Raw genomic sequence first — 72,089 nt, 5'->3', positions numbered from 1 at the left:
CAGACAGGGTGTATGGGATTTTTCTGATTTTTGATCGACCAATGTATGAAAATCGAAATTCCAAACAGTTAGAAAAGTCATAGCACACTGTTCGAGAACAGTTTGAAGGTCTGTGCCAAGTTATTGGATGTAGCTTGAAAGCTATAGGTAGACTTACAATTGATAATTTTGATCTTTGTTTAGAGATTTTGGAAAAACCCTAAACCATGTATGTAAATTAAATTTAAATTAAATTAAATTGTAAAAAATTAATACAATTTAATTAATTTAATAAATTAAATTAAATGTAATTTAATAAAAACAAATGTAATTAATTTATTAAATTAAATTAAATTAAATGTAATTTAATATTTTTTAAATGTAATTAATTTATTAAATTAAATTAAATTAAATGTAATTTAATATTTTTTTTAAATGTAATTAATTTATTAAATTAAATTAAATTAAATTGGTCTACACTAAAAGCTAGATTTAAAAACGAAAAAAAGAAAACAGAATTTGGACAAACAAAATAAAATGGTTTTCATAGGGCTTTAAGTTAGGTAGCTCTGCACAGCCAAGCAACTGGCATTGAATAGAAATGAATGGAATGACTGAAAATCATAGTGTACAGTTGCTGTCCCAACTGATATTTCTTTTTTTTAACAGTTACACATAGCTTGTTTCTATTTATACTTTGAATACACAGAGCAACTGAGCAACAACCACCTAAATGCATAACAAAAAACAAAAAAAAAAGAATTATCAGGGGGCCAATCAGTTGCAAAGAATAACACTTTGCCACTCCACGATTATGTAAGACTTGTGTAAATAAACATACATTCCTAATGTAATGTGAGCTTGTTGAACGTGCAGAGCTCCACATTTAGCACCTTGATGGGTCCTGTGTTGACAAGCCGCTAAACCAGCGCCAACACATGCTACAAACACGCCACATCGTGCCCAGCCAGGACGCGCTGTTCTTGCAGACTTGGCCTGGTGCAGACTTATGGTCACTGAGACAGACTGCGATAGAGTGCGGCCAGTGGCCACAGAACCGGGCGATATGCCAGGGCATTTCCAGGGCAGTCACCCTGGCAGCTGTTGAACGCAAGATGAAGAACCTGTAAACAATATTTATAAAGCTGGACAGCGCAATGATATGACATGTACAGTTCTCCTGGGTGCAATATCACTTCTGTTTCCATTCCAGTTCAGTGGATGCTCTGTTCAAAGTCAAATTCATTCCTATATCACTTTTGGACTCTCGAAATCAAGATTTTGACATTATTATTTCTAGTTTCAACATTTTTTGAACTTCAGACCTTTGTTGAAGCAAGAAAAACAAGCTGCGTACCATGTGACCCACTTAAAATTGGGTACAATTTACCAATGTACACATTGACAGCCCCATATCTCTGGGATTTAACCATATAGGGCTTTAACAATTAAGATACAGAAAGACAAGTTTGTCCAAAACTGGAATCTAAAAGGATTTTAAGATATCTTGAATACTTCTGGAGTTATAGGCACTCCAACTTTGGAAAAACGACACAAAAAAAGTGTTTTTGCCATTTTTGGACTCACACTATTGACATATAATGCAACAATGGGTGCTGAAGTCAACTGAGTTTAATAATAGACCTACTTATCTCTGTGTAAAAATAAAATAGTGACACTGACACCTTTCTACGGTTATTTTTTTCACCTGTAGTTTTGCTCCAAAATCATTGCCGAAAATTGTCATTTTGACCCCCCTCAACAAAATAATGGCTTACAGTAAATATTGATCCATGGCATTTAATATTTAGGCACTGTATTATTTATGTTTAGCTTTCTTCATAAAAAACTCTGATTCAATGATTCATTTGAATCATCACATCTGAACGCTCTGGTATGTTTTAGTTCTCTCTTATATTACAAAAGAACAGATTATTTGCACCGTACACAACATCGATTGAAGTTCTTCATGTAAGTTTGGAGTTATGACCTGCAAATATATGAGGAGACTGGATTAGCTCTTCAGGACAGGGTCTCTGAAGGCCAAGGACAAGCTTAGTGAATCAATGTCAGCATTCTTAATAGAGTGGATAAAAAGGGAGTTATAGGGCTACCTACAATAAATGTCTGTGTGAATGAAGTGTTCTTCAGTAAAAGGTCATGGGCATGAATGTAATTTAATGGTGATTGAGAGATTTACCTCAAAAGCCTGTTGTATCATATTTGATACATGGATTTCAAAGGGGCTTTTTCAATAAAATAATATCTAAAATTTGAACCAAGCACAAGTTGCTTATATTCAACAAATACTCATTTTAAAATATCAGTAACAATATAATCCTTACTATCACTTTTACTTTATTAAAATAAGCTGTCATTTATCCTAACAGAAGATTCACTTTTCACGTAAGTCCGCCAAATAATTTTACATGTTCCAGTTTTGTCCTCAAGGGGGCTCTGCAGGCCTGCAGTCATTGAAGTCACAGGTGTTTATATAGAATGGCTCTTATTCATTAGCTAGTAGTCCCGCTGCTCATCGAAAGTCTCATTGCTCTGTGTCCACTGATGCATGGTGAGCGAAGGTGGATTCAGTGCTTTAATCACATCATTAGGCTATATTTAATATGGATTTCAAATTATGATTGTGCACGCATTCATTGTGGCAATTCTGTGGCTGGGTAAGCAAAAGTTCTCCTATCCTAACAGAAGATTCACTTTTCACGTAAGTCCGCCAGCATTTTAAATAGATCGATATAAACATTGAAACCACTTTTTTCACAAATAACCACTAGATGGTGCCATAAACATGTGAAACTTACATACCATAGATAATTTGGCTCATCAGCTTGAACAGAGAGTGAAACAGGAGCCTTCAAATGTTGTGTATCATATTTGATACACACGGCGTTATAGAGTTAAAAATCCAACAAAGCAAGAAAAACATGTTTATTTGAGACTTGATCTTATCAGATTATTCTCTGCTTTTGATGTCAAAACGTAAACTGGCGTGCACTTGACATGCACAACACTTGCGTGCATTAAATAAGCCAGTAAGAACGACGGCAAAGGTGTTTACGTATAATGCACAATCGAGGAAATGGGCAAAAGTCTACGTGTACTGATTGGTTAAACCGCTTATGACCTTACTCTGATAAAGTAAAACCATTTTGTTCTTCGTTGTCAGCACTGCAAAAAATAATTTCAAGTATTCATTTCAATCTTTTCAACGTGTTTTTTTCTTGTTTTCCAGTTAAAATATCTTAACATTCTTAAAACCAGATAAATATACTTGAGAAGCAACACAACAAGATATTTAGTCTTGTTTTCAGAGAAATGTAGCCAACTGTTTGCCAGTGGGATAAGACAAAAAACTTGATTCAAAGGCAAAACAAGTTTACTTTTCTTACCTCATTGACAAATAGTTTTTTCTTGTTTTAAGCATAAACCCAAGGGCGTAGAGTTGGCTTGAACATTGAGGGGGTTGCAGTGTGAAGCATTTACACGTGTCCATTGATCATGGTATAAATAATGGGGGGGGGGGGGGGGGGGTTGTAATTGCTTGTTTTTATTATTGCGGGGGTTAATCCCCCCCCACATAATCTATGCCCCTGCATAAACCCCACCAAATTTAGTTAGATTTCTTGTTAGATCTCTTATGCTATTCTGCTTCTCAAGTAATTGTGTCTTGATTTAAGGATGTTTAGATATCTTTACCAGAAAAGAAGACAAACATAATCAGTAAATAACTGATTGTATGCAGTGAGCTTATTAAGTATAATCGCTGTAAGATCATTCATGTAAACGCACACGGTGCTTTTGAAGCATACATGTATTTTTACTATATTGCTACCTGTTAGGAAAAGTAGCTTGCTAATAGAGTAAAGCTGGAATCTGATAACAAATGAGGAATGAATCACACACAATTACACCAGGGAAAATTATTATGCAAGTTAATGGAGTTTTTTCACGTTGAAAGCATTTCCTTGTTCCTTGCCCTAAAAGTGAAATGACCATGCCTTCCATCAAAGATTTTTCCAAAAATATATAAGCAAAACAAAAATAAAAATTAACTTTATTCCTAGCAGTATTACAGAGTCGGTGCAAAACCACAACAAACCCAACCACCCTCCCGAGTTTATGCACGTGATTTGATTTTATGACTGTTTGTCTTTATACACGGAAAAGTACTAATCATCCAGCAGTGTTCGTTAGAAAATGATTCACGCACCAACTGTACGTGTCTTGTTTCAAGATGCAATAAGACACACAGCCTGACCTCCATGATGGGTTGGGGGTTATCAACAAAACCAGACACCAAAACCCAGTTACATCAGTGTGGCACACTTCTCACGGTAACATTATTGCAGTAGCATGAGGGTTGAACTACATCCGCGTGGGGGAGAGTGAAGACTTTCACAATTTGAAATCCACAAGTTATCCTTGGACAGTTTAAAAGCACTGAAATGACTGGGAAGTGGTTTTATCTGAGAGGAATCAGGTCACCTGGTAGTTGAATTAGATGAGATGACTAAACAGGCCCAGCTCCTAATCTAATCGTGTTGAATGACGGCTCAGTGGAAATTCAGGGAGTTTGACTTTTAGCGAGCAAGTCCTTTAAACTGAGCATATTTACTTTATTAATAAATGTTTGGTCCAAAGGCAAATAAATGTTTGATATCCTGATTTTTCATTAAGTTGTAAAAACATTTTCTTTTTCTTCTTGTTTTGCTGCTGAAATCGATCTGTGCTTCACAAAATTTGAACCACTGCCCCCAGTGGCCAGAGCTGGAAGTGTTGTTGAGCGTAATGCCACGGTTGTCCACAGTATTCTCTTAATACAGTCAAGAGAAATGCATATTTAATTACCCATACACCCTAACCCAAACCCCAACCCTAAACCTAACTGTCAAAGGAGTAAAAGTATTATTTTAGAGCAAAAATGTGGGAACAGGACCCATTTCTCTGAGGTATCAAGAAATGAGTTACGCTAGAGGAAAACGTGATTACACTTGAATTGACGTGAATTTTGGGAAGCAACATCTCGATTTCATTTGTGATCATGGAATAGTTGGAATAGTTTTGAGATTATCAGCATTGGCTGATAACGCTGCGCGCATAGCCAATTAACACAAGCGTTGAAACTTAATTTCGTCAGTACCCTGTTTTCAAATATTTTTAGTGATATAATAGAATTAAATAGAATTTTTAGAATAAAATCAAATTTTTTGAGTCATGAGTTCCTTCAGGAATTTCTAACGGGTTTTTAGAATAGCAGTTTTTCAAGTTGAATTTCACGTTTTGCTGTACAATGCAAAAAAAAAATAAAAAGAATTGTCTTATTTCCCTGTAAAATCCTTAAAATGGCATAAGATATTGAGTCTTGTTTTAAAGAATCAAACAAAATTTGGTGGAATTTATGCATAGAACAAGAAAAAAATATTTGCCAATGGTGGAAGAAAAATAAACTTGTTTTCCCTTTGAATTAGGGCTTTTTTTCTCCACCACTGGCAAATAGTTTTTCTTGTTAAATGTAAAACCATTCCTAAATTTTGTTTGATTTTTCTGAAAACAAGACAAAATGACATTTTGCTTCTCAAGTTAACGTATCTTGTTTTAAGAATGTTTAGATATTTTTACAAGAAAACAAGACAAAAACACAGTCAAACCTCGTACACTGCTAACAAGTTAAAATAAAGACAACAATGATTGTCCAATTCATAAAGCACATAAACTCACATCATTATGGTAGTTGTAGTCAGGGTCCGAAATTAACACCCGCCAAGTGCCAAATGCGGGTAAATTTTCTATTTGGCCGGTGAATTTCGCACTGTCTCAGGCCACTGTGGTGGGTGCTTTTTTCCTTTCTATCATTTTGTGTCAGCTTGTAAAATAATTTTACATGTTCCAGTTTTGTCCTCAAGGGGGCTCTGCAGGCCTGCAGTCATTGAAGTCACAGGTGTTTATATAGAATGGCTCTTATTCATTAGCTAGTAGTCCCGCTGCTCATCGAAAGTCTCATTGCTCTGTGTCCACTGATGCATGGTGAGCGAAAGTGGATTCAGTGCTTTAATCACATCATTAGGCTATATTTAATATGGATTTCAAATTATGATTGTGCACGCATTCATTGTGGCAATTCTGTGGCTGGGTAAGCAAAAGTTTAATAGATCAAAACTGTTTGTATACTTTGGGCATTTGAAAATTAAGTTGGCATCTTTCCAACTGTAATCGCGCATATTTAAGATCATAGCGTTGTTCGTGTACTGAAGGCTTTACAATACACAACAGCTCTCTGGCGTGGTGAGCGGGGCTAAGTGGATTAATTACCATTAGCATTAAATCTTGAAGCAAGATGAAAGCAATTGGAGCGTTCATGTCATCGGGATGAAGGGAAGACTAGTCTTGGATTTCCAGTGGATGTGCGAGTAATTTTTAATTACCCACCACCACACATTAACATTTCTATAACGTTCATACTTCCAGCGATGCGGACAGAAAACCAGACTAAAAATGAGTGTTTTCTGTATTAGTATTAAGCACTGCCGCAACCCTCATTACTACTGTATCTACAGACTATCTGGCAATCAAATATTTCATAAATAACAAAACAATACAATTCTTTAAAAAAACAGTTCTCGTTTAAACATGCTTACACAACATGATCACACGGGAAGTCGGCATGCTGTTTCCGAAAAATCTGGTACCCTAGGATCGGCAATAGTATGCCGAATCACTGGGCATCTCCCATCTGACATATTTGCAATGGCTCTACAACAGTTACTTTCCTTCATGGCGCAACTGGTAGTGCATTGCGTCATGTGCATTGGAAACTGCAGGTCAATCCCCATTCAAACGAGGAGGTAATCACGTTTGAATAAACAGTCACGAGCATGATAAGGGGGATACATTTTTATCCATAACATTGCATTTTGTGTCTAATAATGGTTAGGGTTAGATTTGGGTTTTGGTTGGGGGGGGGGTAGACTAAATAAAATAAGCATTTCTCTTCACTGTTGTACACCCTGTACAGCTGAAAACAATTATCTGTACAAATGGCTTCTGGTGACGTCTCCTGGATATAAATGGACGTCACACTTGTTTTAATGCTCTGAAACACTTGCCGCTTTAGCCACTGGGGGCAGTGTTTTAAAATTCGGTCAACGTATATCGATTTCAGCTAAAGCAAAATCGGCACACACTTGCCGATTTTTATGTGAGATCAGGCTGGCTTACACTATTGTTTATTTTTCTCTCATGTCTGTAAAATCCACTTGTAAAATACAATTAAAAATAAATAAATAAATAAAAATTGGCCGGTAAGAAATTTGACTGGCTGGTAAATTTTTTCCTCTACCAGGCCACCTTGGCTGGTGGGCCAAAAAGTTTCGGACCCTGGTTGTAGTCATTATTTAGCTTCTTCAGCAAATGTAAAAATCTAGTTTTTCAAAGGGTTTTGTTTCTCAACATTCAAAGATACAAGCCACACTGAGCAACACTGAGTATTTTTGTCAAGACGACTTAAGAAGCAGAATGGCATAAGATATCAAGTCTTGTTTTCAGAGAAATTTAACAAAATTTGGCATGATTTATGCTTAAAACAAGAAAAAACTCTTTGCCAATGGGGGAAGAAAAATAAACTTGTTTTCCCTTTGAATGAAGTTTTATTATTATTATTATTACTCCATTGGAAAACAGTTACAAGCAGTTATCTTGTTAAATACAAGTACAATTTCTTTGAAAACAAGACAAAATATGTCATTTTGCTTCTCAAATAAATGTATCTTGTTTTAAGAATGTTGCGATATTTTTACTGGAAAGCAAGACAAAAATAATCAACAAGAAAATAATTTTTTGCATGCACAGTTTTCTGTAAAATTTAACTTTAAATTTAAGTAAAAACTTGGTTGTACCAGGCTCTATTGGTTAAAGATATCCAGACATTACTGTGTTTTACAGCTCCAGAAACCTCTTTGTACTGTATCTTTCACACGGATTAAGGAAAGACCTCAGCAAAGACTCGTGGATCATTAACTCACAATCATTTCTGAGCTGCTTATGGTCTGTCTGTCTGTGACACGCTTATTTAGTGTGATGGACAGACTTAAGCAGTGAACTTCAGTATTGTCTGTCAGGACAGAAGCGTCTCAGAATAAATCTGAAATGAGACAACAGCGCCAGGTCAAAGCACGGGAAGTGACACATCTGAAACTCTTCTGTGTTGGCTTAAACTACAGTTACCCTCTGGGATCAATACATCTATTTTTCTGTCTGTCAGACTATTTAAACACTGGATTTACAAATACTTGCAAAAATTGAATGTGCTGTTACAGCGATAAATGGTAAAATACTGTATGTACATGCATGGCTATGTTTCGATGGAGTAACTTGGCATAAAAACAGTCTGAGGGAGGAAGAGGTGGGTTTTAATGAAAACTGTGTATAAAACAGAAATCATGCATACATGCATTAAACATTGGTAAATTGAGAATTTGCAAGAAAATCATCCTCATTCAATAAGCCAAAAAAACAAAAAACATTCTTACTGAGTATTTTTGTCTTATTTTCAAGTAAAAATATCAAAATATCCTATATTAAAACAAGAAAACATTACTTAAGAAGGAGAATGGCATAAGATATTAAGTGTTGTTTTTAGAGAAATCTAACAAAATTTGGTGCAGTTTTTGCTTAAATCAAGAAAAAACTGTTTGCCAATGGGGGAAGAAAAATAAACTTGTTTTCCCTTTAAATCGAGTTTTTTTCTCTTACCCCATTGGCAAATAGTTTTTTCTTGTTATAAGCATAAACATTACTGGATTATTTTTAGATTTCTCTGAAAACAAGACAAAATATCTACAGTATGTCATTTTGTTTCCCAAAACAGAACAAAAGTACTCAGTAACAAATGTTTTTATTTATTTTTTGCAGTGTATTTTCTTTCTTTCGTGAAACACAAAGGGGGTGTTAGGCAAAATGTCCGGCTTCCAATTTACATAGAATAAAAATGGATGGTGATTTATACTGCCAAGCTCCAAAAAGGACAAAAGTACCTTAAAAGTATCATAAAAGTAGTCCATATTTCAAGTCTTTTGAAGCTATTTCAAGACAGAAATGTAAGTCGTTATTCACTGATAATCTTCTCTTCTGTTGAAGCTCTTAAATATCTCTTTAAATGCATCACAATCTGTCATGTGACACGCGAGAACCAATGGCAGTTGTCGTTAATAGCACCAACTCTTACGCAACTTGTCCAAATTTGCGTGAATGAGATTTGAGAAGATTACCACTGAATAACGACTTAGATTTGGGTCTGTTTCTCACACAACGCTATTGTGATGTTTCTTGACTTGGAATATAGCGCACAAGTAACATGGACTACTTTTATGATACTTTGAAGGTGCAAATATGAATATGAATCAGAAGATGATAAACTTTGCATTTTTGGGAAAGCTATTCACTGATTATCTTCCATTCTACCGTAGCTTCTAAATCTCTTTTCTAAATGCATCTCAACCCCTCATGTAACAGGCAAGAACCAATAGCAGTTTTGTAACGGTGTCACAGTTTCACGGTATACCACGGTTTTTATAAAGTGACGGTTTTCAAACCGTTGACATTTATAATTCACTGTGTTGTATTCACGGTATCGCTTGATTTTTCTTTTTCTACAATCCAAGTAAAGGAATGAAAGTTTCCATCATAAATATCAGTTAAATTAAGAGAGAATCAGCTACATTTACACAGCACCATATAAACTTGATCAAATAGATCTCTAACTTGTGACATCCTCCTGTTTCAATCCACCATTTAAGGGCGTAGATTTGGCTTGAACATCACAAATTATTCAAGCCAAACGCAATTTTACCAGCTTGCATAGCTATTGCGCATGCACATTCTAGAGTTGATTGACAGGTGATGTCTGTATCTAAAAGTTGATTGGCTCTTTTACCTGCAAGGCGGGACTTCCTTTCTACATCTGTTGACTGTTGGGCGCTAGAGCTTCTTGGTTAAGCGTTCCAATTTCTCCCATTCATTTCAATAGAAGTGGCCCGTCTCTGCTAAATAATCTCTGGTTATACAGAGATGTGACTTATCTGTTTTGTTTTGTTTTTTCTCTGAACAATGTGATTTTGACCTGGTGCGACTTATATTCAGGTGTGACTTTATTTCCGGAAAATACGGTAGGGTACAACAGGGCAAAAGGCTCCTTTGATTTTATTTTCTCCCAAAACACCAAATAGCATCAAAAACTACCACAGTACTTTCCTAAACACCTGTTAGTCACTATGAACTGCAAAATTTTCCTCTTCCATGAGATCATTGCGTGTGATGTCTAAAGGTGGATTTTGAGGCAATTTGATCTGTTATTTTATATTTTTTTTAAATGTTGTACATTTATGTAGCTAATGAATATCCTGGAAATGATCACATTTATTTTGACACAAAACACTTATTTGTCATTTTCAAATTTTTTCTAAGTGATTATATCAAACAACTTTCAATAACTGTCCAATTAGTGAAAGGGTAGTATTTGGGGTAAAAAAAAATCCCCCCTGTTGCAGGGGCTAAATGCCCCCTATTAAACTCCAAGAGGGGAGAATAGATTTCAAAGTGCGCTCACATCAGGGGCGGACTGGGAAGAAAATTCGGCCCGGGATTTTACAAAGAAACTGGCCCAAGAGTTGTTGAGCGGGGTGGGGTTGCTGTCCTTTTCTGCATACCGCTACCCCATACTCTTTGCGTAAGAGTTGGTGCTACTAACGACAACTGTAAAACACCCCCTAGGGGCATTTTAACCCAAGTGAGGGAGCCTTTTACCCTAGGTGTGGGGCAAAATGCTCCATCGCTACCTTTAAAAAAAAAAATGAATTGTTTTCAAAACAACCTTCTAGTTTTTTTTTTCACTCAAATTATGTTGCTCCATCATTATTCAATAAAAATAAATGCATGTCTTAAATCTTGAGACACTCTGTGACCAGAAAAAAAAAATCTATTTACCTTAAGGTGGGCGTTTAGCCCTGTATATCATAAAAAAATATTAAACAATTTTAGCAAGGCACCTTAATACTGTGATACCGTAATACCGCAGTATTTTTGTGAAGTTATCATACAGTGAACATTTCATACCGTTACACTCCTAGTCGTCAATGGTGTCAAACCTTGCACGACACGTCCAAATGCACCATTTTTGAATTGGCGTGAATGATATTTGTGAAGATTATCAGTGAATAATGACTTAAATATTGGTCTGTTCCTCACACAAAGCAATTATACTATTTTATAAGACAAGTGCACAAATCGTATGAGCTACTTTTATGATATTTTGGAGTGGTGGTGGCGTAGTGGGCTAAAGCACATGACTGGTAGGTTGCTGGTTCAAACTCCACAGCCACCACCATTGTGTCCTTGAGCAAGGCACTTAACTCCAGGTTGCTCCAGGGGTACTGTCCCTGTAATAAGGGCACTGTAAGTCGCATTGGATAAAAGCGTCTGCCAAATGCATAAATGTAAATATTTTCATGGTGATTTGTGTCCTTTCTGGAGCCTGATGGTGGCGAAGATAGAAGATTTATTCTTCTAATTAGAAATGTTATCAGATGTTCTTGTCAAGGTAGAATATACAGTACGTGCTTGCATTGATGTTAACACTTAAGGAAAGACAGACAGGTGGTTAGGACAGAAAGCCAGTTAGCCTAACCTGAAAATCCTGTTTTAGTAAAATAAACATTCTCCATTCTCTTACGGAATAACTAAGAAAGGGTCTGATTAGACGTCTCAGACTGCAAACAGAAAATCTCTCTTACAAACGCCCTGAGAGAGAGAGACAGACAGAGAGAGAGACAAGTGTTTTGCTAACGCCTTCATAAGTTGGAAAACATTGCAGACAGAAAGAAGTAGCACAGCATGTTCTGACACGAGAAAACATGCGTGATAATTATCCTTAAAAAGACTCAGTCTAATATGTGACAGTACTAAAGGAAGCATTTCGGGACGATCTGAGCATAATCGGTTATCTGAACGATGTTCTATGACACAGTTTGACTTTTCACACTTGAAATTGACACTGAAAGTATAAATCAAGAGCTAATGTTAAGGATGGGAATTGTAAACAGAATTTAATGGTTCTGATTCTGGTTCCATTAACGATTCATTTTGGCCATGTCCAAAACTAGAGATGTCAAAATGAACGCTTTAACAAATGCGATCAATTTAAAATGTTTATCACATTAATTCGCGCATTTACCAATTTTCACATTAGATTCTGACATTTTATTCAGCTATGTGTGAGTGCTGAACACTGGTTGAAAAAGGGAGGACCCTTTGCACTGTGTTCGGGGGACATTACACTCACGCACACACAACAGTGATTTCGTGTCAATGAACAAGTGATTGAGAAAAGAACTCTTAACCAAAATGTTTTGTAAAAAAAAAAAAACATTACAAAAAATAGGACTTGTAATTCAGATGAAGTATCATTGCATGGACAGTGCCAGCATTAAAAGCAAAACAAGATGTTCTCTCCAATCGCTTTTCATGTGGAGTTCAAAGCGGCAAATCATGTTAATGCGGCCTCACAATTGCTGTAAAAAAGTGGATAGCCACTATTACTTTTGTGGATGATGAGGGTTTGAGAGATTGAATGCCCACTGCAAGGAAAACACAAACTACGGGACTAATATTTCTGTTAGTTAACCTCCCACTTTGGAGTTACTTGAATTGGTGCAATTTTAGTGCATTTCTATCTTTATACTGTGGAAGGATTTGTTTGGAAATTGCTAATAAAACATTAGTGTTACATACTGTTTTGTTTGCTTTTCTAAGAAGGGACTAAATGCATTTTGACAGGAAAGTAAGTATATATACAGTCACATTTTTGCGCTTTCAAAATCCGTGATTAATCGATATTGAATATGAAAACAAATGTGATTAATCGCAATTAAATATTTTAATCGACTGACAGCACATACACACTGGAACGTTGTTTTCCTCTGATGAAAACTTTCAAAAATCCTCTATAGTACTTTTTGATTCATTCATTAAATGAACTTCTAAGGGTCGTTAAATTAGTAATTACTCATGGCGAGCAAGGTTTCAAAATTTCACACTGTACTAGTGCTGCACAATTAATTGAATAAAAAAATAGAGATTACGATAACAGTTGCCGCAATTAACTAATTGTGAAAAGTGTCAATTACATCACTCCATTCAGGTCTATTCCCATTGTGTAAATATTTTTTGTACTGTATGAGCACTGCAAGCAATTACAGACATGTCCATTGCTCATTTTTTTTTTTTTTTTTTTGGTGTATATTTCTTTTTTAAATTTGAATAACAATGTTTTTTCCATTATGCTAAGGGGTCTTGATTTATTGATGTATACAACTGCAGTAAAGTAATTCAGGTAGCGTAAACAAAGAACTTTAAGAATATGACATGCGTGTGCTGAGTGACTACAGCCAGGTCTCCTAAGCAACCAAATTGGCCCGGTTGCTAGGGAGGGTAGAGTCACATGGGGCAACCTCCTCGTGGTCGCGATTAGTGGTTCTCGCTCTCAATGGGGCGTGTGGTAAGTTGTGCGTGGATCGCGGAGAGTAGCATGAGCCTCCACATGCTGTGAGTCTCCGCGGTGTCATGCACAACGAGTCACGTGATAAGATGTGCGGATTGACAATCTCAGAAGCGGAGGTAACTGAGACTTGTCCTCCGCTACCCGGATTGAGGTGAGTAACCGCACCACCACGAGGACTAGTAGTGGGAATTGTGCATTCCAAAATGGGAGAAAAAGGGGATAAAAAATAAATAAATATGACAAGCAATTGCCCACGAAATAAGTAATTAACCTAAATGTTATTAACTGAATTAATCACAACTAAAATATCAAGGGACTAATTGACATTTACGATTTTTGTCATAATCGTGCAGCCCTACACTGTACACTATATTTGTAAAGCCTGTGTCAACATTCTTATTTGCATATCGGCGAAATTAAAACATTGATTGGACAAATACATCATGTGACAAGTGCTTTGTGTGATTAAAAAAGAGAGGCGATAAGGACTTGAAAGCCGCCATCAACATACAGGTCAACACAAGTATGAAAAGACAAGGTGAACGCTCGCAGAACATCTGGTTATGCAAATTTATGGGGGACGTTGGCGCTCGAGCATAGTGTTACGGCTCCAGTTATTTAAAAACAATAGACCACAGCGAGAATAAACTCGCTGGTTTGGTTTGTGCCCAACTTAGTCTAGGTGAAGCGAAAATGGCCACTGAGTTACAACTTTTGACTACTTTTTATTCTGAGAAAAAAGACCAAAAATACTGATGACATCATCTTGCACTCCTGGACATTTCCAGATTTTTGTCCAACAAAATACTCTCTAGAATGAGAATGTCCCCTCCCCTTAATACTGTATCACATATGTAACATTTACGCTTATTGCAAGGAAAAACTATTTGTCAATAGGGTAAGAAAAAAAATAACTTTAATCAATGAGAAAACAAGTTTATTTTTAAACTTTTAAACTATTTTAAATAGTTTTATCTCGTCTTAAGCAAAAGTCCCACCAAATTTTGTTAGATTTCTCTGAAATCAAGACTTAGTATCTTATGCCATTCTGCCTCAAGTTATTTTTTCTTGTTTTAAGCATCGACTGGTGTATTGTGGTTGATGTAATGAGCACCACTGAAATAAAGTAAAAGTTTGGTCTTACCATTTTAAGAATATTGGGATCTATGGAACTATATTAATGACAAATGTCTTTGAAACAAAAAAGCACACTAAATTGCACTTATTGAAAGGTAAACCCACTGCATTAACAGTATTTGCATATTTCAGGAATGCAATTTCATGTGGTTGTATATTGAAGCTGTGAATATTTCAATTAAAAACATTTCACACATTTCATCATTAAAAAGTCCATAATATATATTGACCTTCCAAAGTTCATTTCCAAAACATACAGTTTATTTTATTTTGCCCTTAGTATTCGACAGGTAATCTTTGATCCATTATATTTCGCTTTGCAAATTTGCCTCAAATTTCAGTGGTTCAAATTCGGTTGGAAATTCAACCTTCAACATCCTGTCAATGCAGGAAAAGTAGCTGCTCTTGATCTATATCAACACCCGAATCATTGCACCACTTAGTGGTAAAGAATAGTAGCAGCAAGTGAAGATTGTGCATCGGCACTCTACTGCTTTCCCTGCAATGCCAGGATGTACAAGGTTGAATTTCCAATTGAATTTAAACCCCTGAAATTTTAGAGGTGAATTATTTATAATGGAACAAATATTACCTGTTGAAAAAAATTATAATTTTTTTTTTTTTTTTTTTTTTGGAACTGGATACAGTAACAATTTTTTTTTTTTTAATGATGACATTTTGTTCGAAATGCTTTCAGTTGAAGTACTCAGCTTAAATATACAACCATATGCAATTGCATACCCCAAAAATGCAAGCACTGTTAATGCAATGCCTTTATTTTTCAATTCAGCAACTCAGCGTGCTTGCAAAGACATTTTTTTTTTACCCTGCCTTACAATATGGGGGAAAAACACTCTTCAAACCATTTCTAGGGTCTTAAAGTTACTAAGCACTTGCGTTAAGACTAAGAACAAATAGTGCAACCAAATTAAGTTCAGAGTTAGTTACAAACGAACTAAACTACTTTATAGTATGAACTTTACGTCCCAATGTAAGACCTTACGAATGGCTGGCGCAACCCTATACCCAGATCAATGTGAGTATATTTGAGATCAGAAATTTGTGAAATTGTCAGTTATTATCAGCTGAAATGGAAACAAAAAAGAACAATGAAATTATTGTAGCTCGCGGATCTCAGACAGGTACTGAGTCAAATTACTAAGAATTATGATGATGCATGCTGGAACACAGATGAACCACGTAACCTCTGGGTTTCAAACATGAGAAAGAGAGAATACAACAACGTTCCTAACTGCTAAAAAAAAAGGAAGTCCTCTGTCAAAACAGCCTGAAGAATCCCGATTTTTTTGGAGAAAAAAGGTTTATTGGGACTCTAAGTACCTTCCTGAAATCAAACATCAGACAGCACTTTTGCTTAAATATGTATATATATATATATATATATATAATTCTTCTCTCATTTCTTCTGGTGTATCTGTCCCAATCTATAGACAATATGGACATTTATCAGGCAATAAACCCTATATTACAGCTCGGCAAACACATTACGAAACAGAAGCAATCGCATATAGATAACACGGCGAGCAGCTTTATCATATTGAATATTTGAGGAAGACATGCTTAACAACATAGATGTGCTGTAAGAGTGCAGTTTGCAGTAAATGACACCAGGCCCGGCACAAAAACAGCGCAGTAAATGTAGATTACAGGAAACCTCTGGGAGACTCTAGTGTACTGTATTTTTAGCCTATAATAAAACTTACACAAAAGATTTTGTTGTTATTTGTTATAAAAACATTGGGCTCCTTAACACAATTCCAGACAGCGATTAATGACAAACTCAACGTTGAGTTGTTCCAGAGTTTGAATGGATACACAGTAACTTCACCTGTGATATTACGTAAATCTCTATCACCACAGGAGCAAAAATCTGCCACTCTCAAATCCAGAATGCAATAATGTCAACAAAACTATCTGATGTCCTTTTGTATTGGAAAATCCTGCTTGGACGGGTCACAAATGTGACAGCAGACTGCATTGACAGACTCACAGAAATCCTGTTCAGTTCAGTCACAGCACACTGATTTCTCCAGCACAGATCTGTAAATCTATCCACCTTATTTTTCAGCAAATTAGAGCGCCTCCATTATCAACCGTGAATGTGTGCCACCTCAGGGATAACCCACTTCCAGCTATTTTAGCTATACAAAAATACTACATTATTGATTACAGGCTGGCAATATATGTCAACATATTATTATCATTAATCACTATTTTCATAAACAGTTTATCGCATTTTGCCATCGTTTCATCACACACTGTTTCACAGGCAGAATGAATGAAATCAGGCGCTGACATGGACAGTCCTCCACACCGTCTGACACGCCTGACAGAGCAAGAGAAGAAAGCTGCCAGGGAAATGCTGCTTCAACTTTCCTTGCACCGGAACTGCATCTTGTTTCATCTTAATTATAAATAATACATGCATTTTACTCTCTATTCTTGTCAGAGAGCATTCTCTCTTTCTTAGCGGTGTATAGTAAACAGACACACAGATCACACATTCAGCATGGCTTATGAAACATCGCCTTTGTAAATAAATAAATAAAGGCATCATTGGAGGTTATGCAGGTACATGTGAACGGAGGTTTACATGGAGACATGAAAGACTGCATCGTCACGATCTCGGTAAAGAAAGAAGCAGATTTTATTACCATCTCTTCAATACAACAACACACAGCAACAAGTGAATGATTTACTTACTCTTTTACTATAAAAGATGATGTTACAAATGATCAGACATTGCCACATAATTCTGCTGTATATTCTGTGGTTGTGTGATAGATTATAAGCCCAGATCACTAACTCTGGTATTATTATCCTTCTATTTATTTACACTGCGGTCAATGCCAGCGGAACATACACACATTCGCCGGAAATGCAGCCGCTGCTTACTTCAGCGTTGCAAAATAAGGTGGATAGCCACAGCTCTTCCAAACACTTTGAATGGACTCAAACTCTGCATTAAAACTAGAAAACCATCATGCAAGAATGACAGTGTTATAGTACAAGTCCTGCATATTGCTTAAATACTATTTATAAATTATGAAAAGAGCCAAATAAATAGTAATAGAAATGGAATAAAATGCATCCAAAAGAATAGAATAGAAATAAAATAGAAAAGAAAAGAACAGAAAATAAAAACAACATAATGGAACACAATACAGTGAGGTAGAGTAGAATATGACAGAGTAAAAATGACAGAAGAGAACATAACAGGATATTACAACATAGAATAGAATATAATAGAATAGAACAGAATAGAATAAAATAAGATATCAGAAAATAATTCAATAGAATAGAACTGAATACAAAAACAAAGTAGAATGGAATATAATAGAACAGATCAGAATGCAACAGAGTAGAACAAAATAGAATGGAATAGAATAGAACAGAATAGTATAGAAGAAAACAGAGTATAATAGAATAAAATAGAGTAATATATTGGAACAAAATAGAATAAATAGAACAGAATACAAGAACAAAGTAAAAGAGTATAGAATAGAATAGAACAGATTAGAATGCAACAGAGCAAAACAAAATAGAATGGAATAGAATGGAACAGAATAATACAGAAGACAACAGAGTAGAGTAGAACAGAATAAAAGATTGGAACACAGAATTAAATAGAATAGAACAGAATATAGAAATGAAGTAAAATAGAGTAGAATAAAACAGAATCAAAATTCCACAAAGCAGAAACAAATCAAATGGATTAGAATAGAACAGAATACTATAGAAGACAACAGAGTAGAGTAGAATAGAATAACATATAGGAATATTATTCAATAGAATAGAACAGAATACAAAAGCAAAGTAAAATAGAACAGATCAGAATGCAACAGAGTAGAACATAAAATGGAATAGAATGGAACAGAATAGTATAGAAGACAACAGAGTAGAATAGAGTAGAATAGAATAGCATATTGGAAAATAATTAAATATAATAGAACAGAACAGAACACAAAAACAAAGTAGAATAAAATAGAATAGATGAACACAATTCCACACAGTAGAAACAAATAGAATGGTTAAGAATAGAACAAAACAGTATAGAATACAACAGAATACAACAGAATAGAATAGAATAGAATAGAATAGAATAGAACAGAATAGAATAGCGGAAGTTCTGAACAGAATAGAATAGAACAGAATAGAATAGCGGAAGTTCTGAACAGAATAGAATAGAACAGAATACCAAAAACAAAGCAGAATAATAGAGTAGAAAAGAGCAGATCAGAATGCAACAGATTAGAAAAGAATGGGATAGAATAGAATAACAGAAGAGAGTAGTGTAGAACAGAATACAAACAACGAAGTAGAATAGAATAGAAAATATCAGATCAGAATGCAACAGAGTAGAATAGAATAGAATAGAGGAAGTTCTGAACAGAACAGAACAGAATACAAAAACAAAAGTAGAATAGAACAGAACACAATTCCACACAGTAGAAAAACACAGAATGGATTAGAATACAACATAATAGAATAGAATAGAATAGAATAGAATAGAATAGAATAGAATAGAATTGATCAGAATAGAATAAAACAGAATTGAATAGCAGAAGTTCTGAACAGAATATAATAAAATAGAACAGAATACCAAAAAACAAAGTAGAATAAAATAGAATAGATGAACACAATTCCACACAGTAGAAACAAATAGAATGGTTAAGAATAGAATAGCACAGTATAGAATACAACAGAATAGAATAGATTAGAACAGAATAGAATAGCGGAAGTTCTGAACAGAATAGAATAGAACAGAATACCAAAAACAAAGCAGAATAATAGAGTAGAAAAGAGCAGATCAGAATGCAACAGATTAGAAAAGAATGGAATAGAATAGAATAACAGAAGAGAGTAGCGTAGAACAGAATACAAACAACGAAGTAGAATAGAATAGAAAATAACAGATCAGAATGCAACAGAGCAGAACAGAATAGAATAGAGGAAGTTCTGAACAGGATAGAATAGAATAGAACAGAATACAAAAAAACAAAAGTAGAATAAAATAGAACAGAACACAATTCCACACAGTAGAAAAACATAGAATGGATTAGAATACAACATAATAGAATAGAATAGAATAGAATAGAATAGAATAGATCAGAATAGAATAAAACAGAATAGAATAGCAGAAGTTCTGAACAGAATATAAATCAAATAGAACAGAATACCAAAAACAAAGTAGAATAAATTAGAATAGATGAACACAATTCCACACAGTAGAAACAAATAGAATGGTTAAGAATAGAACAGTACAGTATAGAATACAACAGAATAGAATAGTTTAGAAGAGAATAGAATAGAACAGAATAGAATAGCGGAAGTTCTGAACAGAATAGAATAGAACAGAATAGAACAGCTGAAGTTCTGAACAGAATAGAATAGAACAGAATGCCAAAAACAAAGCAGAATAATAGAGTACAAAAGAGCAGATCAGAATGCAACAGATTAGAAAAGAATGGAATAGAATAGAATAACAGAAGAGAACAGCCATAATACAAACAATGGAGTAGAATAAAATAGAAAATAACAGATCAGAATGCAACAGAGTAGAGTAGAATAGAATAGAATAGAATAGAATAGAGGACGTTCTGAACAGAATAGAATAGAATAACAGAAGAGAATAGCCTAGAACAGAATACAAACAAGGTAGTAGAATAGAATAGAAAATAACAGATCAGAATGCAACAGAGTAGAATACAATAGAATAGTTGAAGTTCTGAACAGAATATAATATAATAGAACAGAATACAAAATCAAAGTAGAATAGAATAGAATAGAATTCCACACAGTAGAAAAACATAGAATGGATTTGAAAACAACATAATAGAATAGAATAAAATAGCAGAAGTTCTGAACAGAATATAATATAATAGAACAGAATATAAAAAACAAAGTAGAATAGAATATAAAAGAGCAGATCAGAATTCAACAGAGTAGAAAAGAATGGATTAGAATAGAATAACAGAATAGAACAGAATACAGACTACGAAGTAGAATAGAATAGAAAATATCAGATCAGAATGCAACAGAGTAGAATAGAGGATGTTCTGAACAGAATAGAATAGAATAGAACAGAATACAAAAACAATGTAGAATAAAATAGAACAGAATACAATTCCACACAGTAGAAAAGCACAGAATGGATTCGAAAACAACATAATAGAATAGAATAGAATAACAGAAGTTCTGAACAGAATAGAATAGAATAGAGAATGGAATAGCATTGCAAAATAGAATTGAAGAAAACAGAATACAAACAACAAAGTAGAATAGAATAGAATAGAATAGAAACGACCAGAATGCAACATAACAGAATACAGTAGAATATAATCGAATAGAACAGGACAGAATAACATTTCAGTCCAGTATAAAATAGAACAGAATACAACTGAACAGAGTAGAAGTAAAGAAACATACTCGACCATGACAACAGAATAGAATAAAGCAGAAGAGTAAAGTGTATAAGAGACTCAGTCATGTGTCTTCGGGCCGTGCTGACAGTACAGTATATTCATCTGCACTTCATACTTGTTAACAAACACATAAACAACTCACCTTTAGTTTCAGCAGCCACTGCGCGTCAAACATCGCGTCGCGAACCGTCAGCGGGTTGATGGCGGTGCTGTCAGCGCGATCACCGGAGCAAAATATCTTTAAATCTCATTTATATAAACATATAAACTCCCTGCACTGCTAGCGCGCAGATCTCGCGCTGTCAAAACTGCAGCTGCAGCCGTCGCGAGCCGTCCGGAAACTACGTCATGACGGCACACCCCCCGACACACCTCAGCGCTCAGCCAATCAGAGCGCGATGCGCTTGTGCGGGCGCAGGATGCCCCCTAACGTGAGCATTCATAATGTACTGTGGAGAAGAGCCAGCGCATGAGGAGGTGACTTTGTACAGACTTCAGGACATCGCTGCATGTCTGTGCTCTCGATACAGTAACATTTAGTGCATGCAATGCAGATATTGCACACAGAGCATACAACATTACAATGCAATTCAATAATAATACTACAATGAATGAAAACACAAGACAAAAGATAAAATGGCAAATCGAATATACGAAAATAAAAACACTGAATAATTGAATAGTAACCAGACTTAGAATAATGTTGATTATAATGCAATTAACTTAACTTAATTTTCCTTATGCAAAATATATTTTATTATTTTTTCTTTTTGATTTTGGGGAGAAATATGGCCTAGACATGTTCAAAATAATACACTACATACTAACATTAATAATACTTATGATTAATTAATATTATTAATTGTGTCATATACAAGTGTTGCAGGCTGGATCACCCCATGAGGCATTTCTTAATCGAATTATTCTCTTAGTGAAGTGAACATGTGTATATGTCATTTTAATGCATTTCAGTGTAGATTCCAGTTAAAAATTAGTAAAATGCTTTTGTATTCTTAGAGAGGTTCAGAGACCTTCAGACTTCAGACATCCACTTAAAATCACTGACACAACCGATTAAAAACCATTGAGCAAAAATGGATAAAAAAGGGAAGTTACTGTAGAAGCTTCTGAGTGCAGAGAACATATTTTGTAATCTATAGCAATGACATTCAGACATTTTAAGTGCATGTGTCTTAAGTGTCCAAATACTTGTTGGGCCACTGTACATAGTGAGTTAAAAAGCAAGCCAGCACTTCAGCCCTTGGGAGCGGTCCAGTCCTCTAGAGGCCCCAACCAGAGGCCCTGTTTCTGCCCAGCTCCCAAAACTACGTGATGGGCTTCGATCCCTCAACTGGCAGCCATTCCTGGAGCTTCTCCAGAGGAGAGGACCTCACCTTCATAGGGACGCTTTCTGTTGCAACACACCCTGAAATCTGCCCCATTTGCCCTCCCTCTTCCCCCTGGGGGCAGTATCATTGCAAACCCAAAATTTGTTTCTGGTAGATTTCACAACATAAACTCAGTGTCTTTCCTCAAAGTGCTTGTGCAATGGAAAGCATTTTGAGACCATTCTGTCTGCCAACCTGTTGGTTTACCTCATCTCTGTTTCAACTTTAAAAATGTTTTTCATTTTAACGGAGAAAGAATATTAAAACACTACTGTAAAAACCTCTTAATTTTGTTTTATGTAAGTGACCGTACCATACCTGTATACAAAAAAAAAAAGAAAATTAAAATATTTTTTTTTTACAAATATATATATATAGTATATATTGAAAGCAATGCATATAATTTCACTGTAAAATATTGTTTTTGGTATTAAAAGTATAAATTTTCTTTTAATTTACTGTAAAAATATTATATATTCACAGAAATTTGTTTAATGTAAGTGACAGTACCATGTAAAATATTGTAAAAAAATAAGTTTTTACTATTAAAAGTAAAAATTGTCTTTTCATTTACAGTAAAATATTATATATTAATATAAATTATTTATATGTAGAGTAAGTGACCATACCATACCTGTATATTGAAAAAACTAAAATATTAAAAGTATAAATTATCTTGAAATTTACATTAAAATATTATATATCTGCAGATATTTGTAGCGCAAATAGGTTGATATATTAACATTTTATCAATTAATGATTGATTAATCCCAGGAGATCAGCAGTTACAGAAATACTCAAACCAGCCCATCTGGCACCAACAATCATCCATGCAATTATCTAATCAGCCAATCATGTGGCAGCAGTGCAGTGCATAAAATCATGCATATACGGGTCAGGAGCTTCAGTTAATGTTCACATCAACCATCAGAATGGGGAAAAAAATGTATCTCGGTGATTTAGACCGTGGCATGATTGTTGGTGCCAGACGGGCTGGTTTGAGTATTTCTGTAACTGCTGATCTCCCGGGATTTTCACGCACAACAGTCTCTAGAATTTACTCAGAATGGTGCCAAAAACGAAAAACATCCAGTGAGCGGATGAGAGAGGTCAACAGAGAATGGCCGGACTGATTCAAACTGACTAAGTCTACAGTAACTCAGATAACCGCTCTGTACAATTGTGGTGAGAAGAATATCATCTCTAAATACTATTCTGTGATGCGGGTTGGCGCTGTTTTGGCAGCATGAGGGGGACCTACACAGTATTAGGCAGGTGGTTTGAATGTTGTGGCTGATCAGTGTATATATACAGTTGTGCTCAATAGTTTGCATACCCTGGCAGAAATTGGGAAATTTTGGCATTGATTTTGAAAATCTTTTATTTAAGGATAGTGATCATATGAAGCCATTTATCATCACATAGTTGTTTGGCTCCTTTTTAAATCATAATGATAACAGAAATCACCCAAATGGCCCTGATTAAAAGTTTACATACCCTTGAATGTTTGGCCTTGTTACAGACACACAAGGTGACACACACAGGTTTGAATGGCAATTAAAGGTTAATTTCCCACACCTGTGGCTTTTTAAATTGCAATTAGTGTCTGTGTATAAATAGTCAATGAGTTTGTTAGCTCTCACGTGGATGCACTGAGCAGGCTTGATACTGAGCCATGGGGAGCAGAAAAGAACTGTCAAAAGATCTGCGTAACAAGGTAATGGAACTTTATAAAGATGGAAAAGGATATAAAAAGATATCCAAAGCCTTGAAAATGCAAGTCAGTACTGTTCAATCACTTATTAAGAAGTGGAAAATTCGGGGATCTCTTGATACCAAGCCAAGGTCAGGTAGACCAAGAAAGATTTCAGCCACAACTGCCAGAAGAATTGTTCGGGATACAAAGAAAATCCCACAGGTAACCTCAGGAGAAACACAGGCTGCTCTGGAAAAAGACGGTGTGGTTGTTTCAAGGAGCACAATACGATGATACTTGAATAAAAATTAGCTGCATGGTCGAGTTGCCAGAAAGAAGCCTTTACTGTGCCAATGCCACAAAAAAGCCCGGTTACAATATGTCCGACAACACCTTGACACACCTCACAGCTTCTGGCACATTGTAATTTGGAGTGACGAGACCAAAATAGAGCTTTATGGTCACAACCATAAGCACTATGTTTGGAGAGGGGTCCACAAGGCCTATAGTGAAAAGAATACCATCCCCACTGTGAAGCATGGTGGTGACTCACTGATGTTTTGGGGGTGTGTGAGCTCTAAAGGCACGGGGAATCTTGTGAAAATTGATGGCAAGATGAATGCAACATGTTATCAGAAAATACTGTCAGACAATTTGCATTCTTCTGCATGAAAGCTGCGCATGGGACGCTCTTGGACTTTCCAGCACGGCAATGACCATAAGCACAAGGCCAAGTTGACCCTCCAGTGGTTACAGCAGAAAAAGGTGAAGGTTCTGGAGTGGCCATCACAGTCTCCTGACATTAATATCATCGAGCCACTCTGGGGAGATCTCAAACGTGCGGTTCATGCAAGATGACCAAAGACTTTGCATGACCTGGAAGCATTTTGCCAAGACGAATGGGCAGCTATACCACCTGCAAGAATTTGGGGCCTCATAGACAACTATTACAAAAGACTGCACGCTGTCATTGATGCTAAAGGGGGCAATACACAGTATTAAGAACTAAGGGTATGCAGACTTTTGAACAGGGGTCATTTCATTTATTTCATTGTTGCCATGTTTTGTTTTATGATTGTGCCATTCTGTTATAACCTACAGTTGAACATGAATCCCATAAGAAATAAAAGAAATGTGTTTTGCCTTCTCACTCATGTTTTCTTTAAAAATGGTACATATATTACCAATTCTCCAAGGGTATGCAAACTTTTGAGTACAACTGTATATATATATATATATACAAATAGTATTAAAAGTATAAATGATCTAACATTACTAATCTTACAGCTATATAATATAGGCCTACAGTAATATACAGATATATTTGGTCAATATATACAGCTAAACCCAGCTAAATAGAATGAAATCAAATAAAATGAAACATTAAGTAACAGATAATTATTTATTTTTAATTGCAATTGTAAATATATGGGGCATTTTTGTGACTTTTGGTGGCATTTTTTGCTGTGAAAACTGTTCTAACCGATTCTGATATCAAACCAGAGTGAAATGATACCAGAATCAAGTAAAGACCAACAAAAAGTGTTTTAGCAATCCAAAAGTTGCATTTTGATACTGAACGCTGCATGTCGCAAGACAGTAAAGAGAATTATTCAGAATCATTAGGATCTTGCAAAAGAATGAACTTGGAAAGTGTGTCTGAAAAAAACATCAGAGAATAGTCATGGTTGGGACTTTGTTTGAAATAAAATAACAAACATCCCGGACAATGAGATTGCAAGATGCTGAAATACTTTTAGGGACTTGCATAATAGTGAAAAATGATCGTTTTTGCAAAGCACTTTTGAAGCTCACAGCTGGGAGAACTTATTCCTGAATGAGCAGTACTGCAGGAAAATCAATCATGATTCATGTTCATGCAAGTGCAATTTGAAATGTCTCTTGACAAAATATATTCTGATGAGTCCTTTTATTATTTATTTTGCAATGCCATTTTTGATTAACAAAGGCCAATACACTCATTAACATCTCATGTTCCCTTCCAGTTCATGTAGTATGTTCTTCTGACCTAATCAAAACCAAGTCAGCAAATATCATTGAAGTTTTAACCTTCTGTTGTATCTCAAACATAGACTTTTCAGAAATGTGACTTTTATCCAAAAACGTTGGGTGCAACTGAAATTTTGTTCAGTTAGCAAAAGTTATGCATCAAACAAACCCAATATTTCAATGTTAAGTAGCCTATGCTTGTTATTGTTGTTGTTGTTGGTTTGAGATATTAAAAAGGCTTTGAGGTCAGACCCCAAACAAAGCATGAGGGTTAACATTTCAATAACAAGATTTTTATAGGCTAAGTAGCCTATAAAAATCTTGTTATTGAAATGTTAACAGCTGCATTGTAGCTTGTTTGCTAAATGCCACTGAATGTAGCATCTGGTTTGTTTTATAAAATATAAAATAAACCAAAATGCTTTTCTTTAAAAGGTTGATCCAGAGTTTTGTTAAAGTTTCAAGTAGCTAGGCATGTATCTCGAATTAACACAACAACAACAATCGATCATAAATGATACAGAGGGTGAATGACACAATTTGGATTTATAATAGTGATATTCATCTCATAAAAATGACAGACAGTTTATAGAATATGGTCATATCTGTAACACACGTCCTAATGATCAATGTAAAATGCGCTACAATGACCAACAGATGGCGTCGTGTCCTCTGTTATAACGGTGTGGGAACTAGCATCGAAATTAGCTAGCGCAGCAGCTATAACGATTCCGCGCCATTTTGCACGTCTTTGTAAACATTCCCAACACACTTTTGGACATTCACTGTAGCTTTTGGTAAAGGTTATGTAGCTTAATTTCAAACAAATGGTGTGAATTTCCTTTGAATGTGTTGTGTGCTAAATATATATTGTATGTTTTTTTGATAATGAGACTAGAGCAGATGAAAAGACTAGTTTAGACCAGCGTAAATGGCTCAAGCTGGTTTATTCTGGTCTAGGTGGTGGGAAAGCACACAGTAGCTTTGCTGTTTACTAGCAAATAATAAATAAAACATGCTTGTCAACCAGCTTGGTCTGTCTGGTTAACCCTTGTGTGACCTTCGGGACATTTGTGTCTTTTTCATTTGTGTTTTTTAAATCATTTTGGCTGTGTCAATGCCAACGGCATACATTTTGCCAAAGGTGTGTATTTTTGGGGGGAATTTTGATATTTCAACCTCAGTTCCTATAATACATCTATAATACACTGTGTACAATAGTTACACTCAGGACCTTCAGGACAAAAATGTCCCCATTGAAACCCATTAAAACTGCAATATTTGATCCCAGTGTCATTAAAGCATAAAATCATGGATTCTATAATATTATGCTTTCATTCTGGAGCCCTGGCTTCAAAATTTAAATGTTTAATATTTTCCACCAGATGGTGCCATTTTACTCATGTTTAGCCTATGGAGCAAATACATGCTTTTTTCCTATTTTCTGTTTGCTGTATTATAGAGCACTGCAGGCCAATTAAACAAGTGTGTGTGTGTGTGTGTGTGTGTGTGTGTTACAAAAAACAACAGTGGCATTATGTAAACAAAATGGCATTTAAAGGGTTAAAATCCTGAAAATTAATGAATATTTGGTAGTTATGATCAGGACTGATGTTGTTTAAAAAAGTCAGTGAAGGTGGAAAATAATATGAATATATAATATTTTTATAGCAGTTTTTTGATCCATTTTACATTTTTGTCCTCTAATGTCCTGAGTGTGAGGTTTAAAAAAAATTGACACTGCACAAAAAATAATAATGCATCAAAATCAATGTTGTTGCTAATCATTAACACATCCCAGACTGTGATAATCCAAATATATATATTTTTTTTCATAAAAAACAACAGTGGCATTATGTAAACAAACGGGCATTTAAAGGGTTAAAATCCTGAAAATTAATGAATATTTGGTAGTTATGATCAGGACTGATGTTGGTTCAAAAATCTAAGTCAGTGAAAGTCAAAAATAATATTAATATATAATATTTTTATGGCAGTTTTTTGACGCAGACATTCTTGTCCTCTAAAGACTTCTGAGTAACTTTTTTAAATTGATGCACAAGGGTTAAGCTGGTTAGCTTCAGAGGTACACCAGCATACCAGAACCCAATGTCAAGTACCAGTATTCTAAACAAAATATTGGTCTTTTCAACATGGTATTTAACAACAAACTAAGATTAGTCAGATAAAATCAGATAAAATCATATTTCATATTTTAAAATAATTTTTCTTTCGTCTAACAGGTTAACCTTTTGATGCCCTTGAAATGTAAGGAATACTAACCCAAAGCCGGATTTTCAGCTTATACCAGGGGTTATGATGTGTGTTTGAGGGTGGTTGGGTCATTTAATGCCCAATCTTGATTAGTTACAGTGAACATGTCCCTGATGTAAGACAGTATAAAACAAAGGGACTGGCAAACACACAGTATGTCTTACACCTGTCAGCCATTTTTTTGTGCGACTTAAATGACTTAAGCCTAAAAAGTGTATTTATGTAAAAAAACAAAACTTTTTCAAGGTAATGTGAAATAAGACACAACAAGAAGCTTATTTATTGATAGTCTGGTTTATTGCATGTTGCATTTATTTACATTGGTCAGACAGCTTTTACACTTCATGAAATTTTAACAGACAGTGCTGATCTTCTTATGGTTGTGAATCATATATTCTTATAATATTTACGTATGTATCTGCTTGAGAGTTGTAGAAATACATGCTGATGGAAAATTACTCTTATGTTTAGTTCAATAGTTCATTTGAATGTACCTGTATGTCCTGATGGCATCAGAGATGGCAGCGCCCCCTGCTGATATTTAGTTGCTGTATCGCTGCCCTCCAGGGAAGGCAGTAGGTTGTATAGTTAACTCCTGATGGGGCAAAATCACTACCCTGAAACCACACAACCTACTACCTCACCCTGAACGAACATCACAAGTGACCAAAGAGAGGGAGAATGGAGATAAAATCATCTCACAATTCAATCAATTTGATCATTAAATCAATTAATCAATCAATAAACCCATGCAACCAAACGAGCTGCAGACATTTAACTCTAATTCAGTTTTATAGAGAAATAAAGTAATAATAAATAAATATTTCATTGATGCATGTAGTTCACATTTCAAAGACTTGCATCGAAACCCAGTCATGTTGTGTTTATGGTTTCACGTCCGTTTGTCTGCCGAGTTTAACAGTGATGAAGATGATGATATTACAGCCTCTTCAGGAAAGACAGTAAGTTGTATAGTTATCTAAAACGAAGGGTATCACCCTAAAACTATACAACCTACTACCTCACCCCAAAGGACAGTCTGATCCGCTGCAGAGAGGGCCATCATGAAGCCTGAACTGAAAATAAACTGATCAAGAGATCATGGCACTGAGATGAACCAAAAAAAAAAAAGGAAAACAGACAGTTCTGTAATTGTAATTATGTACAAAATGTTTGTATTATGGCTATATTAAATGCAAGGTTATTTATTGATAGAAGTGTAAGGGTGCTTTCACACAAGAGCTTTTGGTGCAGACAAAAAAAAGCTGTTCGCAGTTTTTACAAAAAATACATGTCCTTAGTATCAAAAGTCAACAGCTACTGAAGCTGGATGACTTGCATGTATTATTGCATGTTCATGGATATACAGACAAGACAAACAGCCAGCTAGCTAGATAGTAAGACTGTCACATTGACAGACAGACAGACAGACAGACAGAGAGAGAGAGAGAGAGATAGATAGACAGACGGATGGATGGATGGACAGAGAGACAGACAGAATGATAGATTGATAGAAAGACAGACAGACAGACAGACAGATAGAACGATAGAATGATATAGATAGACAGACAGACAGACAGAACGATAGATAGATAAATAGACAGACAGGCAGACAGACAAACAGACAGACAGACAGACAGAACGATAGAATGATAGATAGATAGACAGACAGACAGACAGACAGTGAGAGAGAGAGAGTGATAGATAGATAGAATGACAGACAGACAGACAGACAGATAGATAGATAGATAGATAGATAGATAGATAGATAGATAGATAGACAGATAGAACAATAGACAGAGCGATAGAATGACAGACAGACAGATAGATCAATTGATAGATAGATAGATAGATAGATAGATAGATAGATAGAACAATAGACAGTTAGAGCGATAGAATGACAGACAGAGACAGATAGATCAATTGATAGATAGATAGACAGACAGACAGACAGACAGAATGATTGATAGATAGATAGATAGATAGATAGATAGACAGACAGACAGTGAGAGAGAGTGATAGATAGATAGATAGATAGATAGACAGACAGACAGACAGTGAGAGAGAGTGATAGATAGATAGATAGATAGATAGATAGATAGATAGACAGACAGACAGTGAGAGAGAGTGATAGATAGATAGAGACAGACAGACAGACAGACAGAATGATAGATAGATAGATAGATAGAACAATAGACAGATAGAGCAATAGAATGACAGACAGACAGACAGACAGAAAGATAGATCAATTGATAGATAGATAGATAGATAGATAGACAGACAGACAGACAGTGAGAGAGAGTGATAGATAGACAGACAGACAGACAGACAGTTAGATAGACAGATAAATAGATAGATAGATAGAGTGATAGATAGAGTGATAGAATGAGACAGACAGACAGACAGATCAACTGATAGATAGATAGACAGACAGACAGACAGACAGTGAGAGAGAGTGATAGATAGATAGATAGATAGTTAGACAGACAGACAGTTAGGTAGATAAATAGATTGAGTCTGAAGGGGGTTGCACATCGAAACAATAGTTTTTTATGAATGTACGCACCGCCACCACTCGGCGTCTGTCGGTGGCGCCCACCTACAACTCCGGAGGCTGCTCAAATTTCTGCTGCTCCACTCGTATATTTTCCATGGTTACTTTTGTGTGTACTGTCTGCCACGTGAACCACATTGACGTGCCCCGTGTTTGATACTTGTGCCGTGTCATGACGCTTCTCGTCCGGTGTTCGACCCCCTTCAAGGTCTGTGCCAAGTTTGGTGGATGTAGCTTGAAAGCTCAAGGAGAAATTACAAATTAGAAATTTGAAATTTTGGTTTCGGTCTGCGGATTTTGGAAAAAACCCTAAACACAGTTTGTAGAATAACAGTATTTTGGCTAGTAGTAGTACTCATGTTGATAACGCAAATGTACCACAGTTAGTACCAGTGAGGGGGGCGAAATCAAAATTGGGTTTGGACCAAGTAATCGGACCAAGTGTGAAAACAGCCTACAGCGTGAACACATTAGTGATACAAAGAGATTATATGTTGTGTGGATTTTAATTGACACCTTTTATGATGTCAGCCGTGAACAGATGCTCAGGGGGTCAGAGTGGTTTTCAAATCTCTACATCTTCCATCTTCATCTCCAGGCTTCTGTCTCTCTGCGTCTGTGAAAAATAGAAAACAACAGCAAATATTTCTAGATTACTGTATTCTCATTATCTGTGAATTACATGGCAAGCATTGTACTCTCTTCAGTAATTGTTCAGATTTGGCTCTAGTTTTATGTAAGATTGGTCATTGCAAGAAAGAATGGAAATACGGTGGAAACACGGCCTGGCCTTCTCCCTTTTGTTTCCTGTTTCTTTGTCACTGCCTGTTTTTTTAATATATATATATCTATAATACAGATATACAACTTCACGGTTCTATCACTTCAGAATTGCCTACAGTTAATCATGCACTAAATTGTCTGTCTCAAAACAGCGATTCTGTCACACTTCTTGGGTACAGTCAGAGACCTCCATACCCAACACACACTTTAATAAGGACTGTGGCCCCTAGGGGCCCCGGGTGCAGACGGGAGGAATCCAGACATCTGAGTGTGCTCGACAGATGATAAACTGGGGAGGGTCGACACAGACAGCGTGACCCCTCTGTGATCTCTTGGGAAGAGAGTGCATGAGTTACAGTAGTGCACAAGGAGCTTTAAAGGGATAGTTCACCTTACAAAACCCATACAACTTTCTTTCTTTTGTGGAATATGAAAGTAGACTGTTTTGTATGGAAAGTGAATGGCGACTGAGGCTTACATTCTGCCGAACATCTTTTGTGTTCCACAGAAGAAAGTAAGTCATACGAGTTTAAAATGACATGAGCGTGGGTAAATTATGACAGGATTTTCATATGTGGGTGTACTATTCCTTTACGGAAAAACCCACACACTTGCAATGCGAACTTGCACACATGGCAAAAGTACAAACGTGTACCTACACAAACAAATGTGAATTCATAATTGGTACTTTTTAGGTTATTTATATAAATGTATAAAATGTGTATAAATGTATAAGGGAAATCTGTTATTGGTCCTGTAACTCGGGGGTTTTCAAACCTTTTTTACACAAAATAAGTGTAAAAATGTAGGGACGTTACAGAATTTGACATTATTATTAGCTGTGTTTCCATCCAACTATAAAATTTGACTCCAGCAAGGTCTCCTAAGCAACCAAATTGGCCCGGTTGCTAGGGAAGGTAGAGTCACATGGGGTAACCTCCTTGTGGTCGCTATAATGTGGTTCTCGCTCTCGGTGGGGCGCGTGGTGAGTTGTGCTTGGATGCCGAAGAATAGCATGAGCCTCCACACACACTATGTCTCCGTGGTAACACGCTCAACAAGCCGCGTGATAAGATGCACGGATTGACAGTCTCAGACGCGGAGGCAACTGAGATTCGTCCTCCGCCACCCGGATTGAGGCGAGTCACTACACCACCACGAGGACTTAGAGCGCATTGGGAATTGGCCATTCCAAATTGGGGAGAAAAGGGGAGAAAATAAAAAATAAAATAAAATAAAAAATTAGCATAAAATTGAATGTGCTAGGAAGAGGTGGATTTTCTAGAGTTTCGCATTGGTTAAAATGCACATTAAAGTGATGGAAACGGCTTATTTGCATGAACGATGACGTGTCATGACCATTTGTAAAGCGCAATGGCAATGCGTTCGTCGGATGGTGTAGGTATGCGAGAGCTTGACGTGACTGGCTCAACGAAAGGCCCGACCATGTCACAATTCTTCAAACGTAGCTCTGGTTAGTCGAAAATGTTTCACCCACAGATGGAGGCTGTCAACGAATGGGAATAGCCATTTGAACCCTCATTATGTGAGCTATTGCACTTATTCTGTGACATCTCCTGGCAGCATTTAATAACATAATGTACAATTGCTTTATTACAGTAAATACAACTCTCCCAGAAGCAAAGAGGTCGTTCAGCTGCTCCATGACAAAAAGGCGGGCTTCCTCAAGATAATGCGTATTTACAGTTCATGGAAACGCGCGATGCTTCGCGTTTTCTTTAGTCGAATTTTCAGAAATGCGTATTAAAAATGTGAAACACAGCTACTGTTTCATTCTGCTTCCAAAAGACTGGTTGGAAATCATAAGATTAATTGTGATTATTTTTTTCTATTGACAGCCATAGTTTATAACCGTAAGAAATAATAATAATAATAATAATAATAATAATAATAAAAGAAAATATATTTATTGTGAAAGCACGTGTTTGAAATCATCAGGTTATTCTCTGCTTTTAACGTCAAAATGTAAACAGTCATGTGCACAACTCTCACGCACACTGGATAAGCTGGTATAAATGTTTACATGCAACAACTAATTGGGGTAATTGGCAAAAATCGGTTTATGCTTAAACTGATTATGACCTTAACCTTAAAAAACGTTTTAGGCACTTACATAATCTTATATGTTATCAGCTTCAAAAGTGCAGAGGAATGTGGGTTGATCAATCATTAACGGCCGGATCAAGTTGCCGTGTACAGTTACACTAAGCAGTCTGAAGGAACAATAGCCAAAGAAATCGGTCTGAGCTCAGCCTGTCATGCTAATTTCCTCACTGGCATGTCATTCATGCTACCGTTTCCACATTATTTGTTCATAATTTCCGAAATACTCACCATATTTGATTTGTCATAACCTACAAGACAATACCCAATAAAGGCTCCATGCCAAAGCAGACCCGTCGCGGCTGTACACAAGCTAGCTCTCATTGTTCCTCAAGCGAGTTTACGGCACAGTATGCGTAGCCTGATTTGAACCCGTTTTCAGTATGCGCTGGCCAAACTTGCCTTGTTAACGCCAGAGTTTCCTTCGTTCCCTGTAACTGAAACAATGTGAAAAAGCAATTTAGTGGCAGGCCAGAAAAGACTTATGGACCACTGCTCTGGTCAAACGCACACTGAGTCAGTCTTGTGTTCATGACGGAGAGCAGCTGCATCCTGTTATTAAAGCAGAACGTTAACCTTTGCCAACAGCACCTGAAAACCACACTGCTTTAAAGTCTGTATACTGTACTGTTCACACAGCTAAAAGCCTTAAAGGAATAGCTCACCTAAAAATAAACATTTTGAAAATGTACTCATGGTCATATTGATTTGCGTTCCCTTGCAATACGTTTTACATTTTCTCACAAAAAGTTTTACATTCCTCTGCAATAAGTTTTGTGTTCTCTTGCAAAATTATGTTCCCTCGCATTAGTTTTGCGTTCTCTGAAATGTTTGCGTTCTCTTGCAATACGTTTTCCATTCACTCGCATTTGTTTGCTTTCCCTTGCAATAAGTTTTGCTTTCCTTCAAAATTGTTTTTTCATTCGCTAGTAAAAATTTTTGCGTTCTCACACAAATGTCTTGCGTTCCCCTGCAATATTTTTACGTTCTCTCACTCGCAATACGTTTTGCATTCCCCCGCAATAAGCTCTGAGTTCTCTGTACAAAATGTTTTGTGTTCCCTTGCAAAAAAAAAAATTATGTTCTCTTGCAATAGTTTTGCGTTCTCTGAAAGTTTTGCATTCCCTCGCAATAAGTTTTCCATTCACTCGCATTTGTTTGCTTTCCCTTGCAATACGTTTTGCGTTCTCACACAAAACATTTAGCTTCCCCTGAAATAATTTTGCGTTCCCTTGCAATAAGTTTTCCAATCACTCGCATTAATTTGCTTTAACTTGCAATAAGTTTTGTGTTCCTTCAGAAAAACTTTTTCTGTTCCCTTGCAATAGTTTTGCATTCTCTCAAAGTTTTGCATTCCCTTGAAATAAGTTTTGCGTTCCCACGCTAATTTGTTTTTCATTCTCTCACAATAGTTTTGTGTTCCCACACAGTTATTTGGGTTTCTCTCGCAATAGCTTTATCCACCTTTATGAAAATGATCCATAGTTTTACAACAATAAACATAGCTGAACTATGGTATGTGTATTAAAACCATAGTAACCACAACATTAACCATAGTTTTACTACAGTAAACATATTTTAAACACAATATTCGTGGTAAAACCATACTAATAGTACAGGAAAACCAAAATGGTTAATTTGTGGTGCATTTTTTTTTTTTTTTTTTTTACAAAACATAGTCATGTTTACTGCAGTTTTACAATAGTGAAACCATGATTAATTTTCTTTAAGCAATTAAAAAAAAACAAAAAAAAAACATGGTACTTGTACCACATATGAACGATTTTACTATAGTAAAAATATAGTAATTTTGTAGTAATGTAGTTAAATTTTTTCCACAAATTCCATAGTTGAACTATAGCTACTGTAGTAAAACCATAGTAAATTTTTTGGTTACTATGGCTTTGCTATATATTCCATAGATCCACTATGCTTAAGTAAAAACCAAGGTTAATTTTCATAAGGGATGGATAAAGATATTGTGAAGAAACCCAAAATAGTTGCAAGGGAACACAAACTATTGCAAGAGAATGCAAAACTATTTCCGAAAATAAATTCCCTCTCTGTCCTCTAAGGGGCTACGTACATTCCAAAGCCGTATGCTTTTTATTTTTTTCCCGTGAAACACAAAAGTTAAATTTTTGCAGTTTTTCTCCATATGACAGTTCATGGTAACCACGTCATGAGAGCAGTTTTAATGTTTTTGGTGAACTATCCCTTTAAAATGTTCTTATGCTAGGTCAAATGAGAGCAAACAACTATTTGACAATTCAAACAAATTTGACAATGTGGATTATTCATTTTGGCCATATTTCTTATTATGGATTTGAACACCCATGATCATTCTTCTATCTTGTGGCCTCGCATCTGCTATCTTGAGTGTTTAGACCATTTCAACCATGTTTTGTGATCCAGAGATGACTCATTAGCCTAAACACCCTATGGTGCCTTATACTCCGCCTGTGCCCCCTGCCACGGCCAGACAGATATGCATCTGTTGCTATGCTATTATTAGCACACAGCTAACATACCTCGACCAACTCAGAGGCCTCCTGCTCGAGCAGACGAACCCAAACCTCGAGTAGCGCATTAGCAACTGCAAATATTACTGCTAAATTAGCTAACTGCCCTTCTTATGGCCATCACAAATTAGCCTATGATGCTAATAATCTACTACCTCACAAAAACTGAGCATGGTTTGACTATATTTACTGTAGTAACTATGGTGCTTTGGCATAAAAAGTGTAGATTCATGCTAAATAATCTGTTAGGGGAGTGAATTAAACAACTCAGGTTTCACACGCTAAACAAAGCTAGATGCAGCGCAATGCATTTAACAGAACACAAGTGTCTCAAGACACACTTTTAAAGGTTGTCGTTCTTCTTTGACACGTTTGTTCTGACACGATGTCTTAAAAACATGGCGCTCCAGTGTGAGTTGATGAAACGGCGATTTAGCTTGTGTTTACATAGAAAGATAATTGTAAAAGAGAGCAGATGGCAGTATCAGAACTTAACTTTTACATTAAGGGGCAATATTTGCCCCATGGATTTGATTTTCAGGGCATATTTTTTCTAACCATTTAAAACCTAAACTGTGTCTCATCCATTTATGTCAAATACTTAAATTTAATCGACACGTGAAAATTATTACCTCTTACCCTAAGGATTAAATCAACATTTATTCATTTTTTATAACATAATATGTATAACTAGAAATATAATAGAATATTAAGAACTATATCCAATGTTACAAATCATAATTGTATTTATTTTCTTTTTTTGTTTTTCATATTTGGTGCCATTTTTGCTCCGAGTGCCCCTAAATTTCAAACCCTGGTGGACGGACACAAAAAATGTTTTCGGTGTGAACGGCCTTTAACATAGTGTAGCAAATAGCCATTTTGTTTCCTAAAATACTGTACAGAGTTACATTGATCAAACCATCGGAATAAAAAGCCATCCAAATCCAAAAAGCCATCAGACTACTCAAGAACTATCGTATTTTCTTTAGAGTCAAAATCAGTGTTTCTCAACTGGTCTGGCACAACCCAAAAATGCGACTATGCAAATAATATAATGGAACTAACTGTAGGCTACAATCGTGCACTGTTAGGATAGCAAAATAAATAGACTTATCAACTTTTAAAAGGGAGGAGAAAACACTTCCCATTTTTAACTTGGTAACGACAAAACCGTTTGCCCAATCAAATCAATTCATCAGTCATTTGACTGAATTTAACCAAATTGTCATGTTAATAATGTTTCCATTGTTGGGCTAATGCAGTTAATGATAATATTAATAAGTCTAAACGTTTAATTTTATAGACATTTTTGTTTACTTTTCTATGATAAACAATTGTAGTCGCAGTTTGATGTCCAATGCAAAATTTTGGAACCACTGCTCTAAACCTCCCTAAAACCCACCCAAAATACATTTCTCCTCCGACAGGTCCAAAGTTTAAGCTTAAAACGTTAAAGTCTCCATATACATAAGTCAGGCATATGAGGTATCATTTGAAAAGCTTAGAATCTGAACTTCTGCATTTATGTTACGTAAAATAACACAATAAGGCCTGAAAACATTCGCATTGAAAATGTGCGCCCCCTAGAGGTAACGGGGTAGAAATATTTATATAAAAATAAAAGTCCTTTACATAGCACATAAATGGACAAGTCATATATCAAATGAAAGCTCTCATTCTCAGGAATGTGACTGTACAGATAATTTTGTTGCCCTAATACCACAGTTCGAAAGATTTTCAAAAGAATCACAAAGTGAAATATGATTTCTGTAAGTCATCAAATACAAACATCACATTTATGCGCCAATAACTGCTGCTGTAAGCCCCAAATAGCTAAAAACATTATATCTGCTAACTTAGGAAGTTCTCTAAAAAATTTGCCATTTTTTACTTGTCTGTGAGCTTGCTTGGCTGAATAATCCAATGTTATATCTTAGATGTCCAGAACAAAATAAGCCATCCAGAAGGAAAAGCATGCAAAAAAATAAATAAAAATGGTCCGAAAATATGTTTTCGACTATTGATGATAAAATGTTTTACATCATCAATGTGGAGGATCTCAGCTTTCTAATGACACCTAGATTGAGCTTCTAGTCCACTCAGAGGCCAAGATATTCAATGAAATAATGAGGGTGGTGCTTGAACTGAAAATTAGACTGAATGTCTATGGACGAGCACATCTGTGAGTCCTAAAATGCATTAGAGCGCCACCTACATTTCAGATCTGTATATTATGATGGACTGTGATAGAGAAGAAATTATTTTTTCTAGTGTTTACTGCCACCTAGTGGAACAAAATAAGACTTTTCAAAGTGAGGTAGAGTGAACGGCCATAATTACTTGGTTACAAAGTTAGGACAAAAAAAAAAAAAAAAAATCGTTTTCAAAAAAACTTTGTTTATCATAAGATTATAAACACATACAATATTGTAATTGGAGTCTTTTTAATCTGGGGGGATTTCTGATCAAATTAGACCAATTTTTTGCAATATGTGTGAATGGTGAGCTTTTAAATTTGAGTATTACAATTGTGGGCAGCAGCCCAAAAATGCACCAGCGTATAAGTGTTTAAAGACACTTTTTGTTTACTTTTGTATAATAAACAATTGTGGTCACCACTTGATGTCCAATGCAAAATTTTGAGAACCACTGCCCTAAGCCTCCTTAAAACCCACCCAAAATCAATTTCTCCTTTAAGGTTCGCTTCTAAAGTTTTCCCTTACATATTCAAGTGCCTCTCCGTGCCAGATTGCATGCCATACCGTGCGACCATCTGCTCGGTGGAAAAGTACACAGACTCAGGTCCGTGTGAGAGGAACTAAACACAAACCCCTCAGATGAGTACACTATGGAAAGATGTGTGTGCTTTGCGCTCTTACAGGAGGTGGAGTGGAAACTTGCAAGCATTGGGTAGGGTTATGCAATACGGTTCATAACTCATTTTTACAGAGCAATATGGATGGTGTTTTATGCCAAGCCAGATCGGAGGAGCTGAACATGACGAACAGGTATTAGCAAACAATCTTGTGGAAGTGGCTATGTTTTAGCAGTTAACACAGAATGCATTCTTGTGTCCGTCTGCGCTATTTTTCGTTGTTGCTGTTTTTTTATTCACTTCCATTGTAAGTGCCTCACTGTAACCCAGATTTTTGCTTTATTTAAGAAAAAATCAAAATTATTTTTTGTGGTAATCAATATTATGCCACAAATGCTGCTGATTGACCTTAACTTGTACTGAACCCAGAATATTCCTTTAAACAGTTGTTTTTGAATTCAAGAATACATCCTTTGTGAATGCCCCCCCCCCCCCCCTTCAGTCTAGCAACAATGCATTCCTTACTGATTGTGAATAAACCTGTTCTACGCCTCTACGCCTTAAATCAGTATCTTCTGCTATTGCCTCAGGCTAAATGCACAAACAATTAGTTCTGTTTCATTTATCAAGCAAATCAGATGTCTCTGCATCATACAGATTCCTCTACAGCTAGACAACAGTTGTTTTAGTTGTTGGCCAAAATAATCTTAAGTACACACTGTAGTAGAAGTCCATCTGCAAATTTGTGTGTCCCTCCGCACTGTTTATAATTATTTTTCGATGTACCCATGAGCAAGATGGACATTTTTGACGTTTCGCTGCATTTTTTAAACACCACGTAAAGTTACAAATAATAACTGTGTCCACAATTACCATTGTACAGTGACCTTTAGAGGACAGGGAGGGAATTAATTTTTTTAAATAGTTTTTGCTTTCACTCACAATCATTTTGTGTTTCATCGCAACAGCTTTATCAGTCCCTTACGAAAATTCACCATGCTTTTACTACAGTAACCCAAGTTAAACTATAGTGTTTGTAGTAAAACCATAGTAACAACATAATTTACCATGCTTTTACTACAGTAACTATATTTTAACCATGATATTTGTAGTAAAACCATAGTAACAACAAAATTCACCATGCTTTTACTACAGTAACTATATTTTAACCATGATATTTGTAGTAAAACCATAGTAACAACAAAATTCACCATGCTTTTACTACAGTAACCCAAGTTGAGCTATGGTATTTGTAATAAAACCATAGTAACAACAAAATTCACCATGCTTTTACTACAGTAACCCAAGCTGAGCTATATTTGTAATAAAACCATAGTAACCACAAAATTTACCATGCTTTTACTACAGTAACCCAAGTTGAGCTATGATATTTGTAATAAAACCGTAGTAACAACGAAATTTACCATGCTTTTACTACAGTAACTATATTTTAACCATGATATTTGTAGTAAAACCATAGTAACAACAAAATTCACCATGCTTTTACTACAGTAACTATATTCTAACCATGATATTTGTAGTAAAACCATAGTAACAACAAAATGTACCATGCTTTTACTACAGTAACCCAAGCTGAGCTATATTTGTAATAAAACCATAGTAACCACAAAATTTACCATGCTTTTACTACAGTAACCCAAGTTGAGCTATGATATTTGTAGTAAAACCATAGTAACAACAAAATTCACCATGCTTTTACTACAGTAACTATATTCTAACCATGATATTTGTAGTAAAACCATAGTAACCACAAAATTCACCATGCTTTTACTACAGCAACCCAAGCTGAGCTATGATATTTGTAGTAAAACCATAGCAACAACAAAATTTACCATGCTTTTACTACAGTAACCCAAGCTGAGCTATGATATTTGTAGTAAAACCATAGTAACCACAAAATTCACCATGCTTTTACTACAGTAACTATATTCTAACCATGATATTTGTAATAAAACCATAGTAAGCACAATATTCACCATGCTTTTACTACATAACTATATTTTAACCATGATATTGGTAGTAAAACCACAGTAACAACAAAATGTACCATGTTTTTACTACAGTAACTATATTTTAACCATGATATTTGTAGTAAAACCATAGTAAGCACAACATTTACAATGCTTTTACTACAGTAACTATATTTTAACCACGATATTTGTAGTAAAACCATAGTAACCACAAAATGTACCATGCTTTTACTACAGTAACTATATTTTAACCATGATATTTGTAGTAAAACCATAGTAACCACAAAATTCACCATGCTTTTACTACAGCAACCCAAGTTGAGCTGTGATATTTGTAGTAAAACCATAGTAACAACAAAATTCACCATGCTTTTACTACAGTAACTATATTCTAACCATGATATTTGTAATAAAACCATAGTAAGCACAACATTTACCATGCTTTTACTACAGTAACTATATTTTAACCATCATATTTGTAGTAAAACCACAGTAACAACAAAATGTACCATGCTTTTACTACAGTAACTATATTTTAACCATGATATTTGTAGTAAAACCATAGTAAGCACAACATTTACCATGCTTTACTACAGTAAATATATTTTAACCATGATATTTGTAGTAAAACCATAGTAACAACAAAATGTACCATGCTTTTACTACAGTAACTATATTTTAACCATGATATTTGTAGTAAAACCATAGTAACCACAAAATTCACCATGCTTTTACTACAGTAACTATATTTTAACCATGATATTTGTAGTAAAACCATAGTAACAACAAAATTCACCATGCTTTTACTACAGTAACTATATTTTAACCATGATATTTGTAGTAAAACCATAGTAACCACAAAATTTACCATGCTTTTACTACAGCAACCCAAGCTGAGCTATGATATTTGTAGTAAAACCATAGTAAGCGCAACATTTACCATACTTTTACTACAGTAGCTATATTTTAACCATGATATTTGTAGTAAAACCATAGTAACAACAAAATTACCATGCTTTTACTACAGAAACTATATTTTAACCATGATATTTGTAGTAAAACCACAGTAATAACAAAATTTACCATGCTTTTACTACAGAAACTATATTTTAACCATGATATTTGTAGTAAAACCACAGTAATAACAAAATTACCATGCTTTTACTACAGTAACTATATTTTAACCATGATATTTGTAGTAAAACCACAGTAATAACAAAATTACCATGCTTTTACTACAGTAACCCAAGCTGAGCTATGATATTTGTAGTAAAACCATAGTAATAACAAAATTTACCATGCTTTTACTACAGAAACTATATTTTAACCATGATATTTGTAGTAAAACCACAGTAATAACAAAATTACCATGCTTTTACTACAGTAACCCAAGCTGAGCTATGATATTTGTAGTAAAACCATAGTAAGCGCAACATTTACCATGCTTTTACTACAGTAACTATATTTTAACCATCATATTTGTAGTAAAACCACAGTAACAACAAAATTTACCATGCTTTTACTACAGTAACTATATTTTAACCATGATATTTGTAGTAAAACCATAGTAACAACAAAATTCACCATGCTTTTACTACAGTAACTATATTCTAACCATGATATTTGTAGTAAAACCATAGTAACCACAAAATGTACCATGCTTTTACTACAGTAACTATATTCTAACCATGATATTTGTAGTAAAACCATAGTAACCACAAAATGTACCATGCTTTTACTACAGTAACCCAAGCTGAGCTGTGATATTTGTAGTAAAACCATAGTAACAACAAAATTCACCATGCTTTTACTACAGTAACTATATTCCAACCATGATATTTGTAATAAAACCATAGTAAGCACAACATTTACCATGCTTTTACTACAGTAACTATATTTTAACCATCATATTTGTAGTAAAACCACAGTAACAACAAAATTTACCATGCTTTTACTACAGTAACTATATTTTAACCATGATATTTGTAGTAAAACCATAGTAAGCACAACATTTACCATGCTTTTACTACAGTAACTATATTTTAACCATCATATTTGTAGTAAAACCATAGTAACAACAAAATGTACCATGCTTTTACTACAGTAACTATATTTTAACCATGATATTTGTAGTAAAACCATAGTAACCACAAAATTACCATGCTTTTACTACAGTAACTATATTTTAACCATGATATTTGTAGTAAAACCATAGTAACCACAAAATTTACCATGCTTTTACTACAGCAACCCAAGCTGAGCTATGATATTTGTAGTAAAACCATAGTAACAACAAAATTACCATGCTTTTACTACAGTAACCCAAGTTCAACTATAGTGTTTGTAATAAAACCATAGTAACAACAAAATGTACCATGCTTTTACTACAGTAACCCAAGCTGAGCTATATTTGTAATAAAACCATAGTAAGCACAACATTTACCATACTTTTACTACAGTAGCTATATTTTAACCATGATATTTGTAGTAAAACCATAGTAATAACAAAATTTACCATGCTTTTACTACAGTAACCCAAGTTGAGCTATGATATTTGTAATAAAACCATAGTAACAACAAAATTACCATGCTTTTACTACAGTAACCCAAGTTAAACTATAGTGTTTGTAATAAAACCATAGTAACAACAAAATTTACCATGCTTTTACTATAGTAACCCAAGCTGAGCTATGATATTTGTAGTAAAACCATAGTAAGCACAACATTTACCATGCTTTTACTACAGAAACTATATTTTAACCATGATATTTGTAGTAAAACCATAGTAACAACAAAATGTACCATGCTTTTACTACAGTAACCCAAGCTGAGCTATAATATTTGTAATAAAACCATAGTAACAACAAAATTTACCATGCTTTTACTACAGTAACTATATTTTAACCATGATATTTGTAGTAAAACCATAGTAAGCACAACATTTACCATGCTTTTACTACAGTAACCCAAGTTGAGCTATGATATTTGTAGTAAAACCACAGTTACAACAAAATTACCATGCTTTTACTACAGTAACCCAAGTTAAACTATAGTGTTTGTAATAAAACCATAGTAACAACAAAATTTACCATGCTTTTACTACAGTAACCCAAGCTGAGCTATGATATTTGTAGTAAAACCATAGTAAGCACATCATTTACCATACTTTTACTACAGTAGCTATATTTTAACCATGATATTTGTAGTAAAACCATAGTAACAACAAAATTCACCATGCTTTTACTACAGTAACCCAAGTTAAACTATAGTGTTTGTAATAAAACCATAGTAACAACAAAATGTACCATGCTTTTACTACAGTAACTATATTTTAACCATGATATTTGTAGTAAAACCATAGTAAGCACAACATTTACCATGCTTTTACTACAGTAACCCAAGTTGAGCTATGATATTTGTAGTAAAACCACAGTTACAACAAAATTACCATGCTTTTACTACAGTAACCCAAGTTAAACTATAGTGTTTGTAATAAAACCATAGTAACAACAAAATTTACCATGCTTTTACTATAGTAACCCAAGTTAAACTATAGTGTTTGTAATAAAACCATAGTAAGCACATCATTTACCATACTTTTACTACAGTAGCTATATTTTAACCATGATATTTGTAGTAAAACCATAGTAACAACAAAATTCACCATGCTTTTACTACAGTAACCCAAGTTAAACTATAGTGTTTGTAATAAAACCATAGTAACAACAAAATGTACCATGCTTTTACTACAGTAACTATATTTTAACCATGATATTTGTAGTAAAACCATAGTAACAACAAAATTCACCATGCTTTTACTACAGTAACCCAAGTTAAACTATAGTGTTTGTAATAAAACCATAGTAACAACAAAATGTACCATGCTTTTACTACAGTAACTATATTCTAACCATGATATTTGTAATAAAACCACAGTAACAACAAAATTCACCATGCTTTTACTACAGTAACTATATTTTAACCATGATATTTGTAGTAAAACCATAGTAACAACAAAATTCACCATGCTTTTACTACAGTAACTATATTCTAACCATGATATTTGTAATAAAACCACAGTAACAACAAAATTCACCATGCTTTTACTACAGTAACTATATTTTAACCATGATATTTGTAGTAAAACCATAGTAAGCACAAAATTTACCATGCTTTTACTACAGTAACTATATTCTAACCATGATATTTGTAATAAAACCACAGTAACAACAAAATTTACCATGCTTTTACTACAGAAACTATATTTTAACCATGATATTTGTAGTAAAACCATAGTAAGCACAAAAGTTACCATGCTTTTGTAATTATATTATTACATTAATTACTACAGTAATTATATTTGTGCTATGATATGCGTGGTAAAACCATAGTAATAATACAGGAAAACCAAAACTACTGTAATAAAATTCATAATCTGCCAAAAGACAAGCTTAGTTTTACTGTGGTAACACCATGGTTAATTTATGGTACAAAGGTATGTTTTCCTAGTGGAACCGCAAATTAACCATGGTGTTACTGTAGTAAAATTGTAGTAACCATATTTATTTATTTATTTATTTATTTTTTTGGCAGAATGATTATGATTTTTATTACAATAGTTTTGGTTTTTCTCCATTGTTAACATGGTTTTACTATGAATGTCATGGTTAAAATATGGTTACTGCAGTAAAACCATGGTAAATGTTGTGGTTACTATTGTTTAATCATTTTAACGTTTTTATATGAAACATACCAGTTATTTGCTATTAAAAAAATAGTAGCCTCAACACATTTGAAAACTATGTTAAGGGACGTTCACACCGAAGGCATTTTTGTATCCATTTGCGCTCTTTTTCAATTGTAAACATGCGCTAGACGGACGTTTTTGACCGTTGCGCTGCGTCTTGCTGCATTTCCGGTGTCGCGTGCAGCACCGTCGTGTTTTTAGACGCTGTGTCAAGTTAAAAAGTACTTCAATTTTAAAAACGCGTCTCAAGACACCTGCGCTCTGTTATATGCGTTGTGCCACGTCTAGCTTTTGTTTTAAGCGTCAGAACGCTTCCTTTCTCCCTTTATATGTTTTGATTTGAAAGTGTTTTTCGAAGTATGCAGTAAATAGAGAGTGTTTTTGAAATGCTCGGTTTTCGGTGCAGGAAAACATAATTCTAGAGTGGACGTGAGGCGTAAACGTAGCGAAATCAATGTTCAATGTATTCGTGCGAAGTGGCCTGAACGTCAAGAACGTCGCTAGTGGCAACTAGCCTCTTCATAAACAATTTGCATGTTGTATAACTAGCTAGGGGTGATTTGAGCAGTTGAAGAGTCAGCGTTGCTTTAGATTCACGCCGATGTATTATGGTCCAGGACGCTGTGAAGACACTTGTTTGCATGCAGTCACTCGGCAACAGTTACGCGGCTAAATGACAAAGGGGAACTCTGTTGTTTCTCTAGTAACTCGCCGGTTTCCTAGTGCTATTGCGACACTTCCTTCAGTTTACTACATTTAAACGTAGTGTATTTTATCAGTATCATGCGGTAAACACAATAACAGATCCCATACAAATTACACTAACTTTGAAAGCATGCAACCCCTTTATCATATTAGCGATAACACATGTGGCATACTAAATCTACAAAATATGTCCACAGCAGTCGTGGTTAAAGACCTTAAGTACTCTTTTTGACTCAACATGCACAACAATTACTCACTCTCAATTAGTGCTGCTGTAAAAGTGAAACTGTAGGGCATTTTAAAAATGAATTTCGATAATGGGATTGCGAGATAGCTCTGCTCCAACATTAGGTAAGCTAGTGGTTAATCAGTGTCGGATTTAGACTCTAGAAGGCGCCACAATCAGCTACAGAAGAATGCAAAATGTGAATCCCACCAGAGTGAAATTGCTCCAAAGTACATTAATTATCTTTAACTTACAGTTCAAAACACAGTAATTAAAATAGACATTCTTAAAATAAGTTTTTAGATAAAAAGAAGACATTTCAGCATGCAACATCTGAAGAAATTAACACACTTTTAAGCTTGGATTTGAACTCAATGTTCAAAGGTGACACTTTTTTTGCAGGAAATATCCAACACTATCTAATCTATACATGTTAAATGACCACTCCGGTTTGTTTTTCAAAAAGACGAAATAATGAAATTACAGAGTTTAAAAAAGATAAATGATATAGAATAAATTAATATCCATATTTACCTGTGCAGAGTCGGATTTCACTTCTTCCTAAAGAAAGATACATAAAAAAAATTATTATTATAGTTATTAATGTCCAAAATTAATATGAATTACCATTAAAAATTAATATTTACCAAAGCACAGTACATGCAATATTTTAATTACTGCTGCATTTGTGATATTTCACTATTTTATCCATGTGAGACACTATATGCTATATTTTACAATTCTTTAATGAAGCACAGTCATCAATCTGCTTAATTGAGCACTACATTATTGTTTAAAGATCTCCCAATGAGCTAAAGCATCAAGAGATTACTATACTGGATGATGTTTAATTGCAGAATAAATATCAAATGCTTTATTTAATGTGAATAAAGTTAGAACGTGAAAAATCTATTCAAACAAATGCCATCTGAATTTTTAATTTGGCAATAAATAAAATGGACAAAACGTTAGTGCAGAAAGGGCAACAATTTCAGTTTCGGATTTTCGAATGTATTTCTCGTCAAAAGCACATAATCTGCATTTATGAACGAGCAAAAAGCACAAATATGAGGTGTCATTGCATGTATTAAAAACGTATTATGGAGAAGAAAAAAAACATTTCCAAAAAGATTTATATTTTCTACTGAATCCAATGTGGACACATTTATATATAATACAAATGTAGCAAGAGTGACTGAAAATTTACAAAACTAAAAATATTTCACATTGTACAGTTCATAATTCAAAATAAGCTATTATAAGAGAAGAGTAAAGATTCACATTCTTTTGTAATGTAAAAGAAAATATATTGTCATTGGCATGCTCTATAATGCACAAATGTATGAACGAAGAACGGCTGAAGTATTTTAAACTCATTTATGTATTTTTTTGTCTTTAAAAATGTAAACTGTAAATGTTTAAATACTATTCTACACTGCTCGATTAATTAAAAAACTCTAATGTCAGAGGTGATTTTTTTAAACAATATTGCATATGGGTTTGAAATTTATAATCTGAGATATTACGCCTTAATAAGTGTGTAATTGTGTATTTTACGTACGCATAATTTACAAATGTACATGGATGCACACGCACACACACATGCAAACACACACACACACTTTATTTGGGTCGTTTTTTTTCTCTGCAAATCATTTGGAGTAAACCGTAAAACGAGAAGAAAAAAGTGCAAACCCATTTTGCCAGTAATAATTGTGCAACAAACTTTACAAATGATTATCTGCCAGTAAATCAGCCAATAAAACACAAATGATCCTGAAGTTAATGAAGTTCAGACTTTGGAGAGGAGAAAATAATATGTGCAGTATATTTAAAAAAAAAGTATTATTTTTAATTAAAAGACTTAAACACATTAAATTATCTTAAATGAACCAATAAATAAAAATATACAATAAAAGAAATGATTTTGTGATTAACTTAGCTCTTATTACTACACACACACACACACACACAATCATTCACGTCCCATTTACGAAAAGCAACACTATTTTGCAAAATTAGGATTGTCCAGTTCTGATCGTTGTGTGCTCTGTAGTTTTCACGTGAGATAAACGAAATGGTTTGGCTCACAGAATTACAAATATATATAAATTTAATGCACCGACAAATTAAATAAATGTAATATAGTCATACGCAAGACAGTATTTTCGTCCTCAATGTGCATGCAAAAAATACAATGAGATTTTAAGTTGACTCATTGACTGACAATAGAATATTGTATAAAATCAGGAGTTACAAAAGTATACACACTCTGTGCATGTGTGTGTTTGTGTGCATGTAAATGTGTGTTTTCAAAAATATCCTTTTTTTTTACTGAAATGACAATGTCTTAAAATGTCAAATATGGAATAAAAAAATAAATGCATCCCAGTGTCTGTCTTTTTCTGTCTGTACATGCAAAATATTTTTTTATCCAGATTGACCGAATCTATTGATGAAAATCATTTTCAACACTGAATCAAAATGGTGGACTTCACGTCTCACACTGAGGCCCAAACTATTGAGGAATGAGTGTGTGTGTGTATGTATGTAGGTGTGTGTGTGTGTGTGTGTGAATGTGTGTGTGTGCATGCGTGTGTATCTGTGTGAGTGTGTGTGAGATAGAGAGTGAGTGTGTGTTTGTATGTGTGTGTGTTTGTAGGTGTGTGTGTGAGTGTGTGTGTTTGTATGTGTGTGTGTGTGTGTGTGTGTGTATGTGTGTGCAAGTGTGTGTGTGTATGTATGTGTGTGTGTGTGTGAGTGTGTGTATGTGTGTGTGTGTGTGTTTGTGACCAGACAAAATGCAAATATTTTAAACTATCCAAAAATTACATTTTAAGCTTATTACAAATCTACTATATCTGTTAAACAATTATTTTGTATTTTGAATAGTTTTTACCATGTGAGTGTGTGTATGTTTGTGCAAGTGTGTGTGTGTATGTGTGTGTTTGTGTGTGTTTGTTTGTGTGTGTGTGTGTGTGTGTGTGTGCCGATTAAAATTAAATAACACTTTATGTGTACTATATTTCTACTACAATAAATGAAGTAGTTCTAAGTGTGTATGTGTGTGTGTTTATGTGTGTGTGTGTGTGTGTTCTTGGCTCTACCAGAAGTGAGTTAAAAATGCAAAAAAAAAACATCCCATTTTGGACATTCAGGGATGTCTTATATTTGAAAAATTATTGATAAAATAAAATAAAATAATAAAATTCATATTCTAAAAATACAAGTTTTATTTTAGTGGTAGGGTTTGGTTGCCGGTTAGTCTGCAGTATTTATAAATAGCTTAAAAACTGTAGAAGTCAATGCTACGCCCTCATTAATACAGCTAGATGAATGTGTGTATGTGCGTGAGTCCATGCAAGACACTTTTTTGTGAAGCTAACACATATTTCACAATTAAAATGTTGACAAAGTTCCCTGGCTTTCTGTGCCAACCACAGTAAAGTCACAAAGTCAGCAAACTGCAACTGCAGGTAAAATCTCTCAAACACACACACACACACACACACACACACACCAGGCCACAACGCAAGACTCAAACCCACAATTAAAGTCAAAACAAAAGTATTCAACTTGACCTCAAAGCATAAATCGACACCACATATATAACAGAATATCAAACTCTCCATCCTGAATGAATGATTATCACAAAAACAAGTCTTCATAGAAAGGTTAAAGGAGTTGTAAAAATCGTAAACATCCATTAATATATGTGGGTCACATTTAAAATGTTTATTTAAAATGATTTTAATCCATTTCGCTCTATTTCAAATTATGACTCAGAATAACCCTTGATGCATGAAGATGTGTGAATGTCTTAAGATTTGGGGATACTGGATCATCTTCATTTTTAAATATAATTTCATAAGCTTTGATAGCTAATCATTAGGAATATGCAAAATTTTGTTTTAGGTTTAAAACTATTCATTTTCAACTTGATGGTGCGAACCGCATGTGCATTGCGTATGTTTTAAATATATAAAAAAATACAATACATGCAAACAAATGTCATGCTTTAGAAGTATATTTTACAATAAAAAAGAGAAGACGGAAATAAAGAAATAAAATCCTAGTAAAGTTCACTCTCAAAGGCCTAATAATGCCTGCAAAGTGTGAAATTCAATAGACGCTAAGTACGAGTAAAGCTAGCCCTTTGCAACTGATTTTAATATAGAAGAAAAAAAAGGCAAAACGTTTTGACCCAAATATAAACAGAGATGAATACTTCTACGTTGTGATAAAAAGCAAGCTCTTTCGAGAGAGATTTGCACATATAAAAGTATCGTTAACACAATAACTTAGCATTTCAACACTGTCGAAAAGTATTAGCATTGCACCCTTCTAAATTTCGGTGTGTGTGTATTAAGAAAAATCGTATCTGAGCTTTATTCCAGATATATCGTGTACACTTCAGATAAAGAAAGTATCGCCTGCAGTGCACGACTTTAGCAAAGCAGACATTTCTGAATAATATATAACAAAATATTTCAAATTACTGTGTGACAAATGGACAAAAATGTTCTTTGGAAGTTTGTTACTGTAGTTAGCCTTGGACTCTGTGTTGAAATCGGTGTGTGCTGCAGTTTAGAAATGCATGACATATGCGGTAAGAAAAGCGTATGCTTGCATAGTTCACAATCTATGTATTAAACAGGGAAAATTCCATTCACACACTCAAAAAAAACAAAAAAACAAAAAAAAAAATCATGCATGCATTCACCCACACACATGCATGTAGCTGAAGTCAAACATGACTTACACACATCTGCGAGGCTTGGACAGTCAGCGTACGGAGGTAGCAGTCTTTCTAGGATGTCCTTTCTTCCTGTGGAGAAAAAAAGACAGGGGCTTTGACTCCGGGATTGCGAGGGGGAGCTGTCCCGATCCGCTATCCCGTTTACCCGGTCTCTAATTCCAGTTCCCCCTCTCCTCTCGGGAAGCAGGCCGGCGCAGCACTCCGGCTACTCCGCTGGGCCTCTGGAACAATAGGGGGCCTCCGGGACGTCTGGGAGGCGTGTGTGAACCCCGTTTGCAACCTGGAGCGCGTCTCTCTGAATGGTGCATGTTAGCAAACACACAATAAGCGTGTCTTCTGCATGCAAATCATCCCTCGGCTACCACGGCTCATGCATTCTGCTCTCGTAGGCCTGAGAAACATTTCACTAGCTTGAATACCTCCCAACACCAACACCATCTTCGTCTTCTTGCCTCCTTCTATTCTTCATGGCCTTTTTAATGTCTTTTTCTCACCCTGCGGTTCTAAACGCGACCAGGGTCGGTGTGTTTTGCAGCTGCATGTGTCCGATAGTTGCATCATGGTCACGGACACATGAGAGCTTGTGTAAAGGAAGAATTCACCATACTCTATGTCCATTCAACCCCCCAACCACCACAAGTCTGTAACATTTTCATCGCACAAATCACTCACAGCAGCTTTCCTGCGACGGCCTGAACGTTTTTACTTTGGCTTTTGTAAGCATTTGGCATCTGTCCCAGATGAACGCTCCTTCACGACAGAACTCCCTGTCAGAACGCTTCAAGAGAAACGCGTTCCTGAAGGCGTTCCGAAGGCAAATCTTTCGGTGTGACACGGTGCCCGGCGCTGCACTGGCATGGGCTGGCATGGGTTGCAGGTCACGGCGGCAAAAAGCTCCATCTGCTCTCTCATTAATAAACGAAATCTAAAAAGACATTTCCAAGATACAAAACCGCTCCAAAATCGCACAATTCAGCTTTGTCGCAAACCACGTTCGAAAAGCGTCGAAATCAGGTGCAATCAAATGCAGTAGCATGCTACAAAATGGGAACGTGTTGGCAGGTTTTGGGTAGGCTTTGGTGTAGCTCTGTCTTGCATTCTCTCTCTACGACTGGGCCCGCTAGTAGGGAGGCCCTCGAGGCAAAAATGCAGGCTAGTTTTTTTCATTCCACTTTTTCCTTCACTCCCTCGTGCTAAATTATTCTCTGAAGGTCTTTCCCTCACGTACAGCTTAAAGACTTTGGAATTAGGAAGCAAGCAAACCGTACGTAAAGCGAAAGAGTGGTAGAGGGAGAGAGAAAGAGACAGATATGAAACAGAAGACGCAGAGGGGTGAAAACTCCTCATCATGTGTCCCACATGGCCTTGCACTTGAGGGGGGGAGAGAGAGAGAGACAAATAGAGAGAAAGAGTGGGAGGGCGGAAAAACGCCTACACGGGAGGAGAGAAGACGGTGTGAGTGAGAGAGGGAGTGTGACATAGATACTCCTCCCCCAGCGCGCAGACGCAGTGTGTTTTCTCTTTTACAGACACACACACACAAATAATCCTATCAGAAAGAGAGAGAGAGAGAGAGAGAGAGAAGCAGCCGAAGTATGTTACTTTCTGCAGAAAATGCACTAGAAACTTCACATTCCTTGACATTTCTGACATTTCAAACTGTGTAAACAACTGCAGACCCATTTCTAGGACAAATCTCTCCCTCAAACCCTCGTTTGTTTGCTTTTAAGAAATAGTTCACACAAAAATGAAAACTTTGTCATTTAATAACCCTCATGTCGCTCTAAAGCCCAAAGTATACTTCGGTTTTTACTAGAGCTGTCGAAATAAACACATTAATGCATGCAATTAATTTTAAAATTAATTTAATTTAAAACACTTTTTTTTTTATTATCACAATTAGCACATTTACCAATTTTCACATTAGATTACATATAGTGCCAGCATTAAAAGCAAAAAAAGACATTCTCTGCTAGCGCTTTTCATGTGAAGTTCAAAGCGGCAAATCATGTTAATGCGGCTTCACAATTGCTGTAACAAAGTGGATCTAGCTGCTATTAATATTGTGGAGGATGAGGGTTTGAGAGATTTAATGCCCATTGTGATGAAAACGCAAACTAGGGGACTATATATTTCAATTACTTAACCTCCCTCTTAGACTTTGGGGAATGTTTAATGTTACTTGAATTGGTGCTATTGTAGTGCATTTCTATCTTTATACTGTGCAATGCTTTGTTTGGAAAATATTAATAAAGCATTATTGTTTTCATGTTGTTTTCTTTTCTAAGAAGGAACTAAATTTATTTTGACAGGAAAAGAAGTATTTTAAGAGTCAAATTTCAGCACTTTCAAAATCTGTGATTAATCATGAATAACTAAGAAAAATAATGCAATTAATATTTTAATCGACTGACGCCACTAGTTTTACGCAAAGGCTAGTGTGTGCATACAAGCGAGTGACGTACATTTAATCATCAGCAGGGTAAGCGAGCACTGTGTGCACGCAGACCGATATTTCTAGCCGTGCTGATTCTGTACGCAATTAGTGGGTCCACAAGGTGACGACACTCACAGTTGGACCACTGCATTCACAAAGTAGTGCAAGAAGACAACATAGATGCCGGTGAACAATAGGAGATGAAGACAAAAACAACAAAAGTGGATGTGTACATCAACAGCGAGTATGTGAGGAGGTCAGGAGATACTGTACCTGCATTTGTATATCTCAAGTCTGAAAGACTACAAAGACATCTTTCCTGAAGAGAAATAGTCCAGTATTGCATAGCGGTCGTAGAGTGCATGCAGTGACCGTCTGTGTAAGTGCGCACAGTGAAGTGGAGTACACTTTGAAAAAGGCTAGAACTTTGCAAGCGTACATGTAAAGGATTAGTTCACCCAAAAATTATCATTCTCTCATGATTTACTCACCTTTAAGCCATCCCAGATGTGTGTATTTCCTTCAGCAGAACCGAAATGAAGATCTTTTTTTTTTAAGCCCATATTCTGTAATTTCTTCGGTGAATCACAAAAGTAAATTATTTTTGTTACAATGACAGTTCATAGTTACCACGTCTGGGTAAAGAGTTGTGTGCAAAGATTCTTAAAAATATTCTACTTTTGTGTTTCATGTCCAAAATTAGGTCATATGTCTTTGGAACAACATAAGGGTGAGTAAATTTGAGAGAATTTACATTTTGGGGGAACTATTCATTTAACCACTTCTACAAATTTTCACAGATTAAGATTAGTGTCGAAAACTCAATCAATCACTGCACAGGGTTTAAAGAACACTTTTAACCCTCCAGCCAATCAGAACGAGGTAGAACAGTAAGACTCAACCCTAACCCCAACCCTGACCCTAACTTAACCCTAACCCTTTCTTTCCCTCTGCAATTCTGGCAAGATTCTCTACAACTTTTTTCTCAGAAATTAGATTTCTGTTAAAAACTCGACCAACCGTAATCAAATTTACAAGTGCTGGCTAATGCTAAACATAAGATTTTCTAAAATTGTTATTCCTGTCGGCACTAACGATGTCCAGCTTCGCTAGTAGGAGATCACTAGAGATAATGTTAAAGAGGTGTGTGAACTTGCAAAAACTATGTCAGACACTGTAATATGCTCTGGTCCCCTCCCTGCTCGTTGTGGTGATGAGGTTTATAGTAAATTAGTGTCACTGAATGGCTGGATGTCTGAGTGGTGTCCGGAGAATAGCATAGGATTTATAGACAATTGGAAGAGTTTTTGGGGTAGACCTGACCTGCTAAAGAGAGACGGACTCCATCCCTCCAGGGAAGGTGCCTCTCTCCTCTCTAGTAATTTGGCTCATAGTCTTAATAGTGATAGTATTTGACTAACTGAGGCCCCAGTCAGAAAGCAGACAAACTGGCTTATATGAAAGTCTGCTAGCTGCCTTGAAACGTCACACAGGTCACATAAACTACAACACATAGAGACTGTATCACCTAGATATCATATAAAGACTATGTCTGTTCCCCAAACTACCAAACACAAAACTCTCACTAAATCATATAGAAAATTAATAAACATTAGATCTCTTTCAACCAAAGCACTAATTGTAAATGAAATTATTACAGATCATAGTTTGGATGTATATATTAGTCTAAATTAATCTACTCCCCCAGGTTTTTGTTATAAACATGAGCCTCATCTGAAGGGTCGAGGAAGAGGTGTTGCTGCAATTTACAGTGGAGTTTTTGGTGTTACTCAGAGGACAGGATATAAGTTTACGTCTTTTGAACTAATAATGCTTAATGTGACACCATCAGATACAAATAAATAATCTTTGTCGTCTTTTGCCTTGCTATAGTGTATAGATCACCTGGGCCGTATTCTGATTTCCTTGGTGAATTTGCTAATTCTCTAACAGATCTAGTAGTTACTGTAGACAGAGCTTTAATTGTTGGTGACTTCAACATTCACATAGATAATGAAAATAACACACTGAGAATAGCATATTCTCAACTGTCTTGGAGTTAGACAAAATGTGGCAGGACCAATTCATCATCATAATCATATACTAGATTTAATTCTGTCATACGGAGTTGATGTTGATACTATAGAAATTCTACCGCAGAGCGATGACTTCTCAGATCATTACCTCGTCTCTTGTAAGCTGCGATCAGCTAATGTTATTCAATCTACACCATGCTATCATTCAGGTAGAACTATTCTTTCAACCACTAAAGATAGCTTCACTAATAATCTTCCAGATCTATCTCATATAGTTAGTAAGCCACAAAGTCTAGAAGAACTTGATGTAATACAGAAAATTTAAATACAGTCTTCTCTAGCACTCTTGATAGTGTCGCCCCACTTTGATTAAAGAAAATTAAAGAAAAAAGCCCCACATCCTGGTACAATGATCATACTCATGCTCTCAAGAGAGCAGCTCGGAAAATGGAGCACAAGTGGAAGAATACAAAATTAGAGGTATTTCATGGTGCATGGAAGGATAGTGTCTATAACTACAGACAGGCACTAAAAGCTGATAGATCAGCATATTTTAGCAAACTCATCTCTGCCTGCATCACCTTGGTCTAATGATGGACTATACTCTTGAAATGGAATACATAGACTATCAATTAATTGCCAACAAAAGCCTTCATCAGCCAACTAACAAAGGACAATGCATCTATGTGAACTTCTGCAGTTAATCCAGGATGAACTTCAAAGACATTAGTCATTAACCTTACAGTTCATACAAAATCTTTGTTTAAACACTGGCTCTTAACACTTACTAAGTTTACTCATTTTAAACCAAGACTTGCACTGCACATAAAAAATTAATATTGGCATTATATTCATGTTGTTTAGCCAGAGGGGAACTGGCTCCCACAGTGAGTCTGGTTTCTCTCAAGGTTATTTTTCTCCATTAACCAACATCTTATGGAGTTTTGTGTTCCTTGCCACAGTCGCCTTCGGCTTGCTCACTGGGGTTCTAAATACAATTATTATTTAATTATTTATTTTTATACACAATTTAAAATCATATTTAATCAAACTACACAATGATGACTCTAAGACTTTATAGATATTAGTTTTCTGATAATGCATGATTTTCTGTAAAACTGCTGTGAAACGCTTTCTTTCCCTCTGCAATTCTGGCAAGATTCTCTACAACTTTTTTCTCAGAAATTAGATTTCTGTTAAAAACTCGACCAACCGGAATCACTGCACTGGATTCAAGAACAGCTTTGACCTGGAGGCCTGGGTAGCTCAGCAAGTATTGACACTGCCTACCACCCCTGGAGTCGTGAGTTCAAATCCAGGGCGTGCTGAGTGACTCCAGCCAGGTCTCCTAAGTGTAACGGTGGCCAGCTGATAGATAGCTGTGCAATGTGTATAAACCTTACTCTCCTGACCTCAAGAGGTGCACTAGCGACTGATGCTAGGGGCTGTAGCTTTTAGCCTCCTTGCTAGTACACACGCCTCCCATGCCGGAGACACCGGTTCGAGTCCCATACGGAGCGGGTAGAACAGGAGCATCACAGCGGTGCCATGACTTGGATGGGAGTGAGGTTTGGGGGGTGAGTGTAACGGTGGCCAGCTGATAGATAGCAGTGCAATGTGTATAAACCTCATTCTCCTGACCTTAAGAGGTGCACTAGCGACTGACGCTAAAGGCTGAAGCCTTTAGCCTCCTTGTTAGCGCACCTGCCTCCCATGTCAGAGACGCCAGTTCAAGTCCCGTGCAGAGCGGGTAGAACAGGAGCATCACATAAGCAACCAATTGGCCCGGTTGCTAGGGAGGGTAGAATCACATGGGGTAACCTCCTCGTGGTCACTATATTGTGGTTCTCGCTCTTGGTGGGGCACGTGGTAAGTTGTGCATGGATGCCGCGGAGAATAGTGTGAAGCCTTCACACACGCTATGTCTCCGCGGTAACGTGCTCAACAAGCCACGTGATAAGATGCGTGGATTGATGGTCTCAGACGCGGAGGCAACTGAGATTCGTCCTCCGCCACCCGGACTGAGGTGAGTCAGTATCCCACCACGAGGACCTAGAGCGCATTGGGTATTGGGCACTCCAAATTGGGGAGAAAAGGGGAGAAAAAAAAAGAACAACTTTGACCTTCCAGCCAATCAGAACAAGGGAGCATTTTGGATGGAGATAGAAACTAACTTAAAGTCACCAGAAACTAAATGCGAACAACAACATTTCTAAATAGTAAACTACATTTACAAGCCGATTCCTTAATTTTCCTTTAGAAATGAGATTTCTGTTGAAAATTCTACCAATCGCACTGGATTGAAGAACAACTGTGACCTTCCTAGAATCAGAATGAGGGAGAACAGACAGACTTGAAAATGTTTTGTTTTTTGTCCTGCAATTTTGGCTTGAGAAACTTGACTCACCACAAACTAAACGTGAACAACAACAGACTCATTTCTAGGTCAAATCTCTAGCACACTTAATTGTTTGCATTAGCAAGACACTTCTACAACTTTTCCATTGTACACTAAGATTTCAGTCGAAAACTCGACCAATCAGAATCATCGTACTGGTTTAAAAACACTCAACCATCCAGCCAATCAGAATAAGGTAGAACAGACAGACTCCTCCCCTTTGATGCTGCACTCCTCACATGACCAAACTCTCTCTCTACTCCCCGTTCATCCATCTGTCTGGCCAAATCCCTCCCAACTGCAGGGACAGAATGAGGGAGGCAAAGTAAACGACAAAAAAATTTGACGTATACTCAAACACACGCTCACCACGCTGTTAAATCAATGCAGGAATGAGTTGCATTCACTCTTTAGTTCTCTCTGTACCTCCCTTAATTTGTTCCCAGCCTCCAACATTGTGGTGGGCTTGTACAATGCTATTGTAATGATTTCAAAAGAAAATGAGAGAGTGAAAACTTTCTGTTTGCTCTGGCAGTCGCTCCAGAAACCCCTTGAGGCTGGACTAGCTTGCTGAACAAACTTTTTTTCCCTCAGACTGCAAGCTAGCGCACTCTCTCTCACTTGTCCACTAACCATTCCTCTCTGCGTCTACACTAATATGCTTGCAGACAGAGAGAAAGCCTGTGTTTCCAGCTCTTGTGGACTTACTCAACATTTTCCTAGCACTGCAACTCGAAGATGCAACTCCAGAAGGTGGGGTTAGCTAGCATTAGCTAGTGTCTTTCTCTGTCTAAGCTATGAATGCAGCATTTGGGGTGATCTAACATGGCCGTTGCTGTGGGAGTCTTATGGGCGTACCCATTCACATGCCCTGGCTTGTTATCGGAGAGCTGCTTCATGTCTGTCCTCACACACAATCACATGCTAACACGCTCACACTCGGCGCTACGTTCTGATGTAGCCCACCCTGCTTAGCAGAACCGCAGAGTTACAGGCTCGGGCTGAAAACAGAAACCTTGCATTGATCATGCGGCCTATTTTAGAGTGTCAATCGTACTATTCCGCAACTGCGTCTTATCCGGCGTTAGGTAGGGACCCTGTCATTTTCTTTCACATCTTACGTCACATCTCGCCACGGCTTCTGACCAATTGGCAGCCTCGTTTCCAGGATGCAGATAAAACTGTACACACTTATCTGTAATTTCTTACTTCAGCCAGCCAGAGTTGATAAAATCCCTGACAACTGTGCTAGCAGTACAACAACGGCTTCATCTTTTGTTATTTTGTTGGAACATCTATTTTTGTTTGGCAAATCGAGGAGCTGCAGCGATGTTGTGGTGTGCATGGTGCTTGCCGCTAAGTTCATTTTAGCTCTCGCCTTTATTTCTAAACATGGCTTGCATTAGCATTGTGCTAATTCTGGAGCATTACTCCATTAAACTTTATGTGTGGTCTCGATATTATTCTTGATAGTTGTGCATTCATTCACAATTATAAATACGTAACAAACACGTGCTGTACCAGAGGGAAAGTGCACAATGCGGATGTAGGAAACGCAAGAAAACAATTGTGTGAAAGAAGCTACATGCTAAGCACACCAAGATATCTCGACAGACAGTACTTCCTCCGTCACATTGAATGTGTGGACAGCTGAAAATGCAAAATGTGTAAATATGGATTACTAACTACCAGTCCTGCTGCAGAAACAGTCTCGCAAATATTCTTGACCTCTCTAAGGCCATGCTGTACACAAAATGGCGAATGCCGCCATTTCGTAGATTTGGACTGTAAATACGTTTAAGTCTTCTAGAAAATGTTTCTGTACCAAACAAACAGAATGCAATAAAGTTTGGACTGTGAAAAACTCCCACTAGGCCACAACATTGTCTTTTATGCTGAATCATGTGTATTTTTTAAATGAGTTTAGCAGTAACTGATGTTCTGATGTGTTGCACAGTGACTGGCAATGACAAATATTTCAGTGTTCTTTCATTTTGCTTTATTCAAATTTGTATTCATTTATTTAATGCAATTTTATTTGTTTTTATGCAATTTAAATGAATGCATTTTCAATGCATTGTTATTTATTTTAATGCAATGCAACACAATTTTTTTTTCTAGAAAAAGTTTCTCTCACAGATCCTTTTCAATGTGTGAAATCCAAACCTACATTATCAGAGAGACGTCCAACGGCACAGTGGATATTGAAAAATAGCATGCCAAAATGCACATATATTTTGGAACACATTTTTGGAGCAACTGCACTGAAATCCTGAAGTTAGCCTGACTTTAGGCTGCATTAGCGTGGGTAAGTACTGTGGAATAGGAATACGAGAGTAAAGCGTGAGTCTCCTCGCCTGCTTCTCACACACACATTGTTTGCAACAGGAAATACTGGACAAATGAGCGGCAACAACAAACAGCTAGCAAGACCTTTGAGAGCTGAAAATTATCTCTTTCATGTTTGTAAAGACTAAAGCAGCATTCTTTGTTTCTTCTGGGTTAAATTCAATCTTTTGCACTCTTCAGAGGGAACCTTTTTTAATGGGTAATATTTACCCCTTATAATTGATTTTCAGGGGCATTTTTTCTAAGTATTCAAAAACAGTCAATTCATGCAAAATGGCTAATTAAATAAAAAACAATTAATTAAAATATACTGTCAATTTAAAGAATTATGACTACAAAATAAAATCAACAAAAAAGACAAAAGTAGTTGTAAATAATGCACAAGACAAACCACAATATACACTCTGCTAAAATGCAATTTAAATAATTGCCTGGTCTTTATGTTTGATATTATCAGTGCTCTACTGTCTAACATTATCATCAATTTTAATGTAATCACTTTTTACTTTTTTTTTTTTTTTTTTTTTTTTTTTGCAGTTGCTGGCTGCATTTGATTTTTTTATTATTTGTATTTTTATTTTATTAATTTAGTGTTAAAAATGTGTTTTGAAAAATGAATTGAATTTATTATTACAAATTTTAGTTAGGGTTTTTCATCAAAAACACTTTATATTTGCTCCACATTTGTCAACACTCGCCTCTTAGACAGTGAATACAGATATTAAACAGCTACAGGTCACCACGGTGTGTAAAGCCACCAGATATGCCTAGAACAGAATAGAATTAAGTATATTAGACAAAGAAATTTTTTTTTTAACTTTATACACCTAATTTTAAATTTAGTAGCATTTTAAATGAGCCCAGAGCCCTCTTTAATTTCTGAACCTGGCACGCAATGTAAACATTATTCATCAAATCAAATTTGCATCTATTTTTAAAGCAGATTTTTCCTCTTTTTTGAAATTTGAATATGCCGACCTTTCCAAACAAATCCAAACAATTTAGACTAAACATACACAACATTACGCATCCATCTAAGGCCCCACAGTCGAGTAAACCATATCCTCTGCTTTTCCCGACTTGCCACAAAAAAGGCAGCAAAGGCCATTTGGAGGTGGTCTGACCCTTGACCTCCACGCGTGCCTAAAGGACTGTTCCACTGACTCCCTGCTGGGTCAGACACAAAGGTCACAACCCCAGGGTCAAAAGTGTTACCCAAGGGGCCATTCAAGCTAAATTGAGAGGGTGCGACAGTTGTTTGCTTTGACAAGGTAAAGATTACGCTCACATTAAGTGTTGCCGACAAACAGGTCAGCCCCTTGGGAATGACCCCTGTGACCCCAGACAGCTCCTCTTATTAAATGCTGCTGACCCATGAACTCTGGCATCATCCAAGCGTAGCCAGGATCTCACTCTCGCAAACACTTCTAGACATACACGTCACACGCACGGACCTGATCTGAGAATGAATATTGTACTGGTATTAATCCATATCCTAAACCTTAACATTACAGTTCATATTGAAGTAAATTAGTCTGAATCTTTTACCAATTTATAATGATATTATAAACAAAATATTGTGAATAGAAGACATTTTAAAGAAAAGCAATACTAGAAAATTTGAGAAAGGTTTAATGCACAGTACACATTCAATGGACCTTTTAAATAATTGTTTTTTTCTAATATAAATCTAAAATTATGGAGTAGCAATTGAATGAAAGTGTGACAATAATTTATATAATTAACACATTAATTAATATGAATGATTTTTTGTGCTCTCTAAATATTTAGTATCAGGATATGGAAAAAGAAATCTCATATTTAAGCTAAATAGTAGAAAATGATTATATAAATTATACTTTTTAAAATAAATTGTGCCATCCAGTTAAATGATCATAATAAATTATTTAAATATATCACAATTATTGCATCTAGAAAATATGTGGGAAAAATATAACATATAACATAAGATTAAGAATACAAGGTGTGTGTGACAAGAAAGAGATAAAAAAATATATAAATTAATACAAAAGCATTGGTTTTCAATATTGAATATTCATATTTAATATATAAATATATAATATATAAATATATTTAGTAAAATCTTTTTTTTAATCAAGTTTTTCAGCTAACACTAAAATATTTCAAGCATTGTAATTGTCTATAGATATACACAAAATGTTTATTATTTTTAGTTTATTTCTTTATATTTTTTGATAAACAGTATGGAAGTTGTCTGCCAATCATACGATTCAATTTCTCTTATTATATTGCCAAAATAATTACCATAATAATCGATGTACAGAAAACATCAAACTTATTATTTAAAATCCAGTGAACCAAAGTTGTACACAGGATTGTTATATTTTCTAATAATTCATTCAAACACACCTGTATTTATTGCATAAAGAATTTAATTCTTTATGCAATAAATACAGGTGTGTTTGAATGAAAATCAACTAAAACAATAGTGCAAAAGTGTAAAGATATTTATTATGATTTTACATCTTTCCCTGTTCGTAACTAAAACATGTAATCGTACATTTCTTTCTTGGTTTTTGGATTATTTATCAATTCACAAACAAAAAGATTTTGCATGCATTGCTTGATGTATTCTGTACAATATGAACTGAGGTTATTTAGGCTGGTAAAAATGACTTTTGATAAACACGGCTGTAATTACATACTGTTAAAATAAATCTATTTTCTGTCGATACAAATGCTTTTTACATATTACAAAGTTAATTATCTGAAACATCTAATGCAAATCTCATATTTCCTTTTTTAAGAAGAAAAGTTTGTTCGACTAACGGATGCATCTTCTCAGATTTAGATGTCCACATTTTATATACAGTCAATAACAAACAAGTAGAAATAAAAAATGTAACTTGATATTTCATTGCATCCAAACATTTAATGGAATTAAAATGACACTTGCTGAACTTTTTATTTGTTAACTCATCTATTTATCTTGTAATAGTGAGGTATGTTGCACATGTAATATAATTTGATTTAAATGTAATCCTCAGTTTAGACTTTACTAAAAGATGCACAAAACAGTCAAAATCACATTAATGTCCTTTTTTAAGCATTGTGGATAAAACACACAAGTTGTGATGTACAGCATCAAATAAACTCACCCTGTGAAGATTTTCACCAGCCGAAAAAATATCTTCAACTAAACATGCATTTAGTTATAAATTCGTAGGTCTTTCCTACAGCTGGTTGTAAAGAGGAGCTGACGAACGCCGCGTCCTTCTGTTCAGGCCACTGTGCATCCAAAGCTGGCATGGAACGCAACCTGGCACACAGTGAACGACAGAAAAGAGAGCAAGAGAGAAAGAAGGAACTCTACTTAGGAAAAAAAAAAAAACTTGTTTTAAAAACACTACAAAAAACTATTTTTGAGTGAATTCAAAAGTATAAAATTGATTAGTCAAAATTGCAGGTAATACGAAGGAAAAAGAAACAACCCTGAGCTAACCCTAGCTTAAAACAAATCCAATATTCAAACAGCAACATAATGGTCAACATTTTGGGCTACCAATAGAAATTATATGTGACATATTCCACTATTTTACCGTCTATAACTTATCGGAAATTTTACCTTTGATAATGCTGCATTAAATGTTCTTAAAAAAAACGTTTTGAATATGAGAACTATAGGAAAATATGAACGTCTACATGGTCCAGCATCAAGGAAACCCATCTGTCCACTACTGCAGGGACAATAAAACGCACTCAAATGACAGGACGCAGATTGGCATATGTGCCAATGTGCCAACTGCGAAAGAACATCCTTGTGTCGGTGAATGCATTTACCAAAAAATACATTAAGTACTGTGGCGTTCGGACCAGGAACAGCCTATGTGCCACGTCAGCATTGTCCCACTTCTCCCAGTCGAATCTAACACACCCATGGTGCCCTCTTCGCACACAGCTCAGATATGGCCAAAACCAGTTTCTAACTGGTTTTGCATCAGGACCCATATTTTATATAAGACATCAAGTGGTGAACCGCAACTGTTCATCAAAAATTATTTACGTGACATTTGCCGAATAGAAACAATTGATTACTTTTGGTTTCTTTGGTTTCAGGCAATCGGCAACCAATAAATCAATGCACAAAACATATTATGGTCAACACAAACCTTGTATATTCTAGTATTGAATGTAGCTAGGGTCGTATTTTATTTTAGTTTGCGTAGTTTTCAACATGGTTTTCGATGATGTCACACAACCAGTCAACGTTGACATCCAGGGTTCCCACTCTTTTCAAGGCACAGTTTTCCAGGACATTTTACAGTTGAAGTCAGCAGTTTACATACATTTAGGTTGAAGTCATTCAAACTAATTTTTAACCACTCCACAGATTTCAAATTAGCAAACTACAGTTTTGGCAAGTCGTTTAGGACATCTACTTTGTGCATGACATGAGTAATTTTTCCAACAATTTACAGACTGATTGTTTCACTTTTAATTGACTACATCACAATTCCAGTGGGTCAGAAGTTTACATACACTAAGTTAACTGTGCCTTTAAGCAGCTTGGGAAATTCCAGAAAATTATGTGAAGTATTTAGACAATTAGCCAGTTAGCTTCTGATAGGAGGTGTACTGAATTGGAGGTGTACCTGTGGATGTATTTTAAGGCCTACCTTCAAACTCAGTGCCTCTTTGCTTGACATCATGGGAAAATCAAAAGAAATCAGCCAAGACATCAGAAAAACAACTGTGGACCTCCACAAGTCTGGTTCATACTTGGGAGCAATTTCCAAACACCTGAAGGTACCACGTTCATCTGTACAAACAATAGTACACAAGTATAAACACCATGGGAAAACACAGCCATCATACCACTCAGGAAGGAGATGCATTCTGTCTCCTAGAGATGAATGTAGTTTGGTGCGAAAAGTTCAAATCAATCCCAGAACAACAGCAAAGGACCTTGTGAAGATGCTGGAGGAAGCAGGTAGACAAGTATCTATATCCACAGTAAAACGAGTCCTATATTGACATAACCTGCAAGGCTGCTCAGCAAGGAAGAAGCCAGTGCTCCAAAACCGCCATAAAAAAGCCAGACTACAGTTTGCAAGTGCACTTGGGAAGGCTTGTGGAAGGCTACCCTTCCACAAGGGTGGTATTGACCCAAGTTAAACAATTTAAAGGTAATACTACCAAATACTAACAAAGTGTATGTAAAGTTCTGACGAAAATAACTTTTTTGGACCAAAAACCTCTAAAAATAAGCCGCTAAAATATAATTTGACTCTCGATGGATGTACTGTTACGTCGTCTTCTACAGCGAAGAACTTTGGTGTTATATTTGATACCAATCTGTCCTTTGAAAATCTAATTACCAGTGTTTGTAGAACAGCATTCTTCAACCTCAGAAATAGTGCTAAATTATGACACATGCTCTCTATTGCTGATGCTGAAAACCTAATTCATGCGCTCATGACCTCAAGACTAGATTGTTATAATGCATTACTGGGAGTCCAGCAAGTTCAATAAATACATTTCCATTAGTTCAAAATTCAGCTGCCAGAGTGCTGACTAGAACCAAGAAATATGATCATATTAGCCCCATTTTATCATCGTTACACTGGTTATCTGTTGAATATCATATTAATTTTAAAATTGTGTTAAGTACAAAGCTTTGAATGGTCTAGCAGTATTTAAATTACCTTCTGACATGCTATATTCCATCACATTCATTACGATCACAAAACTCTGGCTTGTTAATAGTTCCTAGAATATCAAAATCCACAAAAGGAGGTAGATTCTTTTCCTATTTGGCTCCTAAACTATGGAATAGTCTCCCTAACACTGTTCGAGATGCAGACAAACTCACTCAGTTTAAGTCTAGACTAAAGACTCATCTATCTAGCCAGGCATACACCTAATTTATTCATCAACTCACAATTAGTCTGCTTTAATTAGGTCTGCCGGAACCAGAAACATCTATCAGAAACATTTCTCATAATCTATAAATCTGCAATAAATTGAATGGCATCTAGGGTAATATTATTCTATTTGTTTCCATGTCTCAACCTCGGGATTTATATCCCGAGGTTACCAGAGCCGGCCAGATCCACCACAAAAATTCATTTCGACTCGTTCCTCGTTTTTCTTTAAAAAGAGCAAAAATCAAAGTTACAGTGAGACACGATGGAAGTGAATGGGGCCAGTTTTTTGGAGGGTTTAAAGGCAGAAATGTGAAGTTTATAATTTTATAAAAGCACATATTAATTCTTCTGTTAAACCTCGTTTATTATTTGAGCTGTGAAGTTGTTTAAATCATCGTTTTTACAGTCGTTTTAGGGTTTGTTGGCATTCCATCATCATGGCAATGAAGTTGTAAAATTGTCTATAACTTTACACAGAAAAGGTTAGTAAGTGATTTTATGACACTAAAATCATGTTAACACATATTGTTTATGTCTTGTCGCTATACTTTTTTAACGTTTACGGATTGGCCACATTCACTTCGCCATTGTAAGTGTTTCAATGTAACCCAGATTTTTGCTTTTAGTTACATTGAGGGACGATTCTAAATACATTTTTTGTGGTAATCAACATTATGCCACAAATGCTGTCGACTGAGTTTAACTTGTATTGAACCCGGAATATTCCTTTATGAATTATGATCATAAACAGCACATTTACACGGACACAGTCCACCACTGTTTGATCACTTAGTCGTCCATTCTGCGTAAAATCAAAGCCATCCAACGTAAACTGTTTGTCTTTTTTGCCATTTCTCTGATTGCGTATAAACACGCAACGCACCCATTAAAATGCACTTTTGTAAATTGGTGATTTAGGTGCCATATTTTTTTATTTGAAAACACTGAGTAACAATCAATCAGTTTTTCCATCATTTGTTTGATGTAAGTTGATGTTACTACATCATCTGTAATGGTTGTTTAAAAATACTTTATTGAGCTTCTGAACTTATGACTTTTGGACCCACTTGAAAAGCAACAAAGAGCCATAAGCTTGTCTCTATATTTTGTGTTTAAACACAAAACTTTACATTCTGTAAAACAGCCGTTCAAACAACAGTTTATGTTCTTTGATATCTAAATCCTGACTTCGGATCAGTTACCACATTCATTTTACGAGAAGGTCTCAAGGCAACTTTCGACTTGTGACCGTTAAGAACTACAGGATCTGTCTGTCTGTCTGAGTGCCACCTCTCACAGCCTGTCTAAGTGTCTTGGCGTCTTTTATTCGGACAGAAAGCTGCCATTAAAACAGCCCGATTAATGTGGCCTAACCTAAAGAGAAAGAGCGAGAGTTAATGGGGGGCTTTTCGCTAGTAATCCCCACCCCCTTTTCTTCTGAAAGGTAGAGCTGTCTCTCTCTCGATCTAGATGGAGGGGGGCTGAAGGGGCTCGACGAGGTCATGTGTGCCAAGGCCATGACAAAAGGCTCTTTTATGTCGAGCGTATGCAGATAGATCTGCCTCTTTTGTGCATGGACCCCAAGCTTGGATAGATAGAGGAGGAGGGGTAGACGGAGTGAGAGAGTTGTGTAGAGATCCTGCGAGAGCTCCAGATTGGTGTGAAATTGATGTTGTTCACGGAAAACGCGAATGGCTTGCCGCTTAAGACGTAATCCGAAAACGGTTTGAAATACTTTCAATGTGTTTGAAAAGTGGTTCTCAACTGGTTTTGCTTCAGGAACCAAATTGTATATTGGACATCAAGTGGCAACCCAACACAGTATCAGAATTGTTTATTGTAAAATTTTACTGTGAGAAAATCAACGACTTCCAGGTGTTACATACAAGGTTTATCCACGTTACATTGTCATGTCAATAAAGTTGCAATAATGGATATAACTTTACACAGATAAGGTTATTAAGTGATTTTATCACAGGAAAATCATGTTTACACGCATATTGTTTACATCTTTTGACTATACTTTTAAAACAGTGAGAATTTTAATGTTTACGGATTAACTTCTATTGGACCCGGGATGTTTCTTTATCATGGCATTGGCGGAATGGGAATATTCTAAATGTATCTTTATTCTCAATAGTTTCATAACCAGATTTAGACTAAATGACCACTTCCGATAATCGGCCAATTAGATGCAAATAGTTTTAAAATGGCCCAAAATATTGTACAGTTAATTAACGTAATTTACCTGGCTGACGGTCTATCACAAATTAAATTTCACCATATTTTCTTTCTTAACCCTCCTATTGCATTTGGGTCATTTTTGATCCAGGAGAGGAAGATAATCATTTTTAAATACCACATAGTTTTTAGTACGGGAACCAAACTTTGGGACTTTATCAAGGCTATCAAAATACACAAAACAATTTTTTTCAGATTTTTTGATAAAATTGTTTAAGAGATATAACCATTTAAAAACAAATGTTTACACCTTTTGTGTTCGCGGACATCAGTTATGGCTTTACACATGATATTATGTAGATATTTCTTTATATTTATACATTTGATTTTTACTTACAAACACTTCACTTACATTTTACCTCTTTCCCATACTCTCTCACACACTTTTTTGTCTCTCACTAGGACTGCATATTGTTTACAAACAGTCACACACACACACACACACGCACACACACGCACACACACAGTCACACACACACACACACAGTCACACACACATACAGTCACACACACACACACACACACACACATACAGTCACACACACACAGTCACACACAGACACACACACACACACACACACACACATACAGTCACACACACACACACATACAGTCACACACACACACACACACACACACACACACACACACACACATACAGACACACATTCCTGTTCAAAATAGACATGACAGATGTAACAATCATAACAAATAAACTAAATCAAATGTACTACTGTCTAAAGGGGGTGTGACGAGAGCAAAAGTTCATGCACACAGTTTAAATACGACTTGAAAGAGGAAATTGTCCATATTTTACTCTGCAGTCATCTGATGCATCAACATTCAGCCGTTCATGATAGTAAATCGAATAGATTAGCTTAAAAACATAGTAAAGAAGTATTAATGTTGTATACTTGAGTTGTACAGTTATTTTGATGATGTTTAGTTGAAAAGAATACGTTAGTTTTGTAACTTTTGACCACAAAGTTGTATTGAGCAGATGTGAGTAATAAGAAATTAATTCAAATGACTAGTAATTCTCACATTAGATGTTAATATAAATTGTATATTATGTTATATTTAGATACAATTTCACAGAAATGTTGATAAAAAAGATGTCTTCACATGTATCACACTGGTTTCACTGAAGTTAATGTATATTTTGAAATGTCAAAGAATTTCTACATTTTATTATTTCTAAAAAATGGTATATTAAATAATAATTTTTATATTGGTCAGTTTACATGCCAAAAATATCAATCTTTTTACATGTATGAAGAGTTAAGAACCTATTAAGGACTTACAATATAGTTTTAGATGAAAACCATCGGGTTATGTATGATTTATAAGCTTGAATTTTACCGGGTCAAAATTGACCCATGAATGCAAAAGGTGTATGCAGATTCTGAACACAATAGGAGGGTTAATACACATTTCTGGACTTATAAAGATTCATCAGAGCAAGTTAATCCAGAGAAAAAATTTTATTTTGGTAATCTTTCATTAAAATGTATGAACTTACTCTGCCTCTAAAACTACTTTGTTTCTGGGCTGATGTCATCAAGGCCTCTTATTTTTCAACCCCTCCCCTCAAACCACCGGTCATATAGAGACCACTTTTGTACAATCCAGTCAAATTCCTGACAATTTCACAAGTCAAATGGGTTGCGAATGACGTTTCATGCTGACTTTTAGTTTTGAAAGTTTGAAAAGTGTGCTACTTGCTTTTATATTTTATTATAAGAGTCACTGACAAATAAAGTTGTCTGAGGTGATAAAAAATAGAAATATTAGGGGGGCCAGGGTAGCTCAGCGAGTAAAGAAGCTGACCACCATCCCTGGAGTTCGCAAGTTTGAATCCAGTGACCCCAGCCAGGTCTCCTAAGCAACCAAATTGGCCCGGTTGCTAGGGAGGGTAGAGTCACATGGGGTAACCTCCTCGTGGTCACGATAATGTGGTTCTCGCTCTCGGTGGGGCGCGTGGTGAGTTATAGCGTGAGAATAGCGTGAAGCCTCCACACGCGCTATGTCTCCGTGGTAACGCGCTCAACAAGCCACATGATAAGATGCGTGAATTGACGGTCTCAGACACGGAGGCAACTGAGGTTCGTCCTCCACCACCACGAGGACTTAGAGCACATTGGGAATTGGGCATTCCAAATTGGGGAGAAAAAAATAGAAAAATTCTATTATTTAAAAAAATAGAAATATTTTGAAAATCTAGTTTAAAACACGTCAAGTTCGTAGACACGTAATCTTTGAGTTCATGTTATTTTAAAAAAAAAATTGGAAAACATTTATTGCATTTTCTACAAAAGAAATGGAAAAAGAATAATTAGATTTGAATGACTTGAAAAATGTCATGTGGTGTAACCATAAAGTAAAAGGTATTAAAATAGTTTCCTTGCACCTCGAATACGTAAGAGTCTACGCAACTTAATCATTTATTTAAAACATATGTTTCAAGGTGAAAAATATATATATATTTTTTAAAATATCATGAATTTTTTCATGGTTACACCACATGACTTTGATTTGGTGGACAAAAGTTTTTCAAATATTAATCATAAATATTTTCACCGCTTATTTTCTTAAGAAATAATTATAAAAGTTTATTCAGCACAACTCGTGCCAGCATTTCTTTTTTCAAGAATTTCAGCTTTTAATGATACTTTAGATTTTTTCTGAACGGTTGCACCACATGACATTTTTTACTTTAAGAAAAAATAAAATAAAATAAAAAAGACTTTGAACTCAGAAACTGAAAACATGTTTATCATAGAAAAGGTTCAAGTAATGGTTTTGTGTGAATTGCATTTGTAATGTATTTTTGAATAATTTATTAGATGTGGACAAAAAATTAATAAAATGAGCGTCACGTCATTGACCCATAATGATAAGATATTCAGATATTTATAAGTGTTACTTAAGTGTCCAAACACAAACTTACAAAAGAGAAACTGCTTTTAGCAAGAGGCATTTAATTATGGCGT

At 35.6% G+C, this 72,089-nt stretch overlaps 1 protein-coding gene and 1 long non-coding RNA gene across 3 annotated transcripts in view; both read right to left on the bottom strand.

The window, feature by feature from the left end:
- Positions 1-21,453, bottom strand: part of pparab (peroxisome proliferator-activated receptor alpha b) — a 54,060-nt gene extending 32,607 nt beyond the window's left edge. For both annotated transcript variants that reach the window (XM_051689998.1, XM_051689999.1), the window contains exon 1: positions 21,272-21,453. The gene's annotated coding sequence lies outside the window, so the exon portion shown is untranslated. The remainder of the gene's footprint in view (positions 1-21,271) is intronic.
- Positions 21,454-28,772: 7,319 nt separating this feature from the next.
- LOC127436079 (uncharacterized) lies at positions 28,773-53,044 on the bottom strand. Its single transcript, XR_007896326.1, has 3 exons — positions 51,730-53,044; positions 47,502-47,528; positions 28,773-31,667 (listed from the first exon to the last, which is right to left on the bottom strand). It is a non-coding gene; the product is annotated as an uncharacterized LOC127436079 (long non-coding RNA).
- Between the last annotated feature and the right edge of the window lie 19,045 nt (positions 53,045-72,089).

Source organism: Myxocyprinus asiaticus, chromosome 46 (genome assembly GCF_019703515.2).
Source record: "Myxocyprinus asiaticus isolate MX2 ecotype Aquarium Trade chromosome 46, UBuf_Myxa_2, whole genome shotgun sequence".
NCBI classification, from domain to species: domain Eukaryota; kingdom Metazoa; phylum Chordata; class Actinopteri; order Cypriniformes; family Catostomidae; genus Myxocyprinus; species Myxocyprinus asiaticus.
This window is presented reverse-complemented; position numbering and strand designations above follow the sequence as displayed.